Source organism: Lactuca sativa, chromosome 6 (genome assembly GCF_002870075.4).
Source record: "Lactuca sativa cultivar Salinas chromosome 6, Lsat_Salinas_v11, whole genome shotgun sequence".
In the NCBI taxonomy this organism is placed as follows: Eukaryota; Viridiplantae; Streptophyta; class Magnoliopsida; order Asterales; family Asteraceae; genus Lactuca; species Lactuca sativa.
In genome coordinates, this window is record NC_056628.2 from 131,099,437 (window position 1) to 131,171,525 (window position 72,089).

General features: G+C 34.1%; 4 protein-coding genes across 7 annotated transcripts; 2 read left to right on the forward strand and 2 right to left on the reverse strand.

Moving 5' to 3' along the window:
- Nucleotides 1–1,836: 1,836 nt before the first annotated feature.
- Nucleotides 1,837–7,773, reverse strand: LOC111880439 (G-type lectin S-receptor-like serine/threonine-protein kinase At1g11410). The gene is made up of 7 exons (XM_023876875.2): nt 7,515–7,773; nt 3,229–3,282; nt 3,036–3,155; nt 2,750–2,949; nt 2,441–2,658; nt 2,250–2,400; nt 1,837–2,154 (listed from the first exon to the last, which is right to left on the reverse strand). Exons 1-7 carry the CDS (start codon nt 7,771–7,773, stop codon nt 1,837–1,839), a joined length of 1,320 nt encoding a protein of 439 aa, XP_023732643.2.
- Nucleotides 7,774–10,238: 2,465 nt separating this feature from the next.
- On the reverse strand, nt 10,239–15,116 carry LOC111880421 (G-type lectin S-receptor-like serine/threonine-protein kinase At1g67520). Of its 3 annotated transcripts, none has more exons than XM_023876854.3 (10): nt 14,629–15,116; nt 14,481–14,537; nt 13,987–14,125; nt 12,106–13,908; nt 11,912–12,031; nt 11,626–11,825; nt 11,324–11,534; nt 10,997–11,234; nt 10,740–10,890; nt 10,239–10,644 (listed from the first exon to the last, which is right to left on the reverse strand). In XM_023876854.3, exons 3-10 carry the CDS (start codon nt 14,075–14,077, stop codon nt 10,327–10,329), a joined length of 3,132 nt encoding a protein of 1,043 aa, XP_023732622.1. In that variant the 5' UTR covers nt 14,078–14,125; nt 14,481–14,537; nt 14,629–15,116; the 3' UTR covers nt 10,239–10,326. The 3 variants fall into 3 exon arrangements, with proteins under 3 accessions (XP_023732622.1, XP_023732620.1, XP_023732621.1); XM_023876852.3 differs by having other exon boundaries at nt 13,987–14,128; XM_023876853.2 differs by lacking the exon at nt 14,629–15,116 and having other exon boundaries at nt 14,481–14,619.
- Nucleotides 15,117–46,455: 31,339 nt separating this feature from the next.
- LOC111880438 (uncharacterized) lies at nt 46,456–47,448 on the forward strand. Its single transcript, XM_023876874.1, has one exon. It carries the CDS (start codon nt 46,456–46,458, stop codon nt 47,446–47,448), a length of 993 nt encoding a protein of 330 aa, XP_023732642.1.
- Nucleotides 47,449–60,034: 12,586 nt separating this feature from the next.
- On the forward strand, nt 60,035–67,328 carry LOC111880409 (CSC1-like protein At1g32090). Of its 2 annotated transcripts, XM_023876836.3 has the most exons (11): nt 60,035–60,497; nt 61,089–61,241; nt 61,365–61,500; nt 61,584–61,685; nt 61,871–61,990; nt 62,090–62,170; nt 62,804–63,144; nt 63,440–63,685; nt 64,857–65,181; nt 66,387–66,620; nt 66,720–67,328. In XM_023876836.3, exons 1-11 carry the CDS (start codon nt 60,184–60,186, stop codon nt 67,122–67,124), a joined length of 2,457 nt encoding a protein of 818 aa, XP_023732604.1. In that variant the 5' UTR covers nt 60,035–60,183; the 3' UTR covers nt 67,125–67,328. The 2 variants fall into 2 exon arrangements, with proteins under 2 accessions (XP_023732604.1, XP_023732605.1); XM_023876837.3 differs by lacking the exon at nt 60,035–60,497 and having other exon boundaries at nt 61,106–61,241; nt 61,345–61,500.
- Nucleotides 67,329–72,089: the final 4,761 nt, after the last annotated feature.

Below are 72,089 nucleotides of genomic sequence, written 5' to 3' on the forward strand. Positions count from 1 at the left end.
ATGTATCTAGTTGCTCTATGTGTAAATCTTTTGCAACCACAATACCAAGTACCAATCTAATTGTAGTCACCTTCACAAATAAAGAGAATATCTCACTATAATCAACTTTGGATTTCAGTTTGAAATCCATAACCACCAATTTTTCCTGTTATCTCTTTTATCCATCAATTTCATATTTGAACATGAATACCTACTTGTTCAACAATGTTTTCATCCTTACTTGGTAATTTGACTAAGGAGCTAGTCGATCAGTTCTATCAAATTAGCTCAACTCATCCTTCATTGGCTTTTTCCAATGTATGTACCTTTCATCTTCAAGTCATATGGAGAAGATTTTGGTTCCCCATTCACCGTCAACAGCAAGTAACTCACTAATGGAATATATATTACTAGAGGTTTTCTTTCTATAAAATATCTTTAAATGGTAGGGTTTCCTAAATATACCTCATTTATAACTACAATTTTGAACTCCCATTATCCACTATCCTCCCACGATCTCCGGATCTACCATACTCAGATGTCATTCTCTGTAACCCCCTCAAACACCATTTGATCCTTACCCATGGGTTTCTTCTGTCCTTCGATATCTTCTCCAAGCTTGTCATTATAAAATCATTTTCTTTAAACGTGACATTCCTATTTTTGTGGGCCCTCCCACTCTAAGCATCCTATAACCCACCTTATTCTAAATCACATACACACACATACAAATATATATATATATATATATATAGAAAGAGAGAGAGAGAGAGAGAGAGAGAGAGAGAGAGAGAGAGCTAGGTTCAAATGTGAATTTACATCTATTGTGCGGATAAAATCATTTTCTTTAAACATGACATTCCTATTTTTGTGGACCCTCCCACTCTAAGCATCCTATAACCCACCTTATTCTAAATCACACACACAAACACACAAATATATATATATATATATAAAAGAGAGAGAGAGAGAGAGAGAGAGAGAGAGAGATAGGTTCAAATGTGGATTTACATCTATTGTGCGGATGTGTGGACAGTGTTATTCTGTGAGAACGACAAAGAAAATATGTTGTTTGATAATATGAATACGTTCAATCTTACATAACTATTGTCATTATCACACATTCTTAGTAATTAAATCGTCTATAAGGTTATTATAGAACTTTTATTATTATTCTCATTCTGTCATAATGTTTATTGAGTCGTATTCTGTAAGAACGAAAATGACGATAGTTTTGTCAGGTTGAACAAAATCGAATAACAACTATTAAGAATGCATGAAAATGACGATAGTTTTTTCAGGTTAAACGTATTCTCATTACTAAACAACCTATTCTCTTAGTAATTGTCATAGAATGGCATTGAAAACCTAGTTATCAATTGTTATATAGGCAAAGCATACACATAAACCCAAGCAACAAAATCACTTTGGACCTCCGTTCTGTCAGCTATGGATTGACTGCGGATCGACAAATCAGCTAGATGATGGTTCGTTAGCCAGCCACTTATAGATCATCTATAAATAAGCTAGCTAATTGTTAGCCAGCCAGTTGATGGTTCGCCAGCTAGCTGATATGATCAACTAGCTATTAATCAGCCAGCTCAAGTCGTGTTTAACAAGTGTTTAAATCCTGTTAATAGTACATAAGTACTTTATATTCTATCAATAGGCTTACAACTCAAGATAACAATGAATATGCAATTAGAAGCTTTATACTGTACAATTGTACTTTATATTCTGAACAAGCAAGCATTGTAGCAAGTATCAAAAATGGATTTTTACATCCAACAAAACTAAATTATCATACGCAAATTACAGCTTCGACAATATTTCACAAAGAATGATATACTAAGCTTGCTACCTACCCTCTAAAGCAGTGATGGTCATATTGTTTACAGAGCAATCTTTTGCTTTATTTTCATTCGAAGTTGACTTCGACTCTGATTCCATTCTGGTAGTGATGATGAATGCTGGCCTATTTGGAGTGGGTAACGGTATGGCATCATTAAGAAGCATGGAGATCATATCAGATGTTGTTGGCCTATCGACTGCACTTTCATGTACACATAGAAGGGAAACATGAACAGCCCTCAATAATTGTTGTACAACAAAATTATTTCCCAATGTAGGATCCTTCAATTCCAATGTATCCCCTTGTTGCCATAACTCCCATGCCTAAATCATTAGGAGATGATTATTAACATAATGTCTTTTTTTTACTCTTTACCAATAAGTATAAGATGTTAAATGGTGAATTTGACTACACTTACATATCCAATAAGATTGAAAGTCCGGTCAACATGAACAAAGCTGCTATTTCTTTTTCCACTTATGATTTCCAAGATCAAGACTCCAAAGCTCAAGATATCAGACTTGATAGAGAAAGTCCCTTTCATTGCATACTCAGGAGACATATAACCACTGATACAATATGATCGATATGACATTTCAATAAATTGACCATGGAAGCATATAACTCAATTGTAAGATTTTGTTAGGCATATATTTGTATATTAACATCTTTTCATCACCATGAATGCAACAACCAAGAACCCAAACAAGATTTGTATGTTGGAGTTTAGCAATGAGTACTAGTTCATTCTTGAATTCCACAAGCCCTTGCCCTGATGTTCTTGAAAGCCTTTTGATTGCAATTTCTCTCCCATCACTTAGTCTTCCCTGTTTTTATAATATCTCTTTTTGTCAGATTAGAAAAGATACAAATGTAAAACCAGAACACATGCATCTAATTAGTTTAAAGCAACGTAACCTTGTAAACAGGTCCAAAACCACATTGTCCGAGCTTATTCTCAACTAAGAAATCATCAGTGGCAGCCGTGATAGAGGCAATGCTAAATAATAACAAGTCATTTCCTTTCCCACCATTGTTTTCAAGCTGATGTATATCCTTGAAGCTTTCAGAAATTGTCAACTCCATGAAATATTCATCTCTCTTCCATCTCTCATGTTCTACAATCAGAATCAATGACTTAACAAAATATACAACTATATCATACAAATAGAAGCTAGAATTATTATCATTGCTAATTTTATACCTTTCCGTTTACGCTTTGTCTTCTTTATATAACATAATATGCCAAAACATATGATTAATAGAGGAATGATAACGCCAATTAGTATCCATACCCAATTCTTGCTCTTGTATGTTTTGTTACCTGTATATTGACTTGTTTATATTCTAAAATGATCAAAAGGTAGCTAAAAATCATTGGAAATTAACATTATTACCTGTATTTGGAGTGATTTGATTTTGGTTGATTAGATACTTTAAAGTAGATATAACTAAAAGTATGAATTATCCTATCATTTTACATTTAGAAAAAATTGGACTTATAGGAGAAGATATTACAAAATCAAAAGTTAAATATATTTGTAAATTTAAATTAAAAATCCTGATATTACAATAAGAACAACAAATGTGGAATATATTCCTCTAGATAAAGAAGAATTTAAAAATAAATACAAGAAATGATAGAACATGGATTAATTAGGAAATTGAAAAGTCCACATAGATCAGCAGCTTTTATAGTAAGAAATCATTCTGAAATAAAAAGAGGAAAAGCTCGAATAGTTTATAATTATAAAAGACTATATGATAATACAGAAGATGATGGTCATAATATCACTAATAAAGATTGTTTAAAAAACTTGATACAAAAGAAAAAAGTTTTTATTAAGTTCGATTTAAAAGTTGGATATAATCTGTTACAGCTTGAAGAAAACATTAAATCATGGACAACATTTACATGTTCGGAAGGACAATACGAATGGAATGTTTTAAGCTTGGGGCTTAAAACGCTCCATCTATTTTTCAAAGATTTATGGACTGTATTTTTCTGAAATACAACTTTTGTTTAGTATATATTGATGATGTTTAAAAGGAAAATATCATTTCTTGGTTTAGAAATAGGAAATGAAAAAATTGAATTACAAAGTCATATCTATCTTCAAAAATTTTAAACTTACCAGAAAATTTTGAAAATCTAAAACAGATATAAGTTTTTTGGGCTTGGTTAATTATGCCCGAAAATTTATTCCTAATCTTTTAAAGTTAGTTGGTCCATTATATAGTAAAACAACAAAAAATTAATAAAGACATTTCAACCAAGAAGATATTAAATTAGTTAAAGTGATTAAAGAAGCAGTTAAAAATATTAAATCATTAGAACTACCATTAGTCACAGATTATATAATAATAGAAGTTGATGGATGCAAAGAAGGATGGGGAGTCGTTATCCTTTGTAAATCTGATAAATATAGCCCAAAGAATACAGAAAAGATATGCTCATATGCTAGTGGAAGCTTGAATAAGATAGGAATGAATTGGACCTCTATATACTGTAAGATACACGCTTTAATAAATGCTTTAGAAAATTTAAAATATTCTTACATAAAGAATTTAAAGTTAGAACAGATTGTGAAACTATAGTTCATTTTATTAAAAATGATCAATGTAAGAAAATAAATAGGACACGGTGGATAAATTTATAAAATACAATACAAGGAAGTGGATATAAAATAAATTTCGAACACATAAAGGGAGAAAATAATGGAATACCTGATATGCTATCCAAAAATATTAATAAACTATTTTCTACAGATGGCTAGTCAAAACAAAGGAACGAACAAATTAATATAGCCTACACAGCAAAATAGGAGTTCCTCTTCCATAACCATTTTTTCAAAAGAAGAAAGAAATACAACATCAACAGAAAAATTGATGGATTCAGCAATAAAAACAGAATATCCACACAAACCCATACAACAACACTTGATTCCTTAAATGGGAATAGCGAGCACTATACATAATCATAATAACCTCTTGCAAGGATATAGACTGCAAATGGACATTTCTCAAAACATTCAACATTCATATTATTGGACAGGGTCTTCAAGAAACATACAATATACACAGAAGAGAGAAGTTGTTATAGCATTTGGTAATTGCACTTTACCAATTTGCTTTGACAAATGCAAAAAGTTTAAGCCCATGGGAGGAGTAAACTTGACAGAAGACCAATAATGCTGCTACATAACTTATGGCATATTCAGTTCCACAGGCTTCATCAATTTCAGTTCAAATTCTTAATGCTTTAAGTTTTTATTTTCATAAACAATCACTAATGACCCCTAAGAAACAAACGAAAAATTTCACACAATATTTTATTATCAGGGGCACAAAAGTTGGAATTTTCAATAATTGGGCAACAATTTTAAAATATGCATAGTGTGAAAATCCCCTTTACAAGGGACGTTGTAGCTTCCAGGAAGCTATGAATATACCTCGAGAACATTTTGGATTAAACAACTTATAAATAAAATAGAAAATAAATTATTACAATTTGAGCCTAAAATAAATACATTAGAAATTTTGTTTTAAGGTAGTTAAAACAATAGTTGAAAGTTAAAACTGGAAAATTCTAAAGAATATATTAAAGCTTTAGAAGTCATTAAAAAATATGAACCAGAAGTAATAAAGAAGAAGTTACAGGATTTACTAGATATCTGGCACAGAAAAAAAAAGTGATAAAACATATCATATAGAATATGAGATACAAACTTAAATAAATGTTTTAGAAAAATTTAAAATATTCTTACATAAAGAATTTACAGTTAGAAGAGATTGTGAAGCTATAGTTCGTTTTATGAAAAATGATCAAAGTAAGAAAATAAATAGGATACGGTGGATAAATTTACAAAGTACAATACAAGGAAGTGAATAGAAAAATAATTTTTGAACACATGAAGGGAGACAATAATGGAATAGTTGATATGCTATCCAGAAATATTAACAGATTATTTTATGCAGATGGCTAGTCAAAACAAAGGAAAGAACAAATTAATACAACTTACACGTCAAAAGAAGAGTTCCTCTTGCATGAGCATTTCTTCAGAAGAAGAAAGAAATACAGCATCAACAGAAAAATTGATGGATTCAGCAGTAAAAACAGAATATCCATACAAACCCATACAAAAGCACTCGATTCCTTATATGGGAATAGCGAGTACTACACATAATCATAACCTCTTGCAAGGATCTAGACCGCAAATGGGCATTTCCCAAAATATTCAACATTCACATTATTGGATAGAATCTTCAAAAAAAATATTTGATATACACAGAACAGAGAAACTGTTATAGCATTTGGTAATTCCACTATACCAATTTGCTTTGATGAGCGCAAAAAGTTTAGGCCCATGATAGGAGTAAATTTGACAGAAAACCAACAATATTTGCTAGATAACTTATGATATATTCACATAGTTCCACATGCTTCATCATTTAAAGTTCATATTATTAATGCTTTAAGTTTTTATTTTCATAAACAGTCACCAATGACCCCTGGGAAACAAACGAAAAAAAATTCACACCCTATGTTATCATCAGGGGCAAAAAAGTTGGAATTTTCAATAACTGGACAACAGTCTTAAAATATATACAGTGTCAAAATCCCCTTTATAAGGGATGGTGTAGCTTCTAGGAAGATATGAATATAACTCGAGAACATTTTGGGTTAAAAGATCACATTTGTAAAAAATTCTTTTGTCGTATAGAATTATTGATTCATGCTTTTAAGGTTGTGCCGTCGTTTCACATTTTATGTAACAATCAAGTTATTTAGGATCGAATATTATGTCCTGTAATTTGGTATCGTGTCAGTATGAAAGTGTAATTGTTACGCTACCCTATGCATATATGGGTTAGAACCTATTGTAAAAAAATTGAGAATTCATAATAAAAATATTGTTGTTATCAAATTCCCTCATGTCTGTCTAAACAATCACTTTCTGATTCTCTTAGCCTATCTCTTATATTCCTAGTTCCTTTCATACACTTAATATTATGTCCCTCATAAAATAAATAAATAAATAAATAATTCAAAAGCTACTTCTACACATACCACTCTGGATGCTTCTCCTAGCTTTGTAAGTTTACTCTTCTTTAATATTTAATTTCTTGTTCATATTTATGTAATACCCCGTTTATTTATTTAATAAATAAGTAAAGTAATAAATGCATAATAGCCCTAAAAGCGGAATAGTGTGGCAAGAAGTTAGTTACGGGGGTTAAAAAGTCATAATTGAAAGTTTAAGGGGCTAAAATACCATTATCGGGATTTAATTTGAATAGATTTTAGGAAACAAGGGCGAAATGGTAAATTCCATAATCAATTTGTAAAGTTTTCTAAGGGCAGGGACTAGTCGGTAAGTTTGGGATTTATTATGGAAAGATTTATGGAAAGAGGGGCTGATTAGTAAAGTATGGGACTTAACTTGTAAGGGATTTCAAGGATTGGGGTTGAAATGGTAAAATAAGGACCGAGTTTGAAAAGAGATTGGGAAGGAGGGACTATTTATGTCGTTATGGCATAATGTTTAGTAGCCTCGGGTATAAAACCTTGCTTCACCGGTTAGCAAACCCTAAACCCCCCCCCCCCCCCCCCCCCCCCCCCCCCCCCTTATGTGCAGCCGTCACCCCACCTCCCTCCAGCCGTCACCCCTCCTTCACTCACCTCCGGCGTCGCCTCCGTAACACTCCAGTGAGCCAAGAGCGACTGCCATCACGACTCCGACGAAGGGATCGAAGCTCGACATCGGGGCTGCTGTCGTTTTCTCAACTGTCGCCGCAAATGACGAAGCCGGAGGCCGCTGTCGCCGTCGTTTGGTTCTTCCTCCACTGCTCCCGACGACGGATCTCCTCTCCTCTCCGCTCCATTCTGTGTTGCTGCTACGCCGCCATTGCCGCTCCAGCCGTTGTTCTGATGCCTCCATGTCGTCCAAGCGCTGCATACCGCCGTGTATAGGCAGCTGTGAGTGGGATCCAATGTTTGTATGCGTGTGTTTCACTAGTGAGGTCTGGAGGATCGTTTCATGGTCGGAGATTGGAAGAAAACCCCTCCGCCACCACCATGAGGTGGTGGCTGTTATGGCAAGATATTAATATTGCCGCCATGTTGCTGCTGCTATAGAACCTCTGTGTGCCACCGTGAGGTGGGTGGATATGTGCATTCCCGAGCAACAGTGTGTTGTGTGTTTTGATGGCCGGAGAATGGAGGAAAGAACCACCATGGCCGCCAGCCATGGTGGTTGCCACCATACACCGCCATGTATGGGTGTTTACATTAGTTAGGGTGTGTGTGTGAGCTTTGGTATTTTATTGTAATTGTAAAAAAATGGAATAATGAGAAAGAAACCATAACCACCACCATGAGTTGGTGGCTGCCGCCTCCCGCCGCCACCGGCCGCCGTGTCGGGTGGCGGTGTGCCTTGTCTCGATTGTGTTGATTCGTTTGGAGGGTTTGAAACCCTAATGGGCCCAAGGAAGCCCTAATTGGCCCAATAAGACTTAATGGGCTTAATAAAACCTTAATGGACCCTAATAAAACCCTAATGGGCTTAATGATATTCTAGTGGGCTTAATAGGCCCAATAAAGCCCTAATTGATCTAAAAGCCCAACAAATTAATTAATGGGCTCATATTGGGTTGGAAACCCTAATTAGGGTTTTGAAAACCCTAATGCCATGAAACCCTAATTTGGGGGAATTAATCGGGACACACGGAAATTATTTAATAACTTGAAATATTAAATATTAATCATTGGCAAAGATTAATCTAAGCGATATTGGACTTAATGGATTAAGTCGTTAATGGGTTAAGTAGGAAACCTAATCCTAATTGTCATTGTATGTGAAACCCTAATCTCATTTGGGTTTATTATTGGGCCTTGATGATTGGGTTATTAATTGGGCCATACAAGATCATGCAATTGGACTAAAATAATTTAATGGGCCTAGGGTAAGGCCCATGTAAGGGGCTTGGGCCCAATTTGGAAAATTGGGCCATAGATGGGCCAAGGTTTGGGCCTTAATGAGTACATGATGTTGGGCCTTAGAATGAGACCATGTATAGGCCTAGGCCCAATTTGGAAAATTGGGCCATGTGTTGGGCTTTGACTTCCTAGTTGACTTTGGGCGTACGGGTTGGGCCTTGGGCTTGAATAAGCCCAGCTTAGGGTAATGTAGTTATCCAAAGTAAGTGTTTATGGTTATGTAGTGGGACCCAATTATTAATTGGGTGATGTTTTGATATTGACAGATCGGGAATCTGTCAACCAGCAGCTGGGGTTGAGTCTACGGGACTTCAGCAGTGTGGGATCGTGTCTTCGGGACTTCAGCAGTGTGAGGTGAGTTACCTTCCAGTAGCGTTGGGTCTAAGGCCACAATGTCGGCCCACCAGTAGGAGACGTATGATAGATGATTGTCTCTGTGATATCATATAGGTTTGCTACTACCTGATATGTTATATGCTAGCATGATATGTTATATGTGACAGTAGTAGAGTTCGGTTGTTAGGACCGGAGGGTAGTCACACACCCCAGATACGTCTGACAGTATGTGATGTTATGTTTATATGCTAGCATGATCTATTATATGAGTTAGAGGTAGTAGGAGGGGAGCAGTCCCCGAGTTCGGTTGTTAGGACCGAAGGGTAGTTCAGACACCCTAGATATGTCTGATAATATGTTATGTTATGATATGTGATAGTAGTAGTAGTAGTAGTAGTAGGGGTGAAATAGTCCCCGAGGTTCGGTCGTTAGGACCGAAGGGTAGTCAGCACCCCAGAACGGCTTGACATGGGTAGTCAGCACCCCAGAATGGCTTGACACGGGTAGGACTGCACCCCAGAATGGCTTGACACGGGTAGGACGGCACCCCAGAATGGTCGCATGGGTAGTCAGCACCCCAGAATGGCTTGACACGGGTAGGACGGCACCCTAGAATGGCCACATGGGTAGGTCGGCACCCCAGAAAGGCCGTACCGGGTAGGTCGGGCACCCCAGAAATGTCTGGCAGTATGTATTTTATGTGATTGTATGGTATGTGGTATGATGGGGGAACTCACTAAGCTTCGTGCTTACGGTTTTCAGTTTTGGTTTCAGGTACTTCGTGTTTAAAGGAAAGGAGTCGGCTTGACCGCAGCGCATCACACTATGGTTTTCCGCACATGAGATCTTTGGGATTACACTCTGATATTGTTTTATGATAACATGTTTGATTATTCCTACTTTGGTTTTGACATGACATGATAATACAAATGTTTTATTACACTGTTGGTTTTATAATGACGTATTTAAAAATGAAATTTTTGGTCTGTATTTTTGGGACGTTACAATTTAGTTTATGGTTTAACGGTAAACCCAGAAAACCTCCGATGTCACCGCTAATGCCTTTGTACATCCTACAAAATTAAAATTTCATATACAAATTACAATACAATCAGTATTTTACAAAGAATGATAGTACAAGAGTAGCTACACTCATAAACTATCGACCCTCTACAACAGTGATTGTCATATTGTTTACAGAGCAATCTTTTGCTTTATTTTCATCCGAAGTTGACTTCGACTCTGATTCCATTCTGGTAGTGATGATGAATGCTGGCCTATTTGGAGTGGGTAACAGTATGGCATCATTAAGAAGCATGGAGATCATATCGGATGTTGTTGGCCTATCGACTGCACTTTCTTGTACACATAGAAGGGCAACATGAACAGCCCTCAAGAATTGTTGTACAACAAAATTATTTCCCAATGTAGGATCCTTCAATTCCAATGTATCCCCTTGTTGCCATAACTCCCATGCCTAAATCATTAGGAGATGATTATTAACATAATGTCTTTTTTTTACTCTTTACCAATAAGTATAAGATGTTAAATGGTGAATTTTACTACACTTACATATCCAATAAGATTGAAAGTTCGGTCAAGATGAACAAAGCTGCTATTTCTTCTTCCACTCACGATTTCCAAGATCAAGACTCCAAAGCTGAAGATATCAGACTTGATAGAGAAAGTCCCTTCCATTGCATACTCAGGAGACATATAGCCACTGATACAACACGATTTATACGACATTTCAATGTATTTATTGATTATGAAAGCATATAATTCAATGGTAATTTTGATATTGTATGTTTGTAACTAAGACAACTTACTATGTTCCAACGACCCTATTAGTGATTGCCTCAGTCTCATTCTGATTGAATATTCTAGCCATACCAAAATCAGAAATCTTGGGGTTCATACTTTCATCTAAAAGAATATTACTAGCTTTTAGATCTCTATGAATAACTCTCATTCGTGAGTACTTATGCAGGTATAACAACCCTTGAGCAATTCCTTCAATTATGTTGAATCTTCTACACCAATCCAACTCTGCCTTTCTGTTTTCATCTACAACCCAATGAAAGAAAAGAGTCTGTAACGAATAGAATATCACAAGTAAAACCGTTGTATAGACTTATGTTAGAAACGATAAGTACCAAAGAGAAAGAAATCTAAGCTTTTGTTAGGCATATATTCGTATATTAACATCTTTTCTTCACCATGAATGCAACAACCAAGAACCCGAACAAGATTTGTATGCTGGAGTTTAGCAATGAGTACTAGTTCATTCTTGAATTCCACAAGCCCTTGCCCTGATGTTCTTGAAAGCCTTTTGATTGCAATTTCTCTCCCATCACTTAGTCTTCCCTGTTTTTATGATATCTCTTTTTGTCAGATTAAAAAAGATACAAATGTAAAAACATAACACATGCATTAAATTAGTTTAAAGCAACGTAACCTTGTAAACAGGTCCAAAACCACCTTGTCCGAGCTTATTCTCAACTGAGAAATCATCAGTGGCAGCCATGATAGAGGCAATGCTAAATAAAAACAAGTCATTTCCTTTCCCACCATTGTTTTCAAGCTGATGTATATCCTTGAAGCTTTCAGAAGCTGTCAACTCCAGGAAATACTCATCTCTCTTTTGTCTCTCATATTCTACAATCATAATCAATGACTTAACAAAATATGCAACTATATCGTACAAACAGAAGCTAGAATTATCATCATTGCTAATTTTATACCTTTCCGTTTATGCTTTCTCTTCTTTATATACCATAAAATGCCAAAACATAGGAAAAAAAGAGGAATGACAACGCCAATGAGTATCCGTTCCCAATTCTTGTTGTTTTCTGTTTTGTTACCTGCATATTGACTTGTTTAGATTCTAAAATGATCAAAAGGCAGCTAAAAAATCATTGGAAATTAACATTATTACCTGTATTTGGAGTGATTGGATTTTGGTTGATCACATATTTTAAAGTAGAATTATCACGAGGATTAACCAAAAAGTTATTGCTTCCAGTCCAAATAACACAGCCAGTTCCATTAATGTTACTACTATTAAACCCTACACAAGTGCAATCATTCCAACACTTAACAAAACAATCACTAATACTTAAGCTCGAATTATCATCAATATCAGTTCTTGTCGTATCCTGAGCAAAATCTCCATTCTTTTCACTAAAATTATCACTCTCTCTCCTACACTGAGGCAAACTCGACCCCACACAACCATTACCAGAATCATACCCATAACAGAACTCAGGAGTCCAAACAGTAGAATTATCAATATCTGTAATTTGTCCTTTTGCCGTTAAAATCCACATGGGTAAAGCAGCAATATTATCGGCCTCATAGCTAAAGTATCGTGCTTCGTTGGTGTATACAGAAGAGAGATTATATCTAGATTGGCTACTTGGACTATTCAATGCAAACATATATTGAAATACTTGATTGTTTAGATTCCCACTACTCCAGTAGGGTTGTCCTCGTCTTCGAATCATCAATCTTTGAGATGTTTCTTCAATGGGCTCCCAGCTCATAGTAAAAGCTCCTGAAGAAGGTATATCATTGCTCACCCAAGAAGTCAAGGTCCAGTTCTTTCCTGTGGTCCTGTCATACCCAAGTTTCATACCAGGTAAAAGTACATTCGTTGGATGATCAAAACTCTGCCATAAAACCCTTTTGTCAGTTTCATCAATCAACCTAAAATTACCATTCTCTTCGAGAGTTGCAGTCACATTTGGGTTTGGACCAGTTTCAATATTCGTAATACTCATTAGAGTTCTCCCTCCTGCAATGATGATCAAGTCTCCAGTGTTGGCATCAATGGAGAGGGCATGGGCGCCTGAGGTAGATACAATTGGCGTGTTTCGATTCGCTACCCATACTTTCTTTAATTCAACATCGTCAGTATACCAAATCCCCAAGTACCTATACCCTTCACCGAAAAACCCTAACGTGAAATTTCCACGGATGGAAACAAGCTGGTCAGTAGAGTTAAGTTGGCCGCCGAGTTCGATCGTTGAAAATGAATCGGAAGCCGGACAAAATCTGATAGTGTAATCAGCATCGCGACACGTAAACGTACTCGTCTGATCTTCGAACACAGTGCTATAGGATCTTGGGCACGCTGATTTAAACAACTGAGCATATGCTGTTGGCTTACACGTCGAGCGTGTTGAAAATGAATTGACACAACAATACTCCGGCGAGCCAAACGCCTGGCACGCACTCCTACACGCACCTGCACTACCCAAAGTAAGCTCCGGTGGACAACGTTGATTCAAGTCATCAACACAACCTGTCTTCGCACAACTACGTAACCCAGAGCCAAAGCCAGAGCCAGAACCAGAACCAGAACCAGAACCACCAGTAGCCTCCACAAGTATTGGGAGGTTGAAGCCATCAACAAGGCTGACATCATAAAAATCTTGGCCTTGGAATTGGTTGACACTGAATTCCGCAATTGTAACGGGTGGTGTGTATGAGGTTCCGTTACACTCTACTTTACCGGGGCCACAATCACCTGTGGCACACGACACGTTACCGGATCTATTGAAGTTGCAGCCGGTCCTACCCCAGAAGCGACCCACCCAACCAACCGGAGATTGAATGGAGCGTGAACTACCTTTTGTTAGCTCAAATCCGGTGATATTGAAATCAGGTGTCCCCGAGACTCCAGGCCAAATAGTGAAATCGCAGTCATTTACAAAAGTAAAAGTAGTCCCAGAAACTCCTGCAATTTTTTATAAAGTTGCATTGATAACTTATCTTATTGAGTGTGTATGTTTTCGATACAAAGGTACAGATTTACCATTAGAAAAGAAGAAGAAGAAAAGAAAGGCCAGAATTTGAGAAACCGCTACTACATGAAATTGTGAAGATGATGACCAGGGAGAAATCATGCTTGAAGCCAAAAAGTTCAACTTCACATAAGCTTCTCTACACAAATTCTACTAATAAACGAAAATCCAATAAAGAAAAACAACAGTTAGAAGTAGCCAAGAAAGTAAATAACAATACAATCTGCGTATGAAGTGTTCTTCTGATTTCCTATTTTCTTTTCAAAACAAAGGAAGATTCTAAATTTTCAATATTCACAATAGGTTGTTGTACTGTTTATCTCTTTTATTTTACCAATATCTACCTCAAATGTTTGTATGTCAAGCAAATAAAAGGGAGAATTATTAATAATATGAAAGAAAGTGATAATTACTTTAATTGAGATATTTTTACAAAACCCTATCAATTAAATCAAACTCCAAATCCGTTTACTGCTTAAATCGAACCGAAAATGCAAACAATTACCTCCTGGACTCTTATGGTTGCAGGGTTGCTGCTGCAGAATTCAAACAAGGCTGCGAACTGCGAATTAGTAAAAGAAACAGAGATAAGCGGAGAGAGATCGACATTTTTGTTGATGAAGCTTCGTGTATCTTAAGCAAGGACCTCATACCTCGTAATAAGCCAACAAAAATAGTTATTATAATGGAAAAGCCGCAACTAAACATTGACTGGGGGCACAGATAGTGTTTGATTTTGGGACTTCCGCTGTGGGCCCTCGGGAAAACAGCAGAGTCAGGTGCGGCATGTTTTCAATGATCTCAGGCTCCTTTGTATGTAGGCTGAAGCAATTGCGAGAAATCTTCAATTGAAGTTCCCAGTTGTCTGGAACTATTCCTACCTCCATTAATATACCATTTGGGGAAGAGGAAGTAAACTCTGACATTATTGGCTATTGGGTTGAATTCTGAGAAAAGATGCACCGGTAATGTTTATCAGTGCAGAAACTTCAATATCCTCAACAGTGGACAATGAAAATGGAGATGGAAAGCAAGGTTGATCGGTGCACAAAGTTCAATCATCTCCGACCCATTCCCGACCGACCCCATTTATTCATACGAATAATCCTATGAATAGTATAACCCCTATGGTGAAGTTCCAAAATTTAGATGAAATTTGTGTTGTCCGATTTAATCTCTCTGTGTATATATTTATACAATTTTAATTTATTTTTACTTGCTAATTATATTATATTATATATCTTAATTGCCAAAATTGGTTTGTGAGGCAAAACACTATTCATTTCAAAATCAGTTTCAAACGTCAGATAGAAAAGAATGTAGATACCAAATAAAGTGGTGATCGCTCATTTACTATTAGGCCCAATTTCCAAAAACGCAATGTCATACGTTAGCCTCCCCACTTATATTTATTTTTATCTTATTTTTATGTTTTTTTTTTCCTATTTTATATTTTTAATTTTCCACTTAGACTTTTGACTTCTTCTTTACCGATTCTTCTTTTATTCTATTCATTATTTATTATTTAGTAAAACTCATTGTTAAAATTAGTAACATTTGTTTTCCATAAATTTTTTTTCTTTTAACTAACATTTATCTAAAAGCTTTTATTTTTTATAATTTTAAAGTTAAATTATTAGTATTTTACAAATTGTCATTTTGGTTCCTTATTAGGTTATAATGTTACACTTTTGGTCTTTATATTCGATAGAAACTTTGTTTTTATACTTTTCTGGTGTAATTTCCATAGAAGTTTTCCGCCGCAACGCGCGCAATGACTAAATACTAGAGATTTCATACTTTCAATTTTTTTTTCATTTTCTACCATTTACATTTATTTGTTTTTATATTTTGTATCCCTACTAAATTTGATGTATTTTTTTTTCATTTTCCACCCTTTACTTTTATTTGTTTTTATATTTTATACCCCTAAACTAATTTTTATGTAACAATTTTTATCCTCAATTTTTTTTCATTTTCCACCCTTTATTTTTATTTTTTTTTATATTTTGTACCCCTAAACTAATTTTGATGTAACAATTTTTATCCTTATAATTTTAAAATTTATATATATTTATATTCTTTCTCCTTAATTAATTTTTATTTAACAGTTTTCAACCCTTATAATTTTAAAGTTAATTTATTAGTATTTTATACATTATAATTTTGTCACTTACTATATTTTAAAGTTACATTTTGGCCCCTTATATAATTTTTTAATAATCTTTTTTTTTATTAATTTCTTAAAGATACACTTTCAAGTCAATTGTTTGTATCCATGTTTTATTTTGATATTTTTGTGCTCCATTTCGTTGTATATATGGTGTCAAACTGCGTTTTTTAACATAAAGGAGCTTCCGCAGCAACGCGCGGATGGTCCAGACCCTAGTTATAATTTAAATATAATATTTAATATTCATAATATTTTTTATATATTAAATTATATTAATTAATTATAAATATAAAGTTTTTATTTTGTTCATCAAATTCTTATAAAAAGTTAAATGCATATTGAAATTTTAAAAAATGATAATATATTTTACAAAAGCTTATAAATATGTTATAAATATAATCTTATTTATTTAATATTATTATAATAAAAAAAATATAGATTATATTTTTGTTAAAACCAAATTAGTAGAAACATTATTTACCCTATTTTTTGGGTAAATAATAGGAGTGTGTTGGAGATGGTCTTAATACTTGAAAATGGAGATGAAAAGCCAGATGTTATGGAAATGTGGAAGAATCCTCTCTTCTCTCTAATAAACGAAGAGTTTTTTTTTCCACTTGTCACACTCTTATTCAATTTGTCAAATGTCATTTTTATTGTTATTTTAAATAAAATTTTTTCGACATATCATTTTATGAGTTTTTTCTAATTATTAAATTCCACATAATATTTTAATATAATAAATGCAATAAATATAGTAATAAATGGATATTGATTTCACTAATAGATTTACCTTTTAATTTCAAAATTCCCAAAATTAAAACTTATTAGTTTCTTTTCTTTATTTAAATTATTTGCTTAAATTTTAAAGATAAAAAATATTTCCATTATAATAAATCATTATTTTTTTTATTTTCTTATAAATTTAAAGTTCTCAAATATTTGACATTTATGTTTAACTTTTCTTTTTAAATTAACTCATGTAATACATGGGTCTCACAACTAGTCCTTATAAAAATAAAAGAATTCTTACCTGCTATGTGTCTTTTCCCTCTTTCATTGTTTACAAAGGTTAAATGATTTTTATACCCTCCTCCATTATTCTTTGTACACGTTCCATTCCAAACCTAAAATACCATTTTCACATCTTAAAGGCTATCATTGATTCTTTGCAATTGTAACTGATCATCACATTAATCTACAAGTAATCATCGATTTCTACGGAGTAATCTTCTTCGATTGGTCTAAACGTAACTATATCACTCCATACTTTTCTCAATTTTTGAATTTTCATTTCCTAGATCTTTTGCTTTCTCTCTTAATCTCGCCAAGCCCTAACATATGCACTGAATTTCAATTCCGCCTCCGCCACCATCGGACCGCCAGTCACATTAACGACCATAAAAATGCTGCCACGCCACCTCTCTCTCTCTCTCTCTCTCTCACTCACTCACTCACTCACTCACACACACGCATACACACCTCAAGAGTCGATGCTTTGATTTGATGAATACAATATCTTCCCTAAAGTCGATCATTCTAAGGTATTCTTTTTGTGATTTTATTCAATTCTTGAACAAATTTAAGTTTTAGTGTTAATCACTTATTGGATTTTGTTCGATTTTAATTTGACCTAATTTGATTTTTGGTCTGTGTTTTCTTCTCTGTTAGCAATAGATATTATCAACAATAGATATTATCTCTAATCTATATACCAAATGCTTTTGTTTGACAATGTGCCCATTGGTGTTTCAATTTTGACTAATTGACATGTTATTATTGATTCTAATGATCTATTTTGCATTTATTTGACATGAGTATACTTAAATAACATTTAGAAAGATTTTAAACAAAATGCTATTTTGAATACATTAGTTTTTCTTGAAAATCGGATAACATTCAACAAGCAATTCCAATCCATATATAAATAGTTTATCAAAACTATAATAATACCTATACATTTTAAATCATTTATACCCATTTCCGTATTTTACATTTTGTATATATTTAAAATTTGAATTTTGAATACATATTAATTACTTAAAAATCGAATATTCATTATTATCTTCAATAAATCTTTTATACCCATTTCCGTATTTTACTATTGTAGATAAATAACTCTATACTTTGCTTAATTACGTGTATTTCCATACTAGATGGGCTAACTAATGAATTTCCATTCATTTTTGTTGAGTGCTAAATCATAGGCCTAAAAAGAAGTTTGTGAGCAAGAATTTGAGATAATTTTTATTGCTTCTGTCTAAATGCTTTGATAAAGTATCGGTATTTGTATCAAGTGGAATTTTTAATAAATATCCTTTTTGTCCCGTATGTTTATTAAGTGATTGTTTAGATTTTATTTTTATATGATGTTATTTTTATGCATCACACAGTATTTATTAACTTTATAAGTATTATGATAGTTATAAAACCTTTTTAGTTAAAATTTGTTACAATTTACATGAAAGTTGTCGATATTGTATATAAGTTTGTTCTCTAGGCAATGTTTACTAATCGGAGGATATTACCTTCTCTTTTATACATGTTTTGATGAATTTACTATTTTGATTTTTATTTAAAATTTTATGATACTTTATGTGATTTCGCTAATTTGATTTGGAAGATGATAAAGTAAGAACATAGCAAGGTTTGAAACCAATGTACTTCATAATTGAAGAACAGACGAATTGGAAAAAGGAAAAGTAAAAGTAATTTTAAATAGTTGGTGTTTACTTTTTTTTTAAAGGAAAACACTAAATTTCAAGATTTTTATTTCATTAATAGGACCTAATTAAAACATTAGGTATGATATAATAAAAAATGTTAATCAATTTTGTTCATGATATTTATTACTACTAAATGAATTTGTTTCATTTTCTTGGTAATGATCCTTGCAGCTTCATATCTAACAATATATATCTTTTACCCTTGAGAATGGATCTCGAAGACGTACAATGAATTATGTCAATACTAGAAATGACACCACCCAAAAATATTGACAATTAAGTATATATTTTTTTATCTTTTGTAATAAGTGGATTTCTTGGTCGATAAAATTTGTATAACACAAATTTCTTACAAAAATTAATAGAGTCCATACTCCAAATTAATTGCATCATCATGTTAACATTTATGGTTTCTAATTCACAAAACTATACATAACCAAATAATTTATATAAAACTATAAAATTTAAGAAATTATTTATTATTAGTTTAATAAAATTTTATAAATCTTTTACTCGTGGTTTCCACGGGTTGTAACCTAGTTAATCTAATAAATAAAAAGGAAAAATAAATTGTTATATTTAATTTTATAGTTATTTTTTATTGTTTTTTTTATTTTACTAAATTCTATATAATAATAATTATAATAAATATAATAATAAATAAATATCAATTTAATTTAATTTTGTTTTAATTTTAAAATTTATAAATTGAAGCCCAATTAAATTCTGTGGGTATCACACTTATTTTGAAATTAAAAGAAAGAAAGAAAGAAAGAAAAAACTCTTCAAACAAATAACAATTTGATTAATTTTTTAAGAAATTAATGATTACATGATTAATTGAAAGTTGAGGTTCAAATTATATTTTTCATAAAATATATAAAGTGAGAGGTTCAAAATTCAATTTTTTTTATAGAATATATAAATTAAAAAAAATATTATAATATGAATACAAATTAGCAATTTTAAAAAGTAATAATAAAAACTTATAAAATCTTGAGTTATACATTCAAAATTTTCACTTAAAAAGATCTACGTTCTTTTTCATTTTGAGTGACAAAATAGAAATTTAATTAAATATGATACATGTTGTTTTAAGAGTTAAAATTTATCTAAAGTGTGATTTAAGATGGCTAAAATGTATAATTGTATTTCAATAATATAATATGGGAAAATAGCTAAGAAAGGTAATGAATTTTTTTTCATATTTAGTTTTTTTTTTTTTGGTAAACAATTGGTCATCAAACTTGTTAAATGTGTTCAAATATTACAATTATCACCTCAAATAGTTTGTGACAATCGTAACACTTGAACTCATTTAATTAATTTAATGGTTAATCATATATAAAATACAAAAGTTGTCCAAATATGAATAAAATTAAAAATTCATTACCCTTTTAAGTCATTTTTCCATGAGAAAATGAATGAAATGTCCACTAATTTTAAAACCAAACTTCGAACTCATATCATGGGTTTTGAAATTGTTTTCGTTATCAAAATTTGTTTCAAATTTTTTATAAATTGAATTTCGAAATCTATTTTTAACGCCTGTTTTCCAGATATGTTTATTTATTTCTTTTGAGGAAAACAAGAAAGAGAGTTTACTTTTGGGAAGGAGTTGACTTCGGGACATGACCAATGCTAGTCGCGGTGTCCAGTGAGATGCTTTTTTGATTTTGATGCAGGGCTTACAGCTTAATTCCAGTCCAGATCGGTTGGGGTGGCTCTGGGATACGTCTAATCATTTTACAGTCTCTTCAGCTAGGTCTTATTTTGATAATGGGATGTCTTATTTTGATAATGGGATGTTGTCTACAGGTGGTGGTGAAACTTATTGGAATAATTGGGTTTCAATTAAGTTGAATATTTTTATATAGAGATTAAGATTAAATGGCCTTCCGACTCGAGCAAATCTTTCTTATAAGGGAATTTTATTGGATTCGATCTTATGTCCAGTTTGCTCTGCTAAAATTGAGTCTATTGATCACCTGTTTGTTGGTTGTAGTGAGTTGATTGATCTTTGGACTAGAGTTGCTATCTGGTGGGGTGTTCATGTTCCTCAATACCTTTCCATATATTCGTTATTGTTTTGGTCTAATTCGTTCTCTTGGAGAAGTGGTCAACGGAAAGTTTTTGACGCGGTGATTATGACGACCTTATGGTGCATTTGGAATTTTCGTAATTCCAATCTTTTTGGGACGGTGTTGCCTATGAAATCAGTAATTTTTTATGACGTGGTCAAAAACTCTTATTTTTTGGTTTTTAATAGGTATAGCAAAGCTAATATATGATGGATTAATTGGCTTCATAATCCTGTCTGTGCTTGTAAGTTGTTGTAATGTTCTTTTTCTAGCTACTTGCTAGTTTTTTAATAAAATTCATGCCGATAAAAAAAAAAGCTAGTCGCAGTGTGTGCCAGCTCTATAAGTCGCGACTCGACTATATGTAAAATAAAAAAATAGTAAAAATCTACCTAATAAATAAGAATGATTTTGCCACATGTCATTCTCTCATTCAATTGGTCACATGTCATTTTGTCATAATTTTGAAATATATTTATTTTCCATTTGTCATTTACTTCATTTTTTATTTCCAATATATCATAATTTAGTTTCTATAAATTAAACCTATCATAATGATTATTAATTTCAAATTTTAAAATTTGAATTTCAAATAAATTCATAGTTTACACTTTTGTGTTTAACATTTTGTTATAATTTACCCGTTTAGTACATGGATCTAATAACTAAACACATAATTATAATTTATTTATTTTTTGCATTTTTTTTCTTCCATTTTCAGTTATTTCATAATTTTAATTTAGATAATTTCTCATTTAATCTTTTCTATTTAACATTTTGTTTTAATCAACCCGTATAATATACGGGTTTCACAACTAGTACAACAATAGATAACGGTGAGGTTTTTTATAAATACAAGCTAAAACTCGCTTGCAACTATAAACAAAAAACAAAATGAACAAATAATAACTTTCTCCAACCTTTGAAAAAAAAAATAGAAACAAATACATTAAATAATCGTTTGGTTCATTTTTTTTTTCTTTTTTTGTTTTGTCATCCCACTTTGTCTCATTCTTGTTTTTCTTGAGGACAAATAAAGGTTCGGCTTATGGGATTTTGATAACCTGAATTTTGTATTAATTTTTAGCATACATTTGATTTTCATTTATCATTTTTTTAATATTATTTTTGTATTAGATTGTTAGATTTGTTGTTTTGAATATTCTTACTAGTTTATGCTAATTTTGTGTAGATTTGTAGGAGTGAGATGATATTTTAGAGCATCGATAGAAGTCACATGGATGACATTGCAACCACGATCGAAGTCTCGTAGCAAACTTCATAAGCAAGAGCAAAAACAAAACGATATAAAGAGATTTTTGGATTTTTGACAGCATTGCATGACTTTCTTCAACTATGGAAAAAACATTGTCCTATTGATCTGAAATGTTATAGGTGTCTTTCCAGCTCTGTCTTCGATCCGACCGAAAACAATTTGATTTTCCGCATAACTTTTGGTCTGGTTTTTGGCCTCGTGAGCATCATGGCAGAAGGCTGTCCAACAATAAATAATGGCAACCCGAAAAAAAATATTATTTTCAGCGTCTTTAAACCTAGCAGCAAAATGAAGAGTTGTAACAGTCCATTTTAGTTTTAAAATGTTATGTTATTTAAAAGCCTAAATGGCTGATTTTTGGCGACCCATGCCTCAACTAAAAAAAAGCCCATATGGTCTTCTTGTGTGGCAGGGGAAGGAAAACATAGCAAAGGATCATAGAAAAGAAGGGAAACAGCCGACAAGCCCAATCAGAGAATTCCATTTTTTTTTTCTCTATTTCTTTACTTTTTTTGTTTTTGGAACATTATCACGAATTTATTTTGATATTATTATCATGATTTTTAATCATTTTTTTAGCCTTTTGAAAAACACTCATATTATTTTATATTTCATTTTGTATAAATTGAATGCATCGATTTGATATGAACTTATTACTGTGGATTTGATCCCTAATACCGTTACTACAATTCATTTTTTTTATGTCTCGTTATTAAAGTTTTATTATTTGGTGGTCTCGACAACCACTAATTCCTTTGTTTGGATTGAGATCAGAAACATGTAATTAGCTTTGAAACAACATGACTCACATAAAAATGATGCTAAAATTGAGATCAACCATTGTTGTATTATGGAACTCTTCAGAATCATCCTTAATTGATTCCTCATAACATGATTTTCGGATTTTGAATTTTCTCCCTAAACCCTGGATAGCTCACTAGAGTTGTTGGGCACTTTCTAGCACCAATTCCTTCTAAAACGCCTAACACCTTGAATTCACTTTTATTTACTTCAGGCTCATGCAATTGTCATGGAAAATATCACAATAGCATCATCAAGTTATATAAGTGACAATGTAAGCTTCTCGTTCTACCTTATTGGGGGCATGTTTAAGACCGTAATGATTTGTGAAAACTACAAACTTTATTATATCCTTTTGAAAACCAGTGGCAAGTCTAGAATAGAAAATCATGTGGTTCTCTAACCGAATTCAATCATGTGGGTTAAAGAGAAAACTAAGTTCAATCCAGTCAGATCAACCAGAAAATAATCAATTTAACATACATAAAAATTGGTGGTGAAAGAACCAAGCCTAAATCGGTCTTTCCTTAAAAAAAATAACTAAAACAAACTTATACTTGGAGTAAATCGGTCAACACCATGCCTAAATAAGTATATGGTGTGGCAATGTGAAAGAGAATATATATATATATATATATATATATATATATATATATATATATATATATATATATATATAATGGAAACCCGTCCACCACTTTGTTCTTGGAGTCGATATGAGACTTTTTCATGTCACTGAATATGATATTTCTTATATTGTGTATTGTTTATACTTTTTTTCTTCCTTTTTATAAAAAATACGTTAAAGTAGGTCATACAAAATATTTAAGGTAATTCTTAAATGTTTTGTATATATAACTTATTGTAAAAAAAAAATTAATTTAAGTGGGTTAAGTGACTCACCTTGGCACACTATAGCCACGCCACTATTGAAAAGTAACCTTGAGGTAATGTCCTATAGACATACCCATCTGAAGTGTGTTAAAAATGATAAACTAATCAACCGAGTAAGTAAAATCAGCAAAACATACAGATCTAAATAATTTATGATTGGCTCAATTTAATGTCTGAAGAGTACAAAGAGAGAGTACAGATGTGTTAAGAGAATGTGCGAACCGACACTCTGACCTATGTAATTACCCTATTTATAGGGTACATCATACGTATAAAAAATAAATGACTAAACATGACATATCGAAACTACAATGCTTTGTAAATAGATAACATGTCGAAAGTACTTCTGTTTTCAACACTTACAGACACATAGTGAAAGACACAACTCTCGACTCTAACTATCTACTTTCGACCCTACAATCTCCCCCTTAGTGAGAACATTCGAAACATCAAACTATCATCTTCAGTGTTTGTACAAGCTCCATGCGAATCTGTCTTCATTATCATCATTTTTGCAATTGTTGATTCTGTTGGGTTTTAAGCATAACATTATTCTTATGGTGTACATGCAACCCTAATTTCTTTAGGTTTTTCTAACTTGAACATACAACATTGAATACCAAAGAGAATAACCCTATGACTAGCATACATATTTCGAAATTGACATATAATTAGGGTTAGATACTTTACCTCTCTTGTTATGTAGCAATAACAAGTTTAATCCTTCTTGATCTTGACTTCTGAAAGCCTGGTGCCCCAAGCGTTGCACATCTAATGGAGTCACAAACACTCAATGCAAGAAGATGACTTACGAGAGAGGTGAAATCGGCTAGGGCAACTCAAAGAAGACGTAGGGCCGAATTCCATATGCCAATGGGTTTATTTATAGTTGAGGCTATTAGGGTTTTATGGTGGAAACCCTAATTTCCTTGCTTAGGGCTTAAGCAATCCATGGAGCTCTTCTAGAAAGCCCCTTGGACGAAATCCTTATGGGCTTCCCATAGCTTTCGTCCAATCTCTTCTATTATGAGTCCATAGCCCAACCAACAACTATTAAATTATCATTCCCCTTTATTTAATCAGTCTCTTTTGATCACCAAATTAATTTCTGATCAATATTAATTAAATAATATGATTTCCAAATAATATATTAATCTTGTAATATATTAATAAAACCATTTTAAGTACCAATTTATTATTCATATAATAAATTTTACTCTCTCTCCTCTTGTCATCCTATCAAGTTGCACGAGTGAATGCAACCCAAAAGGACCATGCTCATAATCAAATTAAGTACATACCAAAACTAGTTATGGGCTTAGACACCTAATACAACAGTCTCCCACTTGGATAAGTCTAATAATTGTTAATGCCTACGACTTCAGAATCTAATTAGCAATCGTAGCTTTCAAAAGCCGTTGTTGAACTATGATCTTATCAGCAACATCCTTTAGATAAGGGATCATATATTCCTAAATTTTCAATATATCGTATAGACATAAGACATGGATTATAATCATTCTCTCTGTCTATGTGTTGTTTCCCGATTTCCGATTTATGACGACTGACAACAGTCTACAACTAAACACATCAACTTAGTCCAGGCTTGGCCAAGCGCTTTGAGGCCCACAGATATCGCTTTTATCCCACATTAGGTAAAAAGAACAGATAAATTTTGACTCATATGTTTGTACTATTTACTCATCAAATCACACACAACAATACGTTTTATAACATCAAGTTACTAATGCGTTTACGCATTATCAATGTGCAACCGACTCGCAAACAACAACTTATATCTCTCTGTTTCAAGAATATAAGATATTATCGTCTCACAATCACTCGTGATAAAATCCATGAAGTGATTCAAGTGATCGTGGGTTTAATCCAATACTCGAATCTTATTCCAAGAGCACTCATGAATACTGCAGCAAACTTGAGCTATGTCTAAACACTTAGACAATCTATAGTCGGATTCATAACAATATTACCTCATTACCTACTTCCAAATTATGATTGATTGTGGATGTTTGAATAACCTAGTTATTCAGGAAGTCAAAACATGCGAAGTGAAACACAAGAATAGTCGAATCCATTATGGCCTCAACACTTTGAGTATAAATAAAACACCTTTTATTTAATCACCATATTGATTACACATTATTCGTTGTATAATGTTTCAAGTAATCAACTTAATACTTGAATTGAAACAATAGTCATCCCATGCTCCAAGCATGCACACTATGTTTACCTATGGTCCTTACTTTGTGAAATAGATCAATTGAACACATTTCCAATTAATGCTCATTTCACAATTCCCAATCCTTATCACAAGTGTAAGAATACCGAATTCTTATCACTATTAGAATATGTTAGATTCCAACATTTTATGCAATGATCCTTTTGTAACGTCATAACACCAAGGTCACAAAGACTTTGCCAATAAGATTACAAAGCGCTCTATTGGAGATTGTTACAAGACAGCTCCACAGATATGAAGTCTCACATTCAAAGTACATTCCTTTGAACATCCTTCTTGCATAAAAGTTTCTAATCTACATAAATCCTTAATATCCAACTCCCATTATGGATACATTTCCATATTTGCCATATGACAACACATTCTAAATAGAATCCTATCTATTTATAATAATGTCAATATGGTCCATCCATTTCTATACTTTCAACTGCCCACAAGTGACCAATCCTTGGTGAACCTTAGATATAATCATCATGTTGTTTAATTAACATGATGATTATATCCTTATCAGTATAACACTTATGCTCCCACTAGCTTTGACATGTATTCAGAAATCAGCTGGACTTATTGACTTTCTTACCAAAGTTCATATTTCTGATACGTGATGCTTCAATAAGCCCATACACCTTACATTAGAAAGGTCATATGCGTGTCTAACTATTTCATAACTTACAACAATAAGTCTTAAATGTTAAACTAATTGTCAGATCTCACAATTCGAACATTGAAGAGGGATGCCATAATCATAATCGAATTTGAGAATGCAATTTACACAATCACTATCTCCTTAAAATCTTCCTAGTGAAAGCGAAAGCGTTTCCTCACAATCATTTTCATGAAATGGAGAGAAACCTTGTCACTTAGATTTTATGGTGTATGTGTTCCTATCCATGTGAATTTGTCATAACCATAATCATAAGACAATGTTTGTGACAAATTCAAACTCATATGGACTGAACTTGTTCAATCTTAATTTCTTGCCACCTGGCAGTACAAGGGCATACCATGTGTTCCAAGTTGTTTAGCAGCTCACCTATATAGTCAATGTACTTTTATTGATTAAGGTGCTTTGCCCTTATGCAGACAAATGAGAACTCATAGAACTCACACGCATAGTCAACTGTAGTGAGCAACAAAATAAGAATGTGTCGACACAATAGGTTACAAACCTCACGTTGTGTACTAGTGTAAAATAGTAGGTTTATTATTGATTAGTTCTTGAAGCTATTTAAGACCATTAAAACTCCCACTAACCTCTTGACATAAAAGATTCTCTTGTCAAGAAACATTTCTTGACAAACAAATATTCAACAGCTAGTGCGGGTTATTATCAAGATAAACACTTCACACAATTGGTCTTAGTTGATCTTTGTCTTATCCAAGACAACAAAACTTACCAATTTCAAATGTGCAGGAATAAGAAGACAATTTCTAGTCCGCATTTGATGAGTGTGTTATAAACCTTCTTTAAGATGTGTCACTCAAGTTACAAACTCTAAGATTCGATTTTGGAACAAAGTATGATTCACCTTTTTATTTAACCATTTCAACAATTTCTGATTCCTCTTCTTATCCATACTAGTGCGCTAAGGTGTCCTTAGAGGATCAATTGTGACACAGTTTCATAATTACTAAGTTAATCATAAAACATGATACTTAAGTACTCTCCCTTCTTTTCAGATTAGATAAACTTTTATCTTTCTACCTAATTTATTCTTCCTATTCGTTCTGCCATACATTGAAACTTTTCAATGATTCAGAATTGCACTTAATCTTGTAAGCATAACCATAGTTACTAAACTTTTATCAAATCAAGACGAATATTATTATCGTTCTTTGTGGTGGACTTGACCTATTGCACAACAATGCGTACTAGATCCTTTAGTCCTTCACTTGACTCACATACTTATGTGAACAAGGAATTAGTCTTAATTTCCCATATACGAAGGTTCTCATTCTTCATACAATACTAGTTGCATGATTCCAAGTTTTTGTCCAATTGAAACTTGGGTGATGAGAATCATTCCTTATTTGGTAAATTTCTGACACTATCATAAATAACATAACTAAGAATCACATCCATTTTCAATATTGCTAACAATAGAAACATACAAACATCAATTTTCACAAAAGTCAATGCAAGGATATATATAAAAATAAGACAAAAATAAAAAATTTATTTATAAAACCGCCGAAAAACTTGTCCTTACAACGCAATTACAAATGAAAACTATGTTACTAAATATTTCTAAGCAATCTATCCTAACTCTTAAACAGCATCTCAAAAATCCGATCTTTGAACCATGCGATCGCAATCCATTTCTTCATGATCAGACTCAGCTCTCTCTTCCTTTAAGCTTCCTTTCTTTTCTTTGATCCTACAAAACATCAAAATGCAATATTATCACATCATGTATTAAGAATCTACAAATAGGAACTTAATAGAGTTAAATAGTGAATTTATCTGAAGCAGAGTCATACATCTTGACTCTCCCATCTTCGCGATCCTCTAGGTAGATACGGCAGTTTCGCATCTAATGCCTCTTCTCTTGGCGGTAGAAAAAACGGACTCTTTCGGAATAGCACATGGGACAATCTCAAATTCAGCATTTCTCTTTACCATCCGGTCAAACAGTTTGACCTTGGCCAATCCCTTTCCATTGGGATGAGAAGATTTTTCTGGACTTCCAATGTCGCCATCGTCAATATCCATGGAAGTTTGGGAGGCTGGCCTACCAGTCAAAGACGATTTACCAGTGCGCCAAATCATTGTTGATTTAGCTCAATAAGCAAATAGGTAAGATCAATGAGGGTCATGTCATGGTCCATCATATAGTAATCTTTAATGAACTCACTATATGAGTCAGGAAGTGATTGAAGAACCAAGTCAACAGCCAGCTTCCTTGAGACATCGACACCCAACATTCCCAGCCTGTCAATATGTAACTTCATCTCCAAGACGTGAGTACATATAAACTTTCCAACTTCGTGATTGCTTTCCAATAGGGCTTGAGTGACCTTGAACCTTTCAAGTCTACAAACACGTGGGTTAGGGAGAATTATTGGAGGAGGCAGAGGAAGTGAAGAATGATTTCCATTTCCACAATCCAATCGTGGAACATCATCTTCATGTGGAAAGCTTTTTCCAAATGATTCGGGAAGACCATAGTTGTTAGATTTTGACATCTACAAAACGGGAGAAATTCAAGTTAGTTGATTCAATCCTTAATATAACACCCAAAAGAAATATTAAGGCTAGGACCCAACAAAATATTCTACAACTCGGAAGAGGGATGCCGTAATCTAGCTGCAAAATATTTGAAGGTAGGTAAACGACGATTTACCAATTTTGCACCACGAAAAACGAAAATGAAAATTAGGTTTTAAATGAACTGAAACTCCTATATCTTTTGAGATTCATTGAACTTTTCAATGGCATGTTTAATCTCGATTATGCCCTTCAAGTTTGTGACTGGGATACCGAGGATCACAAACAAGGTAATAACCATGCAAATTACCTTGGTACTCTCGAAGACGTATATCACCTAATCAATGTTCCTGTTAACCACACACGCTCCATTGATCTGTGATAATCTACGAGCTACCCATTTCCATCATTCATTGGTCCCATATTAGTGTGTCGGTTAACCACACACGCTCCACTAACGACCAACAAGGTGCAATGTCTAATTTCATAGATTAGCACAAAATTCACATTTTTCCTAAAGTAACTAAGATTTGGGAATTTATAGAAGTGTTTAGTTACTTCGTGTTTCATTATACTTATAATGGAAGCTTGTGTCCTATCATACCCGTTCGGATAACGACCCTACACTAGTCAAGGGTGCGATGGGTAAGAGTGAATCTAATGGCAGTCATTTTACAGGCCGCTTCCTTAAACACCCCTTGTAGACCAGCTTCGTGAATGATACCTACTAACGGTAAGACTGGCCTTTTACTTATACATATATAATATATTAGACTTTTAATTTTATATAGTATAATGTTGTATTACACTTTTTAAAATACTATGTGGTGTAATATATTAATAAATTAGACTTTTAATTTGATTAATCTTAAACCATATTATTATGGATTTATTAATTCTCTTTTTTAATTAAACTCTTAATTAATTTAATAAAATCCATAAGGGTGTAATTTGAACTTTTCAAAAACACTAGGGTTTTAGAATTTAATATTTCAAAATTAATACCTTTTAATTAAATTTTTAAATTCCAAAACTTGAGGACAAATTTTGAAACCTTTCAAAATATTAGGGTTTAACTATTTAAATTTCAAAAACTAAAACTTTTAAGTTCAAATTTAAACTATAAAACCTAAAGGGTGTAATTTGAAACTTTTCAAACTTACTAGGTTAAATATTTGAATCAAAATAATCCTATATTATCCATATTTAACAAAATCCACCAATTTTGATAAGGATATCCATACCAATCTTAAAAAATCGAATTTAGGCAAGAAAAACGAGTTTTGGTAATTATCCCAATCAAAATCTGGCAAGAAAATCGAAAATCTCGGCACCAGCACACCCAACTCGTCGAGTCCACTATGGAACTTGTCGAGTTCATGCAACTCGTCGAGTCCATACATGGAATCGGCGAGTCAACCAGTTAGACAACAAAAAATTTCGATTTTCTGATCTTTGGCAGTTCACTTTTGCATCTATTCAATAGAAAAACGACCTAGGCTCTGATACCACTATTGGGTTTTGAGCATAACATCATTCATATAGTGTACATGCAACCCTAATTGCTTTGATCTAGGTTTTTGTAACTTGAACATACAACATTGAATACCATAGCAAATGACCCTATGACTAGCATACATATTTCGAAATTGACATATAATTAGGGTTAGAAAATTTACCTCTCTTGTTATGTAGCAATAACAAGTTTAATCCTTCCTGATCTTGACTTCTGAAAGCCTAGTACCCCAAGTGTTGCACCTCTAATGGAGTCACAAACACTTAATGCAAGAAGATGACTTAGGAGAGAGGTGAAATCGGCTAGGGCAACTTAATGAAGACATAGGGCCGAATTCCACATGCCAAAGGGTTTATTTATAGTTGAGGCTATTAGGGTTTTATGGTGGAAACCCTAATTTCCTTGTTTAGGGCTTAAGAAATCCATGGAGCCCTTCTAGAAAGCCCCTTGGACGAAATCCTTATGGGCTTCCCATAGATTTCGTCTAATCTCTTCTATTAGGAGTCCATAGCCCGACCAGCAACTAACAGTTAATTGCAATATCAGTCCCCTTTATTTAATCAGTCTCTTTTGATCACCAAATTAATTCCAAATTAATTTTCGATCAATACTAATTAAATAATATGATTTCCAAATAATATATTAATCTTGTAATATATTAATAAAACCATTTTAAGTACCAATTTATTATTCATATAACAAATGCTACTCGCTCTCCTCTCGTCATCCTATCAAGTTGCATGAGTGAAGGCAACCCAAAAGGACCATGCTCATAATCAAATCAAGTACATAGCAAAAATAGTTATGGGCTTAGACACCTAATCCAACAGATTCGAATTATGAGATTTGTGCAATGAGAATTTGTGTATCTTTCAAGATCAATAACTTGGAACAAGAACTTTTCAAATTCCCTTTCTTATTCTTTCCGTGGAATACCACACCAAATGGTTGATGGATGATCTCACCATCATCAAATTTGTCAATATTCATTCTTCCTTTTAGCAACAATTTTGACACTTTTGAAGTCTTGTTGATAGTTAAGGCAATATAAATATCAGTGATAGCCAAATAGTCGTAATAACTATCAATAAACATCTTGATATGAGCAAACCCAAGAAAGAAAACATCCTTATTCATCCCTATTAATTTCGACACATCAACACTGCTCAGAATTTTTCTCACCATAACAAGATCGTTTAAGTTAATCAAAGGAAAATTTGCCATTGTAAACTCGAATACCGCGTTATTTTCCCTCACAACAACATAACAAAAATTTTGTAGCAATCCTTCGAACAATGTATCATGCACAATCGTCATTACTTTCACAATCTTCACCAGCGACCATACTTCATCCTCACTCTTTCCGAAAACCGCATGAAAACAAATCTTCAACTTCTTGAATTCTTCTTTATCATTGAAATTATCTACAATCTTGAATTGTGGAGATGTGAATACATTGTGATTGATTGGAAAATCAAGCTGATTAAAAGTCGAATTATCTATATCATAGCTCTTCTTTGGTGCTTTCCTGAATTCATCATTTTTGCCAGGAACTGTTATCTCTATTGTTTCATAGGACCAATGTTTTTTGTGATTTCCCTTGTTTAAGCCTAGTGGATCATTTACTCTTTGCCTCAAAATACTATTTATTTGCCTCTGTTTCTCCAATTTGATAGCTTGTAAATTCTTATTTTCTTCATCAGACTGTATAACTTCAATGGCTTTTCCCTTTTCTTTCAGATCATTACTGGAAGTTGTTTTAACAAGAGTAGAACGCGAACCTCCTGCACCTTTATCAATCGAAATCCCTTTCAATTGGACTTTCAGCTGATCAAAATTTGTTGTTGTAGAGGTTGTTGTTGATGATACAATTACAAGCTTCATTGTGTAATAACCCGTTATTTCAAGTCAATGTAAGTCAAACTTGTTCAAATAAAAGTCTAAACTACAACCGTATACAAGTGAATTCACATCATAACTATGATACAATAAGAACTTTGAATTCCATAAGGGCATGTTTATATAAGTTATTGTATGAGCATACTTTCAAAATCATACTTATATAAGTTATATATACTTATATATTGAAAACCATGCATATATATGTTTATATAGGTGGATATGTTTATATATACTAAATACTATGATAAAATAGAATAAAACGAGTCCACATAAGTCAAAAGCTTAAGTTAAAATCCAAATTTAATACCTTACATATGCGATTTTTGTAACACCGTAAATTTTCAAACAAATTTTTCATTTTAAAAATCACGTATTCTCATGACAGAGTTCATAAAACCCCAAACGACAATGTTTTCAAAAGCACATATTCAGAAAATGTTTTAAACACAATCCAGGATCCACAAAATGTAACTTCGCCTTGTGTGTGCAATCAAGCCGGCGCCTTCCTGTGATCCTAGGAAGTACCTGAAACACATAACACATAACGCGGTAAGCACGAAGCTTAGTAAGTTCCCCAAATACCACATATATATCATTAGCCTTTCATGACTATGCTCAAATAAGACCCTCTGGTCAATGTGTCTCAGTGGGACCCTCCGGTCCCACAACTCGGGTGGACCCTCTGGACCTAACTCAGTAAGCTCAGGATATACACAACATAAATCACAAAGATATAATGCAGGATATCACAATACTCAATATAAGCACATAAGACCCTCCGGTCACACAAAGGTTACCACTCTAGGTAAGCATAGTAAGAAGACTCACCTCGTAAGCAAGCAAGGAACTGAATACCCCTCGAACAGTCTAAACCCCACCTACATGTAATAAGCATCTCTAATTAACACTTAAAGATCACAACTCTAAATAAACTCATGTTAGTCCCTCTTTAACTCTTGGGATGGGTAAAAGACCATTTTACCCCTCCATGACCTCCATCCCTCAAGTTTGACCAAACCCTAAAGTCAACAGAAGTCAACACTCGAGTTAACCGTCCATGTTGACCCAACTCGTTGAGTGCATCTATGTGACTCGACGAGTCCCTTTGGTTCCTCAAAACACTCATGAAGTTCCAACTCAACTCATCGTGTTGACCCGTCAACTCGCCAAGTTATAGTGTGTTCAAACTCACCGGGACAAACTTCAACCGACTCGTCGAGTCAACTCATCGACTCGCTGAGTCCCTTAAGTCGAATTCTTGTTAAGATGGTTTAAGGCAGAACTGATACCCCATACTCCGGATCTATCTTCCTAAGGCTTGAATATCACGTTAAGATGCAAGCTTTACGTGAATGCATGGCATATTAGTCTCATAATGCCAATACAAGCTCCAACAAGGGCTAGATACACAAGATCTTGCCTCCAGCTCAATAAAGGTCGGGTATTTAGACTCACAAGGCTCCCTACAGTCCAGATCTGAGGTTTCAACCTCAAGTCATGCTCAAATGACTTAATGACACAAGATGGATGGGAGAAAACCATAAAAACTCCCTAAACCAAGATCTCATAAGGAAATGATCAAGTTAGCATCTTTTTACCTCCAACTGAAGCAAATCTCTGAGGAATCTATGGATCCAAAAGCCTCCTCTTGATCCAAGCTTTGATGCTCTCCCCTTCTCCTCTAAAAGATCAAAAAGTGCCCAAGATTAACTCTCTTTTCACTCTTAGATCACTCTAAGCGATTATGGTTTCACATAGGGGAGTTAGGTGGTTGGTGAGGCGGAAATGAGGGCTTAAGGCCCTTTAAATAGGACACAAACCCAAAGATTTAAGGTTTCCTCACATAGCTCCAACTCGGCGAGTCGGCACTCTGACTCGTCGAGTTGGTCATTAACCCACGTGTCCAATCTGACTCTACTCGACGAGTCAGGCATACAACTCGTTGAGTCACTTATTCAATCCCAAAAATGAACCTATAAATATTATACCTGAGAGTCGAGATGTTACAATTTTGGTTTTGGGAATCTAGGATCAATGGTGTTTTTAGTTTTAAGCATCTTAGACCACATAAGGTTTTCGGTTTTGAGCATCTTGGAACAAGTTGTGTTTTCTGTTTTGATTCCTCCACTAAGACTGAAATCTATCATATATGGGACAACTAAAGTGATTTCGGTCATTCTAGGACCGAAATCAACATTCTAGTGGCGAAATCCCCCTTAAATATCTAGATATTTTACTTGATTTAACTTCCTAATGTGATACTTCCATTTACCAACGTAAACATCACCTCAACCTCCTATCTTTTCCTTCCTATTTAAGATAAAAAAATGGGATCATTTAACACTTCCAGTAAACACTTTTCACTTCATATGCTCTCAAATATCAAAGCCTCATTTTCCTTTCAATTCAAAGAACAAGTTTACCCAGGAAGCTTTGGTTCTTCAACATAATCCTTTAAGGATTATAGTAAGTATTTTCTTCATTTACCTTGTGTTTACATCATATTCTTAATAAGTTTAACTAACACACACCACAAATCATGTGTTTAATACTATTTAGGATATGATTTTATGTACATGTTCTAACCGAGGATCATCACTACCATATCGTACCCAATCAAGAACACACACTCGAGGTGAGTTCACACCCCTACATTTTCATGTTCTTTCATTGTTTTAGAGGGGAATACAAGTAAAACACAAGAAATCTTGTGTTAATATCTAAAGATTTCAAATATTGTCAATCATTATCGTTACTGAAATTATATATATATATATATATATATATATATATATATATATATATATATATATATATATATATAATTGAGATTCAACAGGCTTAGAATTTGTGATTTTGCTTTATTTCATGTTCCTTGTTTGGTTGTGGACTTAGTGTAGAATCATTTAGTCGACTGCCTTTTTAATCGTAATTATATAAGTATTATATTTATATAAGTATAAAAGTATTTAAACATGTTAAACGAAAACAATATTTTTGCAATAACAAAAACAATATTTTGCAATCTATTTTTAGTACCATTTGGACATAAATGTTAAATTTCACGAAATATCTTTATCACAAATTTACAATTTAAACTTGCAAAGTCGTTAATAATACAAAGACTTTCATTTTAGTAGAACACACACATATAAACTGTAATAGGGATAGTTTATGGAACTTACATATCATTTACCAAGTTCGAGATACAATACAGAAAGAACATATAAACTATAATAGGTATAGTTTATGGATCATATGCACTATAATACCAAGTTTAGAATACATTACGGAAAACAAACATATAATCTATAATAAATATAGTTTATGAGATATACATACAATTATTTATTACAAAAAGGACTTTTCATTATTCTACACGTAACCGTCAATTTAGCTTTGTGAGACACACTTCATGTACTTATCTAAGTACCAACGAAAGTCCTGAAATTATAAACAGAGTCTCCTGAAGGGAGAGCATGACACTTGTGTATAGATCTATATGGGACTGACAATCTCACACCTTAACTGTTAGCTATAGTTAGGTCGGTAGGCTTGGGGTGACAAATGTCGTACCAATTTCGACGCCTGAAGAACGTCGTATTCAGGCCATCTTTGGTCATCAAGCATGGTTATAATAACTCACAATTGGGTATTGAACAATACGATTAGTGTACGAATAAGTAAACAACTTCACATAGTTTTATTAAATAATAAAACTACAATACAGTATTTTACAGTACAGTTGGTGGATCCAGGCACATACACTCACATAATTTCATACAAGTACAACTATAGTATACTAATTTCTTAATACAGAGAAACTTACATTTCAGGAAAACATCCATTTTATGGTTTTATATGGATTAAAACTATATCATACTATTTCAGAGTACAACAACATTTACACGTTTTGGTCTTAGGGTATTAAGGCTACAATACATTTATATCAGAAAATATAGGATTTTCTGGAAGAACATACTTACATTTTCAAGGAACAAATTACAGATTTCAATTAAAACCATGCTTATGAACTCACCAACTTAATTGTTGACACTCTTTTCAAAACTACTTGTATTCTCAGGAAATCAGTAAACAGGTATTCACAGGTTATGAGAAGACGGAGCTTCATAGTGTCACGTCTTTTAGTTTTTTCTATACATTTTGGTGTCAAATATACATTGATTTGAACACAAATGTAAAACTGTACATTATTAATATCATGATTGTTGTACTTTGATTACTATTATGCAATTGTTGTGATACTATACATGACGTCATCCGCCCCCGAACGTTTCCGTCGTTCCAATTTGGAGGTGTGACACATTAGGATTGTTGTTGGAATTTGAGTAGAAATAATCTTCCCAAAAACTACTCATGTGTCTTCACTAGAAGCTTTGGAAAATCCAACTCCTCTTTCTCCCCCTTACGAAACTTACGCAGCACGTTGTGTAACATCTATATTCGTGGAGGAACTTTAATTATATATATATATATATATATATATATATATATATATATATATGTGTGTGTGTGTGTGTAGGATCTTGAGCAGCACCACGTCGTGGTGAAGGAATCCCACGATGTGTTGATAGTCGATGCATCACAGGATTTAAATGGCCGCCACGGCGTGGCAACCTATGTCCACGGTATGGCAGTTGTTTAATGAGAAACCCTAATATCTAGGGTTTGCTTCATATTTAAAGGAATGTGATGGCTAGGGTTGTTCACTCTCAGCCTCCATCACACTCTGTCATCCTCCATTTTTGCTCTCTAAGATTTTTGTGTTGATTTTTGAGGATTGAAGAACAAGGAGATGACTTCTAGGCTTGGATTCAGCAAGCAACTATTGTCACCATCTTATTGTACACCTTCTGGACTCTTATAAGTCCCCAAGTTCCAATCATTTTGGTTTATTGTGCATAGATCTTGGTTTCTATGCCTTAATTTTCATGTCCTTGATTATTGGGTGATAATATCTCATAAAGTTTGCAACTTTATGAATCTCCAGGTCATTTTGGACCTTAGATGCTTTGGATTTGGAATAGCATTGAGTTTTAGCATCATGCATGGAAGATTTGGCCAAAAACCCTCATTTTGACCTAATAGAGTCCAAGACATGCATGTCTAGAAAGTAAGGATTTTTATGTTGTTGTTTGATGCTAGAAACGTTCAGAAAATAGGGATCAAGTAGTCTTTAAGAGAAAGTGCTTAATGGGCTAAGCTGTAATGTCCCAAAAATCATGACATATGTTTTTTTTGTTTTTAAACTAATAAATCGTTAATACATATCTTTTCCATAAAACCATGGTAAACAAGTTTTAGCTAAACATCATCAAATAAGAGTAATTCACAGAATAAAGAAACATGTGGTGTGTGCTTTACAATCATTTCGAGCCCTTCCATTTGAAAACCGAAGTACTTGAAACAAAAATGAAAATCGTAAGCACAAAGCTTAGAGAGTTCCCCAAAATACCACATAACATACAACCACAAAATATCATGCAACATATATATAGTTGTCATGGGCTCCCTTCATGGTCTTTATCTGGAATGCCTTGGGTTCCCCCATAGTCTTTACCTGAATTGCCATGGGCTCCCCCATGGTCTTCCAAGCAAGTATCACAGAGACAACCAACATTTCGCATAACACGTAATGGGCCGACATTGGTGCCTTCGACCCATGGATATAGTGAGAAGACTCACCTCGATTCGCTGCAAATCAGATAACACTCGGCTGCCGAACTGGAAATCCTACACTAACAACAAATTAATCCCAATTAATAATGATGCCATAATCCATTAATCATGGTCTCAACTCATAAGTCCCGACTCCTAGGGTAAAAGACCATTTTGCCCTTTCCTTAATGAGCCTAACCCAAACTTGGCCCAAGGCCCACTGATGGCCCAAAAACACAACTCAAGGCCCAGTCAAAGTCATGAGGCCCAGCTAGAGTCCAAACAGCTAATTCATAGCCCAACAAAACAATCCTGCCCAACCGAAGCCCATGCTAAGAGAGTCCAAGTCCAAAAATCCCAATTCCCATCTGATCAGACGTACGCACGACGTACATGGCTTGTACGCATGGCATACATCGTTGGTCCAAAAATGGGCATCACAGACAGAATGCATGGCGTTCTCCAGTGGCCACCCCAAATCATTCCAATGACTTAATCCTTTAAGCCAAACGTCCAAAACCTCAAAATAGCTAAATATAAGTGACTTGATCCATAAAGTCGAAGGCTTTAAGCCTTTGCATGGCTTAATGAAGCCCAACACCAAAGATGAACTCTAAAGGTCAGAATCACCCCAAAATGTCTTAAAGCTTCTTACTACCTTAAGACCTCCGTCTAAACTTCAAGATCTAATTCAAAGGGACTTCTCAAGTCATAAAGTTCCTAACTTTATGACTTATCATGACTTAATGGGACCCAAATCAAAACCCTAAGTCCCAAGCTTCACCAAAAGACTACAAAATCATACATGGAAGGTTTATACTCATCAAGATCCAAACTTTATGACTCCATAACCCCAACAAGGACCAAATATAAAGCTCAAAGGTTCTAGAGTAACTTCTACTCACAAGAACCACCTTAAAGAGACCAAAACCATAACAAAATATCGATTAGCTAGATCTACATGAAAGAGTTGTCAAGGTTGAGACTTTATACCTCTAGAAGATAGATATAGGTGCATAAGACCTAGATCCAAAAGGTCTAAATCAAACAATGACTCTTCAAGAAGCTCCTTCTTCCTCCTCAAGCACCAAAAATACACATAAATCACTTTGAAGCTCAAGAATCACTCAAATGGAGGTTAGGGTTTCGTTCTTAGGGTTAGAGAGAATGGAGGCTGAAGGAAATAAGGGTTGGAGGTGAGTTAAGGTGTTTAAATAGGGTCCAAGACCCTAAATTAGGATTTTCGTCTGACCTAGGAACGCCCAGCATTCCCAATGTTCCCCAAAAGTGTCCGCGACCATTTTATCAATGAACGCCCCGCGTTCCCTCCTGGTATACCCCATGTACTCGGTTTAGTCCAAAACTCTTCTAACTTGAAATGATCATAACTTTTGCATCCTTTATCCATTTTCGATATTCTTTATATCCAAATAAAGGTAACGAGAAGCCCTACACTCCTATCAAATTACCTTTTCTTGAAAACCAATCAAACGTAAATCTAAAATTCATAAAAGGCCCGAACCAACGCCTTTACTGATACCCTTGGGCTCCAAAACACAAACCGAGTACCCGGATCATCCAAATTACATCATCCACCTCCAAATGAGCCCACACCTCAATTATTCATGGGTTCTAAGTCTACTAAAACCCACTCCTTGATCACCACCCCGTAATGGGAAACGATTCGAAACAAGGCGTTACAACTCTCCTCACTTAAATTAGGTTTCGTCCTTGAAATCATTCCTGACCATCCCCGACATGCCAAACAACCTGGGAAACATGGCCACGACCCCGAGCATACCATAGCCTTCCCAAGGCAACCGAAACCAAAGTAGGGCTCTCCGACCCGAAGAAGAACTGTAACACTAAAATTTTTCACCCAATTTTGTTATTTATTTTTAAAACATTTATTTAACAGAATACATCGCAGAAGACTTATTATGTTTATTGAAAAAAATCACCAATGTTACATTCATGTCGAAACAAACCCATTAAAATTTAAAGTTCACAAAAACATAATGATGAAAATCCAACATGTTCAAATGGTATCATAACTAAATATACTAAATAAAACTAGCCAATGGTTCCCATCCTCACCAAGGCATCATGTCAAGCTACCTGTTCCAATACACAAAACCAACAAGCAAAGAACAAGTGTTAGCATAAGCTAAGTGAGTCAATGTAGTACAATGTTAAGAGAACACACATATCATAGATGGATTCATACCAAACATCCACACACAGTCAAAGAATCACAAGCAAGACATATCACACCACATAACAAACACGGGTTTAGCTCAATTTATTTTAGTTCTTCTTTTAGAGCTTCTTTTATTAGTTACTTTCCTCAACGCCGTTGTAGCTAATTCTATTTTATCGATTCGCCACTTAAATATTAGTATATAATAGTTTGTTTCTCCACTTTATATTAATAACTAGGCGAATACTCGCGTGTTGCGCAGAAACACCTATATAGTTGATGTCTTTATAAATATATGTTTTTTTTTAAATATAACAATAACGTTGTTGTTAAATTTGATACAATAATTTGTATATACTAAATTGATATAATATATTGATTATATTTGAATTATATGATAATATATACATTTATTGTAACTTCATAATCTCAATCGTTTAAATGACTTCTACTCGCGAGTTACACATGAATAAAATTAAATATAATATATGATTTGATGTTATTTATAGTTGTTTTTATTGTTAATTAATTTTTTAAAATTTATTTTCTTAATGTTTTAATTTCTATCATTATAATTATTTAAAACATCAAACATTGTTTTTTATTTTAAAGGCAACAATATAATCATTTATATAGAATTGTTTTTAACTATTGTTATTGTAAGTTATTTTAAGCTACTTATTTGGAAAATTTTAACGATTATTAAAACACATTTAAGAAATATTTTAGTTAAATTGAGATTACAATTTAGTTTTTGCTTTTATCACTACAATTTATCACTTTTAACTATTTACAAAATATTCCTTAGTTTTTTAAATGGAACTGAAATTTATATTTGAGTTGACATTGTAATGCACAGAAATACCTATATAGTTGAAGTCTTTACAAATTTATATTTTTTAAATATAACACTAACATTGTTTTTAAATTTGATATAATAATTTGTATATTAATTTGATATAATATATTGATTATTTTGAATTATATGATAATATATACATCTATTATAACGTCATAATCTCAATCGCTTGAATGACTTCTACTCGCGAGTTACACATTAGTAAAATTAAATATTATATATGGTTTAATATTATTTGTAGTTGTTGTTATTGTTAACTAATTTTTTAAAATTTATTTGCTTAATGTTTTAATTTTTATCATTATAACTATTTAAAATATCAAACATTATTTTTTTTATTTTAAAGGTAACAATATAATCATTTATATAGAGTTATTTTTAACTATTGTTATTATAAGTTATTTTAAGCTACTTATTTGAAATTTTTTTAACGATTATAAAAATATATTTAGGAAATATTTTAGTTAAACTGATATTACAATTTAGTTTTTGTATTTATCACTATAATTTATCACTTTTAACTATTTATAAAATATTATTTGGTTTTTTTAGTGGAACTGAAATTTATATTTAAGTTGACACTATAATGTTATATTTAAATTAACAAATTAAGTATTTTGTCCAAATTGTTCAAAAGTTGTAGCTTTAAACTAATAATGGTTTACATGCAACAACATTTTAAATCTAATAAATTAAGTATAATATGTTAAAATTTAAAGACATAACTTTATAAATAGAAGTAAAGATATTATTTTAAAATTGAAATTTAGTCTATTTATGATTACACTTTAGGTTTGATATTTATTTAACCTTATTAACCAACTTACAATCATTATTAGAAAGACACTACAATTTATCACTTTTAACTATTTAAAAAATAGTTTTTGGGTTGTTTAAGTTAAATAAAATTTGTATTTTAGTTGAGCGTATAATGTTATATTTTAATTAATAATTTAAGTATTTTATACAAATTGCTCAAAAATTATACATTTAAAATGATAATGGTTTACATCCAACAATATATTAAAACTAATAAATTAAGTATAATATGTTAAAAGTTAAAAAAACATAATTTTATAAGTAGAAGTAAAGATATTATTTTAATATTGAAATTTAGTTTATATATGATTACACTTTAGATTTGATATTTATTTAACCTAATTACCAAATTATAATTATTATTATAAAGAAATTGAAAAGTCATGGGAGTTTCAAATGAATGTGGTGAAAGGAAAAAAGAATGGGGGTTTCAAATGCATGAGATTCAAGAAAAATGCTAGCTTTATAAGTATGTATGATTACTCACCGCTCACCATCGTTGTAATTATTAAAGTAATACCTCCTCGTTAGGGGCTATTTATTCACCGCAAAGCCCCCAAAGCAAGACCCCATTCACTACTAACGTGACCGGCACGACCCAATGCACTAAGTAAGACACGACTCTTACTCGTAATCATTGCTCTCGGTGTGCTACGTTCGCTACTCCGACTTTGTACATACATATACATGCGTTGTCATTAAGGATTGGTACGAGCGATGCTAATTCCAACAAGTTACACCTCCCAATGCCACTATATCAATTATCAAATTATCAAACACAATCAAATTACATAAATTAATCAATTACTAACCATTAATTTCTGATTTCAAACAATGTATCAAAGCATCAACCATAATCCAAATTAAAGAAATTAATCAATTATAGTTTACAAACCTGATATGAAGAAGTTGAAGACTGTTGTCGGGGGTCGGATCTAGCGTTGTTATTATCGGTGGCGGTGGCGGAGACTAAATGGGAAGGTTGTCGCTCATCAGCGGTTTGGTGGCGTCAAAGGAAACGACAGTGAGCCAGCGGTCGGGAGGAATACGATGAATTTTTTTAATTCTTTTTATTATCCGATTTTAAATGCATTGGACTAAATGTATTCAACTTTGGGCTAATAAAATATAAAACATGGGCTTTTAAATCTTTGTTTATAAAACATACTAGGTCATGTCACAAATGATTTTTATATATAACTTGTAATAAACATTTTAAAACTAGGTGGGTCAAATGACTCACCTTTGGATTAAATAGACTCGCCAATGAGGAGCAATATCGTACTTTTGAAAAAAAAAAAATATAGCCTCAGATTGCTTCGAAATTTATTTTTAACCTTGTTTAAGGTTAAAATTTTGTTTTTAACCTTGTTTAAGGTTTTTAGGAATAACTCTTAGCATTCTTAATTCATTGGATCTTATGTTGGTGTCTAGAACCAAGAAATGACAACCTTTTTCCCGAGTCTTGTCTCGAAATTCACAAACCGAAGAGCTATACTTTTAAACACTTTTAATCCTTTAAACTTGAGTTTTAACTAAAGTTTGACCCTTAAAAATATAATCAAAATCATGTGTTTCAGATTACTTGGATGTGAGTGTTTAAAACGAGAAGTAAGCCCCTAAACATATGTTTGGGATCATTCATGCCCTAAGATTGAATAAAAGATGAAAAAATTATGTATGGGTACCCAACATGATAGTTCAAGGAAGTCTTGAGAAATAAAAGTAAAAATAAAGTATAATATACGTGTGATCCGGAAGTAATCTAAGTAGAGTTATTTGGTATGGTTTGTAGGGGTGCAGAAGAGGGAGAAGCTCATATGTCTCGCAAAAATAGCATTGTCAGGATTTTGCTTGATAGAATCAGGTAAGTCTTCTCATAATACGATGTAGGATGCTAACTGTCTTTGTGACTTTTGCATTGTGTGTTGGTTGAGGCCCGTTTGTATGCTAGGTGGGGTCCGTTGTGTTGGGCGACACTCGTTACGGTGGGTGGGGACCATTATGTTGGGCAGGGCCCGTTATGTTGGACGAGACCCGTTACGTTGGGCGGGGCCTGTTATGTTGGGCGGTGCTCAATGTTATAGTATGTGGTATTTTAAGGGAGCTCACTAAGCTTTGTGCTTACAATTTCATGTTTTAAATGTTGTATTTCTGGTTCTAAAGGGAAATACCTGACTTGATTGCACTGCATCCCTTAGAATTTTATTTCACACTATCTTTTTATGATTTACTTTGATGTTTGAAAACATATTACAATTTGGCTATCTTTGAACAATGAATGAATGGTTTAGGTTGTTACTAAAAATGAAATCTTTTTCCTAGTATTTTTGGGACATTACATGTTGGTATCAGAGCTTGGTTTGAGGGATTTGGGCACACTTACCAGTGTGTCTAAACTCAAACCGAGGATTAATAAAATATTTTTTTAAATAAAACGATTTTTATACAAGGTTTTTACAAAGAAAAAAGGTTGTGATGCATACAATCAGCCGAGCTTAATTACGTAATTCCCAAAACACCCATACACGAATGTTATGCTTTAATGTGATTATATGTTGATTGCATGCTAGAATAAGACTAAGGATATGCTCAGGAGTGCATGATAGGATGCTTGATTATGAGAGATGTCTTTATATGCATGATAGTTGAACTTTTAGAGATGCATGGTATTGAGTGGGTTAAGGATCTTCAAGAATTACGTGTTAGAATTGCCTGATATTTATGATGCCTTGTTGCATGTTGGATTTTTTGCTTAAATGCTGCTTGCTTTGTGTAATGTGAGGCTTATATTGATGTTAATTAACTATTAAATGAATACGTTAGGCTTCATGCCATAAAGATTAAATAGTTTTAGAGTGTTTGATTTGGCTCTATTGTGCAACTCTTATCTTAGTCCAACCGTTGTAGTGCAGGATCTTCCAGTCGAAAGATTGTTTAATTTTTGTTGTATGTGATTGTATTCGTAAAATAGTTAGTTGGCAGTGGTAGAAGTTCCTTCTCATATGTCTTCTCATTTCTTGTCCTTCCTCCATATAGCACAATATATATATATATATATATATATATATATATATATATATATATATATATATATATAGTAGTGTATGGGGAGTTTATAATGAAACCAACAACATAAAGCAATAACCGTTTTGTTTAAAATGGTGATAAATTTGAGACGACAATAGGGAAATCTTTCCCACAATGGACTAATTTTATAGCATTTATCTTAAAAGAAATTGGAAAATATTGCCTAAAATGTTCTCTAATCTTCAATTTTTTTTTCTGCTTGATCCAAACAAGAAAACCAGATCGCAAATATATGACTAGAAAAATTGTGAATCTCCTTAAATGCTTTCCAATATTTGATTTTGTTGCTTCTTTCTACAAAAGAAAACAGATCACAAATGGAGGTGAAGAAGACCAGTGAAGTTACCTCTTACACATTAAGATTAACTTACCGGTGGGAGGTAACCACTGTCATCGGATTTGAGAGGGTGTGTCGACTCGACAACTTAATATTTGGCAAAATAGGACATTGGAGACGATGAAGAAGATGATACGTTGTGAAAAGTCGTGTAAAGAGAGAGTTCAACAACTTTTTTGAATCGCTTGATTACAAGGATGATGACACTGGATCATTAGCTCCAGTGGGCAACAAATGGTGAAGAAGACGGGTGAGAGAGAAGACAAGGAAGAAACATGGATTCATATACTTCAAATTTCTTTTTAATATAAAAAACATATTTCCAAAATATATTTTACAACCTTTTAGTAAATAATTTTCAAGCTACATCATTTTTGTAAATATTTTTTATAACTACAATCATTTGGTAAAAAAAAATCCAAATTACTTAAATATAAAAGTGTTGAAATTAATTAGTTGTTATCTCTTTACCCAGTTTACGCATTTATCTATTCCTATGTATCAGGTAGATAGCTATTTTATTCTTCCTTAGTTATAGGAAATTTCTATGTATTTATTCAGAAACTTTAATAAACTTTGATTGATCGGTTTTGATACCAAGTTCTTGATGGTATCAGTGCAGGATACCCAGATAAATTGTCAGCCCTAAGTCCAGCGCCATGACTAACGAAGAAACATCAAACCCCAAGAATGAAACAATTGACAGTAGCTCACCGCATTACATCCATGCCTCCGACTCGGCAAGACAGATGCAGACCAACGATCCCCTCACCGACAACAGGTACATTGATTGGGTCCAAGAGATGGCAAACTTCCTGTTTGCAAAGAACAAGATGGGTTTTGTAGACAGAACCATTCCGAAGCTTAATGAAATGGACAACACCTACATGCCATGGATGCGATGTGATGCCATGATAAAGGGGTGGCCGATGACATCCATGGAGAAGATAATCAGAGGCAGTGTCAAATACGCCAATACCTTAGCAAAAATTTGGGTTGATCTAAAGGAATGTTTCGGTAAGGAGACTGCTCCCCGTGCATACGAATTGAAACAAAAGATCACCATAAAAAGACAAGGTAACAATTCTGTTTCAGCCTACTATACGACACTTAGGAGCCTTTGGGATGAGATATCCTCAGTCTTAACCACACCCCGATGTACTTGTGGTCGATGCACTTGTGAAATCGGAAAACGGTTAAACGAATTTCAAGAAAAGGAACATTTATATGAGTTTCTTATGGGCCTTGACAATGAGTTCTCAACCATTCGAACTCAAGTCCTCTCGATGAAACCAAATCCCACACTCAGAGAGGCTTACAGGCGTGCGTCTAAAGATGAGCAACAACGATCAATTGTAGCATCCAAGGAAATCCATGTTCAACATGCTGCATTCCAGACTCATTCTCGGGAAAGGTGCAATAATGTTAATAAGCAAAATAATATTGGAGATAAAAGTGGGCAAAAGGATTCCAGACAGGAACATTGCACCTTTTGTGATCGAGATGGTCACAAGAAACAGGGTTGTTTCAAGATTATTGGATATCTAGATTGGTGGCCTGGAAAAACGAAGAATGAGAAAGGCAAATCAAAAGTAGCACATGTCGACAGTGAAGCATCCAACATAGGAGCATTGTCTAACAATCAGTACTAGGTTTTGTTGAAGCATCTTTCAGAATTAAATGACAAGACACAAGGTGATGTATCACGCAAAGCTAACATGGCAGGTAAGTCCAATGCGAAAAATGATGACTGGATCATTGATTCAGGCTCGACTGATCACATAGTTCACAGATGTGATATGCTTGAAAATCTATCAAAGGCCTATTCTAAAACACCCGTGGTAATACCAAATGGAGAAAGCATCTCTTTTGAAGCTACAGGTGATACCACCCTAAATAGTGAAACTAAAATTGGAGGGGTTTTATATATTCCCAAATTTAATTGCAATCTATTATCCCGTGATTCGACCATCAAAGGAACTAAATTGCTTTGGTGGTTTTTACCTGGATTTTTGTATAATGTAGGACTTACACTCGAAGAAGTTGATTGGAGCGGGTAAATGCATGCGTGGTCTATATCAAATGAGTGTGCTAAAGGATGATAGAAAAGCCATGAATTTGAAGACTCATGGAGAAGTTTGGCATTCGAGACTTGGTCATGCCACTATCTCGAAACTTAGTCACATTGATTTTTTGAAAAACGTTTCCTTTAACTTTAAAGACGATGTTTTCCATGCTTGTGTGAAAGCGAAACGTACTCGTTCTGTTTTTCTAAGAGTTTCATTAAATCTAATGAATGCTTTGAACTTATTCACTGTGATGTGTGGGGAAAATATAGAAAACCTTCAACAACTCATGCAAGTTTTTTCCTCATCATTGTTGATGATTATAGCCGTGCTGTTTGGGTTTATCTTATTAAACATAAGGTTCAGGCAAGTGATTGTTTAATTAACTTTCACAAGATGATTGAAACTCACTTTGGGAAGCGAATTAAAAGAATTAGGTGTGACAACGGAGGGGAGTTCACATCCAACAAAATGAAAGATTTTTATTCATGAGAAGGAATATTCTTTGAAACTACGTGCCCGTACACACCCCAACAAAATGGGGTGGTGGAACGCAAACATCGCCATTTACTCGAGACAGCTCGCGCTTTGATGTTCCAAGGAAGCCTATCGAAAAATTTCCGGGGTGAATGTATTGATGCAGCTACCTACATCATTAATAGATTGCCATCTAAATTTATACACCATAAAACTCCTTACAAAATTATTTTTGGTGAAAAACCTGATTATGAGGGAATGAGAACCATGGGATGTCTTGCCTATTACCACAGTACAGTGACAGGGGGAGAAAAATTTGAACCAAAAGGAAGACCATGAGTTTTCATTGGTTATCCTATTGGCACCAAAGGGTACAAAGTTTATGATGTGGAACATGGAAAGGTTGTAGTCTCATGTGATGTTCGTTTTTTTTAAAAGGTTTTTCCTTATATGAAACTGAAGAAAAAGGGTTTTAGATGCAATTTTATGCATCTTATAGGGTAGTTTTTATCATCATTTTAGCATCATATTTTGTACATTTGCATGTCATTTATTTAAATTATGTTCAACTCATGTATTTTGTTAGAATTCCCGTACTGCTCATGTTTTTATGTCAATTTAAGATAGTTCGAGTGGAGCAGTGCTTTGGGAGCAGTTGGATGCGCGTTTGGAGCTTAAAATGGAGCTTGGGACTTATGAAGGATTATGAGGAATGTTTGGAAGATGCTTTGGTCAAGAAACATTCAATTGAATTGATCACACGAAGATAAAATATGCAATCTAAAGTTAAAGGATGTTGTTGGCAACTTTGACCCCCTGTCAGTATTTTGACCATATCTCGAGAACCGTAACTCCGATTGACGTGATTCAAAATGATCTAAAAAGTAGAAGAAATTTTGAACGTCATAGGCACAACCTGAGATTGCAGGTGACCCTTTAGCAATCGCAGGTTTGGTCGCAGGTTGCCTTCGAGGTTCTTTTGTGCCCAAAAGTCATTCGGGAGTGAAAACTCAATACCTGCGATCGCAGGTTGTGTACATGCGATCGCAGGTTGGCCAAAAAGTGTCAAAATAGCATCCTATTTCATTAAAAAGTCACCAGTCGCGTTTATTTCAAAACCTGCGATCGCAGGTTGTGTACATGCGATTGCATATGCGCTGTTTTTGCTGCTGGACGTATAAATAGACCCTGATAGCATTCCTGTAACCTAAGTTGGCGATTCCAGAGGTACCAGACGATGGAAATACGATTTTGGAGGAATTTCTTCTCTGATTTCATCGATTTTTGAAGATCTGAAGACTATGGATCATCTCCTACGTTTAGTTTAGTAAGATTTAGTAGTTTAATGTTTCTTTTTATTGTTTTAGATCAGATTTTAGCCATGTATGGCTAAAAAGACAAGTACTTTTCATGTGATTGATCATTAGATCTAGTTTTTGAATTGTGTTTCTATCTAGATTCTTCAGTTTTGAGATTAATGAATTTTTGATTTGAATTCTTATTAGTCTGATCATCCTAGCCGGGGTTTTATCATTCCAGTTAATCAGTTAATAGAATCCGTAACTGTTCTAATTAATTGGTAAAAGTAACAAGTATCAGATTGGTTCCGTTTTGGGATTTAATTCTGGTATAAACTGAAAAATCATGTCTTTACGCTTCCGAGCTTGTGAGAAGTATTGGGTATTGCTGGGAATTTTACAAAGAACTTGAAGCAATTTTCTGATTTAATTAAGAGCTTGTTTAATTGAACAGTAAAAAGTTAGGGTTAATTGAAGAGCTTGTTTTGATTAACTAATTTAGGTAAAAGAGAAATTACTAGAGCTTGTTAGTTTTACTCAGTACCAACTTAGATAGAACGCATCTCAAATAATCAGATCTGGATCAGTTGCATGATTAGGAAAGTCACAGTAGAGTTGAAACCATTTTTATTATTGATTTTCATTTACTTTATTATCACTGCATTTCTAGTTATTAGTTTTAATAAAAAACCCCCCTTTTAAATTCTGTTTCTTGACTAGATGTGCCTGATGCAAAAAGGCATTGACCATTAGGCTGTGTCCCTGAGGATTCGACCTTGCTTCCCTGTGTTATATTTTAGTGCAACCAGCAGTGATAATTTATTTGCTTAATACGTACGCGACAGCGTGTTAACAAATTGGCGCCGTTGCCGGGGACACAGTGCTTTATAATAGTTTTATGCCAAAAAATTTTCGTTCAGGTACACCTTTAGTTTTTGATCCAGAAATCGAGCGAACTGCAAGGAGACTGAAAAAAGAGGCATCAAGAAAGAAACAATCAGATGGTCTTTTTAGTTCATCATCCTCCTTACCTCTAGAAACCTCCACACCACAAGGCACTTGTGGAACGAATCAGATCCGTATTTTCCAAAAGTACCCCCATCTTCTCCTCAAAACAGCCCATATAAAACTTACTTCCCACTCTCTTCCATTAAAACTAAAACCACAGACTCTTCAGAAACCGAATCTGAAGGATCAACCATGAGTGGAGACGAAGCAGAAAAGACCCTTAGAGAGTGGGCCACTCAAGAGGTCAATCAGCAGCCCCTCTATATCACTTTTCCGGAAGCCCAAACCTTCGAGCTTAAATACGGGTTGATACACCTTCTCCCTATGTTTAGAGGACTAGAAAACGAAGACCCACATAAATTCCTCAAGGAATTTCATGTGGTTTGTTCTGGAATGAAGCCACATGCGATTACTAAAGACCAGATCAAACTAATGGCATTCCCATTTTCCATTCAAGATGCAGCAAAAGAGTGGTTATATGACCTCCTGTCTGGTTCAATAACAAGCTGGAATGAATTCGCCAAAATTTTTCTAGAGAAATATTTTCCTAAGGCGAAAGTGTCAAACCTGCGCAGAGAGATTCTTGGTATAAAGCAAGGAAAAAGAGAGGCTCTCCACACTTATTGGGAGCGATTCAAGAAGCTGCTGGTCCGATGCCCTCAACATGGCATTAGTGATTATCAGTTGTACCAGTGTTTCTGCGAATGCTTGATACCCATGGAGAGGTGACTTATAAATGCATCAAGTGGAGGGTCACTTTCAGACATGACCCCAACTGAAATCAGAGAGCTAATCGAAAAGCCGGCGATCGAGTCTAAACATTCTAGGAATGAAGACAAGTGGTATCCAGATCAGCCAAGGGGTGTTAAGAAAGTCAGCAATGTTCATCTGGAAGCTCAGATATCTGAATTGACGAAAGTTGTTTTGTTCTTGACTAAAGAAAAAGCCTCTGCAAAGAAGCAATGTGGGATTTGCTTGAAGATTGATCACCCTACAGATATGTTCCCAATATTGCAAGAGGATACAGTTACATTCAAAGCTGTTGGGGGCTACCTAAAGAATTTTTAGAATAATTATCAGCAGAAACAACAATTTCAGCCTCCACCCGGATTTCAGCAGCATCGAAATTTTCAGCAGTCGGGTTTTCAACAAAATTTTTAGAATCAACAGAATTTTCAGCACCAGAATTTTCAGCAGCCTTTGCAACATCAACCCAGTAGTTCCAACATGGCCTTAGAAGATATAGTGAAGAGTCTTGCCACAAGCACCCAAGCATTCCAAACCGAAACTAGAGCTAGTATCAAGAATCTGGAGCAACAAGTGTCTCAACTTGCCACTTCTGTGGGTCGTCTGGAGTCTCAAGGAAAGTTACTAGGGCATATAGAAAATAATCCAAAGCATAATGTAAGTGCTATTTCCTTGAGAAGCAGAAAGACATATGAAGGCCCAAGCTTATCTGAACTAGAAAACAAAGATGAAGAAGAGTTTGAAGAGGTTCTAATAGAAGAAGGAGATGTGGAAGTGATAGAAAAAGAAGTTGAAGCTAAAGTGTTTGAAGAGGTGTTGGTTGAAGAAGAATCTGAAAAATTGGAAGAAAAAGAAACTCCAACACTACCAAGCCAATTCTGAAGGACTACAAGCCATTACCTCCATTCCCATCAAGACTGAAGAGTACGAAGCGCGAAAGAGATGATGACGATATTATGGAAATTCTTCGCAAGGTTGAGGTAAATATCCCACTTTTAGATATTATCCAACGTATCTCTCACTATGCTAAGTTTCTTAAAAATTTATGCAACTCAAAGAAAAAAATGATATTTAATGAGATTGTAAAAGCTGGTGAAATATCTCTTCTATTTTACAAAAAAGTTTACCTCAAAATTGCAAGGATCCGGGGATTTTCTCAGTTCCTTGTAAATTGGGGAAACTTAATTTTCCAAAAGTCATGCTTGACTTAGGAGCTTCAGTTAATGTCCTTCGCTATTCTGTTTTTGAAAAATTAAAAATTGGAACTTTACAAAAGACCGGGACAATTATACAGTTGACTGACCACTCAACAGTACACCCAAAAGGTGTACTGGAGGATGTTCTTTTTCAAGTGGATAATTTGATTTTTCCCGCTGATTTCTACATTTTGGACATGGGAAACTTTGACACTTTAGATGCAAACTCAATTATTTTGGGAAGACCTTTTTTGAAAACTGCTAAAACCAAGATTGATGTTGTTGCTGGTACTCTTTCTATGGAGTTTGATGGTGATATTGTGCACTTTAAAATAAATGATGCTGAAATTCCAATTGATAAATTTTCTATTAATTATCTGGGTATCAGCAGTCCTTTTTTTGAGGACTGCTGTGATTTTTCTAATGGTTTTGTGCAAGATTTATTTTTAGACAGGAAACTAGATAATTATACAATAAAGGAGCTGAGCATAGATAAGCTTGGGGAGATGAAAGATAATGTGAATTCTGCTGGAGGAACTGGTACAAAGCTGATGGAAAAAGCTAAGCTTGGGGAAGATGAGAAAAAGGTGATTTCAAACATGAAGCTAAAAAAGAAAAAGAAGAAGTTGGGTGCTGTCCAGAAGAATGGAAAAAGAAAACGGCTCAAAAATCTAAAATTTGAGTCATTTGATAAAAATCTGGAGTCTTTCCAGTTTGCTGAACAAGTTCCAGATCTACCCATATTGTCATATTTGAAGGGATCTGGAGTTACAAGGAAAAGAGTTGAGCTTCAGAGAAGTCCCAACCACACCAGTTAAAGATCTGGTTGGGCAAAGTCGAGCCAACGACTTTAAAAAGGGCGGCTTTCCGGGAGGAAGCCCGATGTTTAATTTTTATATTTTTCCGCTTTCAATAAAAAGATGATCGCAGTCCCAAGCAAGCTTGGGGAAAGAGAAGGATCTTCAAAGTCACTGGAATTTAGATTTTTCGTCACATTGTGGTCAAAATCAGATTTCAACCAACTTATCAGGTACATTTTTTCCTAGCTGCACATTTTTGCTTTTATTTTCTTTATTGAGCTGTTCATTCCTCACTAAGCATTGAGGACAATGCATCATTTTAAGCTTGGGGAGGGGGTTAGTGTAAAAATTTGCATTTTTCGTTAAGAATTTTAAATTTTTTAGTTTTTCAAATTTTATTTTTATTTTTGAATCTTATTTTTTTTCATTGCATTTGCATATAAAAATTCGAAATCCAAAAAATATTTTATTTTCTATTTTTATCTTTTCTGCATTCATAAAGTAAAAAAAAAATAATAACCCAAAAGATTTTATTTATAGTTATTTTTATTTCCATTTTCTGCATTCCAAAACAAAATAAAAAAAATCTTTAAAAAATTTACATAAGATGAGGATATCTTTTTACATTCGATAGCTCTGTTAAGATGAAGTGTGTTAGTTACTGAAAATAACAATCTCATTACACTCAATTTTAAGACTTATCTTTTCAAGTGCTTTAAATGTTTTCAATATGAACCAACATAAGAGTTGGATAATTTTTACAATGGAAGTGTGGGATGGAAAAACGAACCGTGTTTTGAAAATAATTTCCTTTGATGCCTTAAAAAGAACCTAGATTGGATAACCCTTATCATTCCTTGAAGTACTGAACCCTATAGTTTCTACGCCTTTTGAGGTTAGGAGGGAACTCTTGTTATACCCACAATTTATTATCATTTTTGAAATATTGAAGATATGGTGGGCCTCAAAGTAAAATCTGTGCCCAGTCAATATATGTTAGAAATGGTACATCAAGCAACTTGAAGAAATCTGCAATTCAAAGTTAAATCCAAGTCAAGTTCAAGTCGAAATCAAGAAGCATGCAAGTTAAATAGCAAAAGTTCATCAAGACAAAGAAGACCTGTGGTATAATGAGATTGATCCCTCGATAGTGGAATCATAGGATTAAGCTTCGATTTTCTGTCCATAATGGAGCTTACCGCGTTTACTGGACGAGTTCGGAAAAAAAGGAGGGGTTAGTCAAGCTAAGTTTTTATAAACGAATTTTCGTGAAATTATTTTTAAAAATACATTGTTTTCACAAATTTAATTCAGCGTAAAAATTATTTGCTCAAGTTTGGTTTAACTTATTAAATATAATTGTGAACCATTAATATAAAGTATTGAGATTGTTTTCTAGGTAGTGATTTCATTGGAGCTTCCTCGTTGTGAAATCTGATCACGTGATAAAAAAAAAGAGAGTAGTGTTTTGATAAATTTTAAATTTTTAGTTTCCTTAATCTTGCTATAGTTTTTATTTTATGTTCCTTTTTATGTCATCTACATCTTTCCATTTGTTTATAATGTTTTATTCTTTTTCTTACTTGAGGGCAAGTAAGATTTAAGCTTGGGGAGATTTGTTAGATGTCATTTTATGCATCTTATAGAGTAGTTTTTATCATCATTTTAGCATCATATTTTTACATTTGCATGCCATTTATTTAAATAATGTTCAGCTCATGTATTTTGTTAGAATTCCCGTACTGCTCATGTTTTTATGTCAATTTCAGATAGTTCGAGTGGAGCTGTGCTTTGGGAGCAGTTGGATGCGCGTTTGGAGCTTAAAATGGATTTTGGGACTTATGAAGGATTATGAGGAACATTTGGAAGATGCTTTGGTCAATAAACATTCGATTGAATTGATCACACGAAGATAGAATATGCAATCTAAAGTTAAAGGATGTTGTTGGCAGCTTTGACCCCCTGTCAGTATTTTGACCATATCTCGAGAACCGTAACTCCGATTGATGCGATTCAAAATGATCGGAAAAGTAGAAGAAATTTAGGACGTCATAGGCACAACTAGAGATCGTAGGTTGTCTCCTTGCGATCGCAGGTGATCCTTTTTGCAATCGCAGGTTTGGTCGCAGGTTGCCTTCAAGGTTCTTTTGTGCCCAAAATTCATCCGGGAGTGAAAACTTAATACCTGCGATCGCAGGTTGTATACATGCGATCGCAGGTTGGCCAAAAAGTGTCAAAATAGCATCCTACTTCATTAAAAAGGCACCAGACGCGTTTATTTCAAAACCTGCGATCGCAGGTTGTGTACATGTGATCGCAGATGCGCCGTTTTTGCTGCTGGACGTATAAATAGACCTTGATAGCATTCTTGTAACCTAAGTTCGCGATTCCAAAGGTACCAGATGACGGAAATACGATTTTGGAGGCGTTTCTTTTCTGATTTCATCGATTTCTGAAGATCTGAAGACTGTGGATCATCTCCTACGTTTAGTTTAGTAAGATTTAGTAGTTTAATGTTTCTTTTTATTGTTTTAGATAAGATTTTAGCCATGTATGGCTAAACCCTAGTTTTCAGTTCTGCAAAAGACAAGTACTTTTCATGTGATTGATCATTAGATCTGGTTTTTTGATTTGTGTTTCTATCTAGATTCTTCACTTTTGAGCTTAATGAATGTTTGATTTGAATTCTTGTTAGTTTGATCACCTAGCTAGGGTTTTATCATTCTAGTTAATCAGTTAATAGAATCCGTAATTGTTCTAATTAATTGGTAAAAGTAACAAATATCAAATTGGTTCCGTTTTGGGATTTAATTATGGTATAAACTGAAAAATCATATCTTTACACTTCCGAGGTTGTGAGAAGTATTGGGTATTGCTGGGAATTTTACAAAGAACTTAAAGCAAATTTTCTGATTTAATTAAGAGCTTGTTTAATTGAACAGTAAAAAGTTAGGGTTAATTGAAGAGCTTGTTTTGATTAACTAATTTAGGTAAAAGAGAAATTACTAGAGCTTGTTAGTTTTTCTCAGTACCAGCCTAGATAGAACACATCTCAAATAATCTGATCTGGATCAGTTGCATGATTAGGAAAGTCACATCAGAGCTGAAACCATTTTTATTATTGATTTTCGTTTACTTTATTATCACTGCATTTCTAGTTATTAGTTTTAATCAAAACCCCCCTTTTATATTTTGTTTCTTGACTAGATGTGCCTGCTGCAAAAAGGCATTGACCATTAGGCTGTGTCCCTGAGGATTCGACCCTGCTTCCCTGTGCTATGTTTTTAGTGCAACCAGCAGTGATAATTTATTTGCTTAATACGTGCGTGACAGTGTGTTAACAGAGGGTTACAATTAGGATTCCTTTGAAATTCCCACATGGCATGAAGACACCGTTGAAAGTGGTTTTAGTGAAGAGGGTCTTCGGGTTGATGAGGAAACCTATTCTTCAAGCAATTTGACAGGGCAAAACTTTGAAGATGAAAGAGAAGTTCATAGCTCGTCTGAACCTCACAACATATTTACACAAGGTATAATTGAAGAGGAACAAATCACTATGCTCTTTGACAACGAAGATCAACTGGCTAGACCAAAAAGAAATAGAAGTCAACCAGCACACTTCCGTGATTTTGATGTCAAGCTGCCGCCTGCGATAGACCACACGCAAACCACCCCTGATCAGCCTTCTTCGACGGTATATCCCATTGCTAACTATGTTTCATATGATGTTTTTTCTGACTCACATAAAGCTTACTTGGGAGCCATTACAAAAAATAGTGAGCCCAAAACTTTTTATCAAGCCATGAAGGATGCAAGGTAGCGAAAAGCTATGCAAAATGAGATTGAAGCCCTTGAACAAAATGATACGTGGTCTCTAGAAAACTTATCGGAAGGTAAACATGCTATTGACTCTAAATTGGTCTACAAGATTAAATATAAGCCTAATGGCGACGTCGAAAGATATAAAGCGCGTTTAGTAGCAAAGAGTTTCACCCAAATTGAAGGTGTGGATTATCATGATACTTTTGCCCCGGTTGCTAAGCTCATGACAGTTCGTTGTTTTTTAATGGTCGCTGTCAAAAGGAATTGGAAGTTGCATCAATTGGATGTCAATAATGCTTTTTTACATGGCGAACTAGAAGAAGATGTTTATATGAAAATTCCAAAGGGGTTTTCAAAACGGGATGACACTCGTGTATGCAAATTGAAGAAGTCATTATATGGTTTAAAGCAGGTCTTGTAGACATGGCACCAAAAGTTCACTAATGCTTTAGTTGACTTTGGTTATAGGAAGTCCCGAGCTGACCATTCTCTTTTTACAATTCGAGAGGGTGATTTGTTTGCAGTTGTTCTTATTTATGTTGATGATGTTATCATCACGGGAAATCATGTTTCCAAGATCGACTCTACTAAACAACATCTCGACAAAGTCTTTAGCATCAAGGATTTGGGTCCCCTCAAATATTTCCTTGGAATTGAAGTAGCACAAAGTTCAGATGGTCTCGTCATGAGCCAACGAAAATACACTATTGACATTCTTGAAGATTACGGGCTACTTGGTAGTCGCCCTAGTACGTTTACCATGGAACAAAACATGAAGATTGACAAATTCCTTGACAGTCCTCGAACTGATGCCAAGCAATATCGACACATCATTGGTCGTTTGTTGTATTTACAAGCTACTAGACCCGATATCGCATATTCTGTAAACATTTTGAGTCAGTTTGTTTCTGACCCACGTGAGGAACACATGAAGGCAATTACTAGAATTTTGCGCTATCTCAAGGCTACCCCCGGTCAAGGAATTTTCATTCCAAACATGGAGACTTTCATCTTACTGCTTATTGTGATGACGACTGGCTTGGTTGTGTTACTACACGAAGATCATGTACCGGATGCATTTTACTCTTAGGTGGCTCCCCAATATCCTGGAAGAAAAAGAAGCAGTCTGTGGTCTCACGTTCCTCCGCCACAGCAGAATATAGGGCCATGGCAACGACTGTTAGTGAAGTCCTTTGGTTCCGATGGCTGTTGCATGATTTCAATATTTATATAGCCGATCCTACTCCTTTGTTTTGTGACAATCAAGCTGCGCGCCACATAGCCAACAATTCTGTCTTCCACGAATGAACAAAACACGTTGAGATGGATTGCTATTTTGTTCGCGAACGTGTGGATTCCCATGACATTAAGCCTCTCTGCATTGAATCAAAACACCAGATTGCCGATCTCCTTACTAAGCCCTTGGGTGCTGAACGACTCTAGTTCTTACTTAACAAATTGAGCATTCATGATCTTCATGCTCCAGCTTGAGGAGGAGTGTTGAAATTAATTTGTTGTTATCTCTTTATCCAATTTACGTATTTATCTGTTCCTATGTATTAGGTAGACATCTGTTTTATTCTTCCTTAGTTATAGGAAATTTCTATGTATTTATTCAAAAACTTTAATAAACTTTGATTGATCGGTTTTGATACCAAGTTCTTCAAAAAGTTTGTGATATTCGAATATAAGTCTATTATATAATTTTCAAATAATGTTTAACTCAATTTAATTGTGATTGTCCTTGGTTGTAGGTGTAAAAATACTTATGAACTTTCACATGCTTAATTTAATCATTTGATATCTATATTCCTTTTTCAAATTTTCAATATATCCTACAAATATAATTTTATTTTGTACCAAATTTTGGATAAATTTAAAATATGGTCCATAAAGCCAACATCATGGCGTCAAATTAGCAATTAAATGCCCTCTCACATGGGTCACACACAACACAACAAAGAATTCATGATTAACCAATTGACCACTCTATTTGTATCTTTTTCCCCACTTGTAAAAGCCAATACACATGCGTATAAATATTTAGAACCAAAATAACTGCTAATTAAACCAAAAGGTCCAAAACAATGCATAACTAGGTGGTAGGTTTAGTTTAGTCAACTAACTTATATAAATTAATTTAATTTTTAAACTTTTTTAAACTGCGGCAAGGTAAATGTAGTTTTTCAAAAAGTTAGACTATTTTTTTTAAAAACTTTTTAAAAATATTTCAAATATACCTTAATTAATAATCGAAAACTTATTATCGTAACATATTTTGTGTTTTTTCTTCTATATCTCAACTAACTTACAATCTAGTTTATCAAATGTAATATTTTATGAGCTAAATTTTCAGTTAACAACAAACTTTTCAGTTAACAACTAATTTTTATCTACTATTCAAAACATAACCAAAGTCTAAAAATATGTCAACGGTGCATATTACAAACGTTTGTTCAATTTCGTATCTTTGATTTTGTGTCTTAAGAGAAAGGAAGTAAAAACAATTTATGGTATTTTAAAGACAAAAAGGTAATGTGATTATAAAAAGGGAGAACGTTTTTGTCAACTATGTCACGGAATCCGTGAACCTAAAAACAAATAAAAATCCACCGCATTTGCACTATCAATAGTGCTACAAAAAGATAAGATAGTTGCCAAAAACCTAAGCAAGATCAAACCATATAATAAACCCAAAATCTATTTCTTTAAACTTTTACCCATAAAATATTGCAACAATCATGCTAATGATTTAATCCTTTAAAAAACTAAATAAAAACTATAAATAAAAAAATATATTTCCCATTTCTATTCCCTTCCCACCTTCCATATGACACCAAAACAAGAACCATTACACAAAAATATTCTGTTACTCGTATCAATCAAAAGAAGTCTTTTCGATTTCACATTCTGTCATTCTCCAATCTCCACCTTTTATCTACCTTTTTCTCTAAACTTTCTATCTCCATTTTCATGGCAAGTCTTGAGGATATTGGGGTTTCTGCACTGATAAACCTCATCGGCGCTTTCGCATTCCTTTTAGCTTTTGCTTTTCTCAGACTTCAACCCGTTAATGACAGAGTTTACTTCCCAAAATGGTACATCAATGGAGCTAGGAGTAGTCCTAGACACAGGGGGAACTTCGTTGGCAAATTTGTCAATCTCAATTTCGCTACTTACCTTACTTTCCTTAATTGGATGCCTCAAGCTATGAAGATGAAGGAATCTGAGATCATTGAACATGCTGGACTTGATTCTGCTGTTTTCTTGAGGATTTACATTCTTGGGTACTTCTAACTATCCTTTTCTTCACATGGGGTTTCGTTTATTTCCACAATAAATCACAATTGCGCAATTTCTGTGGAGAAACTTATCGAAAGTCCGGGCTTTTAATGTCGGTTTCTTGAAAATTTACATGGGTTTTCGTTCAATATGTCAAATTGTTCATAATTTTAGCTTAATTAGTCTTATACTCTTGCTAGTTGTGAATTATTTGAGAAAGATTGTGAGAATTGGGATTTTACTGTTCTTTAAGTTATCACAATTCGACAACTCCTCTTCAAAAAAGATTGTGAAATTTGGGATTATCTTATCTATCTTATCTTTTTCTCTAATGGGTCTTTGTTAATATGGTAGAATCTGTCATAATTTGAGCTTCAATAGTAAAATATTCGACTTTATTGTGAATCGATTGAGAAAAGCTTATTGATTCCTGTGTATATATATACCCATAACCATTATTAGTAGTTTTTTATGCTTTTTAATTTTGGTCAACAAGATTATCTTCCTTCGTGAAAAGGGTATTTACGACATTTGATTAGTAGTTAAACAACAGGATAAATAATTAATCTTTAACATCATCTTATTGTAATTGACAGCTTAAAGATTTTTGGACCAATCACTATTGTCGCACTCTTGATTCTTGTTCCAGTCAACGTATCGGGTGGGACTTTATTTTTCCTCAGCAAAGAATTAGTAGTCAGTAACATCGACAAGCTTTCAATATCAAATATTCAACCGAAATCTCTGAAGTAAGTTTAAATTCTTCACGATTTATATTTTTATACATAAAATTCAACACTACAAATTAATATCACTCAAATAACGCGTTTCAGTTATATTAATGTCTCGTAGGTTATATTTTCTACTTTCAGATTTTTTGCACACATTTCAATGATGTATTTATTTACATCTTGGATATGCTACATGCTCTACAAGGAATATGATATGGTAGCTTCAATGAGACTAAAGTTTTTGGCTTCGAAAAGTAGGCGAGCCGAACAATTTACAGTAAGCTGAAAATGTCTTTTTTTTTTTTGTTTTATGAAATTATAATTTTTTTTGTATTAAAGAGTTTAAATTTCTTTTTGTAGGTTTTAGCGAGGAATGTGCCACATGTGTCGGGGCGTTCTGTATCCGATAGTGTTGATAGTTTCTTTAAAAAGAACCACCCGGATCACTATCTGTCTCACCAGGTAAAAAGGGCATTTATGTCTTTTGCACATAAAAGAAATCGAAAAGGAGTTTTATCCCCACCTTTTTTGATAGGACAAAAAGTTGCACTTTTTGTCTTATTGACATACTAGTTCATTCACAAGCATGAACTAGTATGATGAATATTTGTTATGTAACTATTAAACCAAAACTATTGTAATTTTAGGTTGTTTACAATGCAAACAAGTTTGGAAGACTTGTTAGGAGAAGACATCGATTGCAAAATTGGTTAGACTACAATCAACTTAAATATGAAAGAAACCCTGAAAAGCGACCGACTATGAAGGTAGCTACTCTAAATTTTCAAATTTGAAACCTATTTGAGCTTCTTAAATTTGCTCTAAATTCTAAAAATACTAACTTTAATTTTCTTTTTGATCATTAGACGGGTTTCCTTGGACTTTGGGGTAAGAAGGTAGATTCCGTTGAATACTACAAACAACAAATTAAAGAGTTTGATGAAAGAGTAAGTGGTTTATAGTTATTAAAACTATCTACTTTTTCCCTCATGAATATATCTATTTCATTTGTTCTAGAAACATCCGGAATATACTTTGACTTTGTAGGCTACGGTTGTTACACAAAACATGATTGGAAGGGATGAGACCAGACAAACATTCTAGGGATAGTTTTGACTTTTGATGATGAGATATGAAGGGTATTCACGTCTTTTTTGCAAAAATGAAAGATCCAGAGCAAGTCCTTGTCCCACATTTTCGGTTGAGATAAAAATTGCAATTTTGTCTCACTTCATTGTCACCGTCAGTCTGCTACTATCTCTGTCACTTGTCACTGTCAGTCTGTCACTCACTTGTTACTATCAGTCTGTAACTGTCACTGTCATGTGTTACTATCAGTCTGCAATTATCATTGTCATTGTCACTATTATTGTCGCTCTGTCACTGTCACTGTCACTTGTCACTTGTCACTATTATTGTCACTTTGTCACTGTCAGTCTGTCTGCCACTGCCACTGCCACTGTCACTGTACAACAAACAGGCCCGTAAGGTCAAACATGCTAAATTCTAGTTCCAAACATTGATCGAATTCACATCTTTTCTTTTCTTGTTTAATTTATTACCTGTTATTAAAATGATAGTTGACAATGGAGCGACAAAAAGTACTAAAAGATCCAAAATGCATAATGCCAGCTGCATTTGTATCATTCAACACTCGATGGGGGGCAGCAGTATGTGCACAAACACATCAAAGCAAAAACCCGACTCTATGGTTAACAAAGTGGGCCCCAGAACCTCGTGATGTTTATTGGAAAAATCTTGCTATACCCTTTGTTTCCTTAAGCATCCGTAAACTTGTTATATCATTATTACTCTTTGCTCTTGTATTCTTCTACTTGATTCCCATTGCATTCGTTCAATCTCTTGCCAATCTTGAAGGTCTTGAAAGAGTTGCTCCTTTCCTTAGGCCTGTAGTTGAATTGTAAGTAAATTCTTCATCTTTAACTCAAGTTTATACTTTTATTAAACCACTAAATTCAAGAAATAGCAATTTACTTTTATACTTTTTCTTAAAATCGGTAGATTTATCAATATATATATATATATATATATATATATATATATATATATATATATATATATATATATATATATATAATGCTCTAATAGGAAGAAATGAAAGTTGGATTCTATAATAAACAAATATATGAAAAGAACATTGCTATTTATTGCATCGAACCCAACTTAAAACGATCTTAAATTTTTTGAATTTTCAGGAGTTTCATCAAATCTTTCCTCCAGGGTTTTCTCCCTGGTTTTGCTCTCAAGTTTTTCCTTTACATTCTTCCTTCTGTTCTTATGGTTATGTCAAAAATTGAAGGACATGTGGCATTTTCAGTTTTGGAAAGAAGAACAGCTGCAAAATATTACTATTTCATGCTTGTGAATGTCTTTTTGGGAAGTATTGTAGCAGGAACAGCTTTTGAACAGCTTGATTCTTTCCTTCACCAATCCCCTACAGAGTAATATTTCCTTACTCTCCTTTCCAAAATGTATTAAAAGTAGAGTAAATTCCAATTTCATCCCCATACTTCATGAAAATTTATCGTTTCGATCCAGATGTTATACTTTTTCGCATTAGTAGTCCCTAAAGCATAGTCTTTTTCCAATTTTAGTCGCCAAAATATGGTGATATGACCCCTGCTTGTAGGGGGTGTAGTCTATAAATTTTCTTTAAGGAAAGGACCATTTTTGTAACTTTTTAAACACATGGACCGTTTTTGTAAAGAAAAATCTTCACAGAGACCTATTCTGTAAATTATAGGGACAGTTTTTGTAATTTATTTTCTACACAGGGATCAAACCTGCCAACATACGAAAGTTTTGAACACATGAACCGTTACTTAAAAAAAACCTCACAGGACCTATTTTGTAAACTACAGGGACAGTTTTTTGTAATTTATTTTCTACACAGGGACCAAACCTGTCAACACACGAAATTTTTAAACACATCAATTATTTCTGTAAAAAAAAAATCTTCACATGGACCGTTTCTGTAAAGTACAGTGACAGTTTTTGTAATTTATTTTCTACATAGGGACCAAACCTGCCAACATACGAAAGTGTTATGGCTAAAGTCTCAAACCCAAAGAGTATACTATTCATTTCCCAATTGTAATTAAATACATATAGTAATGTAGGGGAATACCATCTCATTTAGTGCCCACATAACACATGTAATGAATATACACTAAATCAAACATCTGGACTGAAACCGTAACTTTTGATTAACCATATGGACGAAAAGTGCAACTTAGTTTTGAAATTATATGTCAAAAGTTAACTCCAAGGTTTTGAAAACCGGACTGGAGACCGAACTGGTCGTCTTACTGGTTCAATGGTTCAAATGGTCCAACCGGTCTAAAAAACCGGATGATGTCATAATTATATTTAATTATATAAAAAAAAATACAAAAAATGAAAAAAAAAGAATATTTTTCCGGTTTTGACCGGTTTTACCGGTTCAACCGGACCGGTTTTTACCGGTTCAAACGAATACCGGTTTTTTGGTCTTTAAGAACCGGATCTGGGACCGGTTCCCGGTTGAACCGGTCGAACCGGTCGAACCGGCCGGTCCGGTCCGGTTGTCAAAACATGGGTTAACTCAACTCATGTTCATTGATTTTAATACAGGATTCCGAGGACTATAGGGGTGTCAATTCCAATGAAGGCTACTTTCTTTATTACATATATAATGGTTGATGGGTGGGCTGGAATTGCAGCAGAGATTCTTCGGTTAAAACCGTTGGTCATTTATCACTTAAAGAACATGTTCATTGTAAAAACCGAACGCGATAGAGAAAAAGCAATGGATCCTGGGAGTGTTGATTTCCCTGAAACTATTCCTTCTCTTCAATTATACTTCCTTATGGGAATCGTATATGCTGTCATTACTCCAATCCTTCTTCCTTTCATTCTCGTGTTTTTCGCCTTTGCGTACTTCGTTTATCGCCACCAGGTATTTTTTGTCGCCTTTTATTCTTGTTTTTGTAATAAAAAACGGCAATTTTTATACTTATTTGTATACCCTGATGTGACTATTTATGTGAGTCGAGGGGGTATTTATAGCAAAAGCCTAAAAAAATCAGGGGCTGTTTGATAGTTGCTGACTAGTCAGATCTGGGGTTGTAATTACTTAGAGACCGACTCAAACCGACTCGGGTCAAGTCGAGCTCGAGCTACTCGAGTATATTATCGAACTGAGCTTGAGTATTGAAATACTCGGCTCGTGAAGCTCGTGAGCTTAATTGAGCATTGTTATATCTACACATTTACCCTTTGTTTTATTCATATTTAGAGTGGAGTTGAGCTCACAAGCTTAATCACATTTCTATTGTAATTTGTAAATTAATGTAATTTCATTTTCTTAGTAGTTAACTGAGTCGGGTTGAGCTCGAAATTGTTGATTACTTTATCGAGCTTGAGCTTGAAATTAAGGCTTGAATGGAGTTATGTATTTGAGTCAAGTTTCGAGCTTGGTAATGCTCGATTCGACTCGGCTTGATTACACCCCTAGTCAGTTCTCAGTCAGTCATTGCATCTTATTGAAACAATGTTGTTTGATATGACTATTTTGCCCTAGTAGTAATGAGGTGTAGAGATGCACAAAACCCGAATCCGATCCGATCCGGTTTCGCTTACGTCATCAAAAATCCGATCCGAATCCGGTAAAAATCCGATCCGGTTCCAACCAAAATCCGAATCCGATTATAATCCGATTTGAAACCGGTTTAAACCGATTTTAGTGGGTTTTAATTGGATTTTGGGACGGATTTGGATCCGGTTTTTAGCGAATCCGGTTTACGATCCGGTATCAAATCCGATTTGGAATATAGGATTAGGATCCGATTGAAAATCCGGTTTTAAATCTGATCCGATCCGGTTTGGTCAAAACCGGTTTTGACCCAATCCGGTTTCGGATTGGATCCGGTTTTGAATAGTGAAACCGGTTTTTGCGTGCATCTCTAATTGAGGTGAGAGCCCATAAGTGACCTAGTGTGCTAAATGTTCAAATACGACTATTTTGTCCTAGTAGTAATGAGGTGACAGCCAATAAGTTGCGATTTACCTTCCTCATGTTTGTGGGACCCATTGGTGGGGGTGTATATGTTAAAGGATAAAAGAGTTTCATTTATTTATTTATTTATTTTTTTCAAAATGCAGATAATTAACGTGTACAATCAACAATACGAGAGTGCAGCTGCATTTTGGCCACATGTTCATACTCGTATAATCGCAAGCTTGTTAATATCCCAATTGCTTTTATTGGGACTTCTTGGCACAAAAAAGGCTGCAAATTCGACTCCATTGCTTGTCGCATTACCTATTTTAACCCTAACTTTCCACAAATACTGCAAGAATCGCTTTGAACCTGCTTTCCGAGAATACCCTCTCGAGGTAAGCGAAAAAAAATTCTGTCATCAATGATAACGAAGGGTATTTTAGTAAAATTCGCACTTCGCATTCCCTATAAACTTCTTGTGGTTTGTTTTTTAGGAAGCAATGGAGAAGGATACACAGGATAAAGCTTCTGAATCTGAGATCAATCTCAAGGCTTTCTTGGCCGATGCCTACTTACACCCGATTTTTCGTTCTTTTGAAGAAGTGGAATTGGTAGAGGTTAGAGTCGAGAAGAGCCCACCTGACACACCGAGTCAACTCGCTTCTGAACCCGTTTCTCGTTCACGTTCTCCTTCTCCCTCTCCACCCCATCATTTAGATCAAGAAGAACAAGAAGAATCTGTTACTGTTCAACACTATGAAGTTGGACCTCCGGCTAATGTTTATCACTATGGATATGAACACCATGAGAACATCTTTCACTACAATATGGATCAATACAATGAGACACAACACAATGTGGAGAACTACAATATGGATCATAGTTACTATCGTTATTGAGTTCAAGCATAGATCAGTTTGTATTTTATGTTCTTTTGATTTCGTAAGTTGCTAACCATTTTTACAAAATAGTCGTGTGAATAGTGATTGTTGGGAGATGTAATTGACATAGCCACATAAGGGTTTGTTTATATGATTGTAATCTTGGTTAATCTTTGCAATATATTTTATGTTGCAAGTGAAGAAAGTGATGCACATTATGTAGGTTTTTTTTTGTGTATAATTTGGTCAAATTTGGTTCTTTGAAACCGAAGGGGTTTTTATATAGAAGAAAAGATACATGGAGGGACTCTTGATGGTGTTGTTTCTTCTAAAGTTATTGTAGAAATCATTCCATTATATTGTTCTGAAAGTCGATATAATTCTCTGCTGATTTCCATTTGGAATGACCACTTGATGAAATGAGGAACAATATGGGATGAGAGTTTCTCATTCAAATATGGAAGACCTCCTCTTTGTGTAAAGGTTAAATCAATTAAGTTAATTGACATAAAGAGTTCTCAAAACCTTGTCTAGAAGTTGTTTTCCTAAGCTTAATTTAAGAATTAGAAAACCTCTAAATTTCTTATGATGCACATTGCTCATATGGCATGGTTTTTAGTTTTTTTAAAAAACTTTGCAATTGTAATTCGTATCGGAATACAATGGATTTATAGAAAGTCTTTCCACATGAGAACAAAAAGATTAACCTTGAGAATTTCTATAATATTAGTTCTGTTGATTTCACTGTTTTTATAATCGCGAATCTAACCTTCAAACTCAAGGGTGTCCAATTTAATTGATATGACAATATAAAGGGTTTGAGAATTTTGGTTAATGGGTTAGGTTATGAATAATATCAAATACGACAAGTATAATTTTAATACCAAATATTAAATATAATTTCTAAAAAGTACAATCTAAAGCAAATGTAGTTTTAATACCAAACATCAAACCATAATATAAGAATACCTTACATATAATTTTAAAAAAATACTACCCATATAAATTAGGCAATTAGCAATTGATTATGTTGTTTTCCATGTTGGTGCATCATGTTTGTGACTTTATTCACCGTATCTTCATATAATATGTGAATTCAGTTAATATGAGTGGTAATAGTTTATGAAATATTTTTAGTTAAGATCAATTCCACCATTAAAGGTGAGACAATTTATTAAAAAAGAATGTGTCAGTGGAGTTTGCGATGGGAGGTAACATGTATGTAGTTAGTTTTTTCTTTGATTTCATGTAATTGAAGTGAGAGAGTGATAGTGGCATTGCATTAGCCTTTTATTATGAAAACAAAAGTTATCCAACGACGTCTACCACTTATGTGGAGTCGTCATTGTTTATTCTTCAAAAAGAGGAAAGTTTTCTAGTTCTCTATAATGCTTTTTTCCCCCTAAAAATACTTTATTAAGAATAAGATTGTTTGTTAAGATGTGGTTTTAGATCTAAAATTTTAATATATTGTTTGGTTGGATCATTTGAATTGTTGCGTTGGATGATAAAAATTACTGTTTTGTCATTTTGTATATATTTTTTATTTTTTATTGAATTCAATGTTTCTATTTTATAAAATAATTGAAGCACCTTCTTGAATAATTAAAAAAAAATCTAAACACCATACTAAAATCCAAATAAAATCCTAATCAAACATAAATCAAAATTAAACACAAATTCAAATCAAACTTAAAATCCAACAAATTAATTTGAAGCCTCAACTAATTGATTTCACAAAAAAAAAATGCAAGTATCATTGATGGTTGCACACTTACAACTTATAATATTATAAACATTATCAACATTACTTCAAATATGATTCAAGAGACAACATAGTCGTTCTCCATGCTTATATGTGTCTAGTAGAACTTTGAGAAAGCTCAAACTCATCGTGATAATTGTAGTTGACAAAATTGCAAAAATGGTCCCTGTGGTTGGCAAAATTCTGTAGTTTTGGTCCAAAACGAAATGTTGGTGCACCACTAGTCTAATTTTAGATATCTTGTGTGGTTTTGGTCCTTATGATTAACATTTTTGTGTGTTTTTAGTCCAAACCCAACCTGAAATGACGAATATGCCCTTCTGATACATTTTTTATTATTTTTTTTGTATTTAATTTAATGTTTTATTATTAATAAACATTCTCTCTCTCTCTCTCTCTCTCTCTCTCTCAATCGTCATCCCAGTTTCCGGCCATCTACACTCCCATCAAACCTTTACCCAACACCACCCTCTGGCCTCTCCTCGCTAACTCCTTCCCTGCCACTTTAGTTTCTGGTCGTCTGCGACAGAGCAAGCATGCTGGTGATTAAATTAGGGTTGCGACGGAGCAACTCTATCGGATCTGTTCGCCATCGATGATACGAAGAAAATACGAGTTGGTGTTGCGAGGATCGAATCGAGGAATTTAGGGTTCTCGAGTTTTGCAGAGCCGGTGTTGGATACGAAAGTATATGAAGAAGATGACGAAGAAGAAGAACATGATGACGTTGATGATGAAATTAGGGTTTCTGATGAGGTATTTGTGCGAAATGAAGTTGATGATGATGAAATTGAAGAAGAAGGGGATCTGAAGACGACGAAGAAGAAGAACATATCGTCTTCTTTCCGTTACCAGTCGTGCTTTACAGACGAGACCCATGGTCTCTTAATTTCAGTTGGTTGATCGAACATAGAATGTTATTGGTTTGAAAACTGAGGGGTGTGGATGAAGCTTACTATGATGACAGGGATGGTGGCAGTTCGGAGACGGTTGGTGGCAACAGCAGCAGGCGGCAGCGGTGATGTCGGAGCTCCACATTAGCAGCGACAGTGGGCGGTAATGGCAGCTTCGCTGCTTCCATTTCCTGTTCCAACAAGCTCGATGAGGATGGAGGCGAACGGAGTTGGGTATGGTGGATGGAAGAAGTAGCGGTGACGACGATATTTGTTGGTGGAGGAAAGAGCTCCAGCGGCAAGGGGCTGGTCCGACAACCTTATGATGCTTCGTCCTTGTTTAGGCTCACCGAGAAAGACGAGGGTCGAGATGGAGTAGGATATGGGATGAGGTTTGATGGTGATTCACGGTGATCAAAAACCGGTGGTGGTTATTGATGGAGACAGCAACGGTTCCTGATGGTTTTTGGTGGCAAGCTCCCAAAACCGGAGGAAGGCGGTAGATGGTGGTGTTTTGAGGCTTGCTTGACGGATTTTAATGGCAGAGAGAGAGAGAGAGGGAGGGAGAGAGAGAGAGGCCTTTTTCTCAATTTTAATTAATGAAAAACATTTGATTAAATATAAAAACAAAATAAAAAATCAAATATAAGGGTATAATAGTCTTTTTATGTTGATAGGGACCAAAAACAATAGAAAGATTCAATTTTGGACCTGTGGTGCACCAACATTTCGTTTTGGACCAAAAGCATATAAATTTGCCAACCACAGGGGACCATTTTTGCAATTTTGTCATTGTAGTTCAAGGAAAGATACTGATGACGTGTCGTAAGCGCGCGCGAAGGAGCCGCGCCAGAGAATGCCCCAAGGCATGACACGCCCGACAAGATAAGCTCGACGGAATCCAGCACCCGTCAGCGCCCCTAAGAGCAGCAGGGCACTCACGGAGAAAGGCTCGGCCCCGCCCGGGGCGCATTCCACTTTGGGACAAATATAACGGTCAGGCGACATGATAGATGCTCAGAACATTACCGTCTGAACCAATCGTTGGCTCTGACAAATTAAGGAGCACAATCATTCTAGAGTTATTGACTGTACATATCATTCCATTATATTGTTCTAAAAGTTAATACAATGTTGATTTACCATTTGAAACGATCACATATCATAATGACCACTTGAGGAAATGTATAGCTAAGTCCTTTTCTACACGAGAGCAAGAAAAAAAAAAGATTAACCTCGAGAATTCCTATGATATTTATCCTAAACACAATTGATTTCATTGTTTATTTTTAGTAACATAAGAGTGTTTGGCAACGTTTATTTGAGAATTTTTTCTATAAATACTTATAAAGTTAAGAATTCTAACACACTAATTCATTGTTTTCCATATTTTTCTAATTCTAAAATTTTTCTAAGATATAACTCACACTCATTCCCACCCCACCAATCTCTACCTACACATATCTTAACACCACAACCCACTACACCCCTACCTACCCATAGGGATGAGAGTGGGTCCAAACCTGGACCGGTAGACCCGGACACGGAAAATCCAGGAACTGGTTAATGGGATTTTGTAGGATTGAAAACCGGACCGGTATATAGGAACCGACTCCGGTTCGGTTCCGAGTAAAGTGGGTCTAAAACTGGTAAACCCGGGACATCAGGAATTTTTTTGGTAACTACTTAGTGGTTGAACTTTGAAAATTTTCAACTTTGATATCCCAACTTCGGCGGACTGTAAGTCATTAAATATTATATAAAAATGATAAAATTATAGTCTAAAATCATTTAAAAGCTCTACTACACGTTGCACAAAAACTCATGATAATCCGACTTTGGGGGACTTTAAGTCCATGAATATGAAACTAAAAATGAAAAAATTATACTCTAAAATTATGTACAAACTCTAAACTACACGTTTCAAAAAACCTTATGATAATCCGACTTCAAACGTGTTAGATACGCATTTTTAAATTTCACAAAATATAAAAATAAAGCTGAAAAACAGAAAATTCACAACTTTAGGGGACTGTAAGTCAATGAATATTAACTCAAATATGACAAAATTATAATCTAAAATCATGTGTAAACTATAAACTACACTATGGAAAAAACCTCATGCCATTCCGACTTCAAGCAAATGAGATATGCATGTTTCAAACTTTTCATAGAAAACCGGTTCCGGTTCCTAACACGGTTCCGGTTCTCAAACCTGGTTTACCCAGTCCCAAAGGACCCAAAACCCGGATTACCCGAAACCCCGATAAAACCATTCTTTAAACCCGGGACCCGGACCGGTTTTACATATTCTGGTTCTAACAG

What these genes read in the sequence shown, in the direction of transcription:
- LOC111880439 (XM_023876875.2), bottom strand. Translation starts at nt 7,773, where the DNA reads ATGGAGGCATCAGAACAACGGCTGGAGCGGCAATGGCGGCGTAGCAGC. An exon ending in GTTTTGGACCTGTTTACAAG is followed by an intron (nt 2,659 to 2,749) that starts GTTACGTTGCTT and finishes TTATAAAAACAG; the next exon opens with GGAAGACTAAGTGATGGGAG. An exon ending in TTGAGTTATATGCTTCCATG is followed by an intron (nt 2,401 to 2,440) that starts GTCAATTTATTG and finishes ATATTGTATCAG; the next exon opens with TGGTTATATGTCTCCTGAGT.
- LOC111880421 (XM_023876854.3), bottom strand. Translation starts at nt 14,077, where the DNA reads ATGATTTCTCCCTGGTCATCATCTTCACAATTTCATGTAGTAGCGGTT. An exon ending in CTTAGATTTCTTTCTCTTTG is followed by an intron (nt 11,235 to 11,323) that starts GTACTTATCGTT and finishes ATTGGGTTGTAG; the next exon opens with ATGAAAACAGAAAGGCAGAG. An exon ending in CTTTCAATCTTATTGGATAT is followed by an intron (nt 10,645 to 10,739) that starts GTAAGTGTAGTA and finishes CTAATGATTTAG; the next exon opens with GCATGGGAGTTATGGCAACA.
- LOC111880438 (XM_023876874.1), top strand. Translation starts at nt 46,456, where the DNA reads ATGACTAACGAAGAAACATCAAACCCCAAGAATGAAACAATTGACAGT.
- LOC111880409 (XM_023876836.3), top strand. Translation starts at nt 60,184, where the DNA reads ATGGCAAGTCTTGAGGATATTGGGGTTTCTGCACTGATAAACCTCATC. An exon ending in TTGAGGATTTACATTCTTGG is followed by an intron (nt 60,498 to 61,088) that starts GTACTTCTAACT and finishes TGTAATTGACAG; the next exon opens with CTTAAAGATTTTTGGACCAA. An exon ending in GGCGAGCCGAACAATTTACA is followed by an intron (nt 61,501 to 61,583) that starts GTAAGCTGAAAA and finishes TTCTTTTTGTAG; the next exon opens with GTTTTAGCGAGGAATGTGCC.